The following is a 64,568-nucleotide window of genomic DNA, read 5'->3' on the forward strand; positions in this document are numbered from 1 at the left end:
CTAGATTCATATATACCTGGATCTTGAACATCCTTCCCATTCCAATGTGTTTTGTACCTGTTCTACATTCATGTCAGCTCTTCCAGTCAGATAAGGACATGCTGTGTTATCTATATCTGAAGCTCATATCGCGAGTCTCTGCTTAACATTTGGACAATAGCATCTGTAGCGTGCTGAGATCAGGGCTACGATGTGGACCGGAGAGGCTAAAATCTTAAGTGGTACTTTATCATCTACTCTATTATCCCTTGATGTAAATTAGAAATACTCAGAAGCCCTCAACTTTGGTGGGGTGATGTTCCAGGACCCCATGAAAAAAGACAATCTTGACTCTAGAATAAAGTTTGTCAGTTTAACTCACCACATACAGATGCTACACACTGGATTACAATGTATCATGAAGGTCACGCTACAATGCTGACTTCACCCTAGTTAGAGGTCCACTGTTCGTCTCACTTGTTTGAGTAAAATTTAGCAGTGAACAAGCCATCGACTGCTAATTCATGTTTAGACAATATAACGCGAGGCTAACCAAGTTGGCGCTTGTTTGCTTAATGTCTTTGCTCATGCTTGAAGACAGTTCTCAGCTGGCCACACTGGTATTCACCACGAGGCTGTAGTTGGTGCAACCAAACGTGGTTGGTGGTGCAGGCATTGTTGTTATTGTCTTATGGGCGGGGCTATGATGCATTTCCGCTGACAAGTGATGATGTCTGACAGGTTTAGGTACAAGTTACTACTGCCCTACTACTACAAAGTACACATCCGGTGCACACCAACTGTCTTTTATTTTCTTTTACTAAAGTATATTTTTAAAGTATATTTAGTTTTTATTAAGGTAAAAAATACATCAGCTGAGTGAACTTGGCTTTGTGTTTCTTGTATTTGTAAAACGCGATGACTCACTCCGTTCTGGACATGTGATCGGCTTCAAAAGTTTTTCAGCCGTCATTTTGTTTTTATTGATGTCACGATGAGTAATTCCTTTCTGCCGCTCTCCCTCCACCAGTCACGGGGTGAGGGAGATTTCTGCATCGATAAGAGTGCAGGAGAGCAGCCTGTTCTGGCTGATAAGGAATTAACAGTACACGCTTTGAATTGACAACTACTAGATGGGTTGAGTTAATTAATAAAAACGGTTTAAAGGCAGCTGCCTCCACGGCGGGGAAGCGCCCCTGCATTATCTTTTCAAGGAAAGACGGATCGGAACGTTGGTCCGCGGCCGCTTCAGCCTCTCGTGTCAAAATCATCTTCCATAAAATCCTGATGAAATGACAGAAATAGAAATGCTTGAAGTGACTGACAAAGCATTATTGGAGAGGAACTGTATCACAGACCAGGCAGGAAATGATGTGACAAGGTGGGAGCCTCTGATCATTTCCATTTCATCTCTTCCTATTTCAGGACTATGAAGCCGGTCTTTTATATTCCATTTTTATCCACACTCCTCCCTCTGTCATCTTCAGAGCCATTTTAGCTACTGGACGCCTTCACAGACAGGAGGGCGAGAGACCAGAGTTTGGTGTGAGTTACCAATCCATTCACCCTCATATGCTTGGCTACACTGACAACACGGAGTCCTAGGCCATGAGGACGAACATGTTTGGGATAATCTACAAGGAAAAAAATATCATTTAGATGTTATAGATTCCTATATATTCAATAAGTGTCATCAGATGAATGATGTCTATAGCCCCCCGAATCTTGATAAATGTGTTCCGAACAGCAGTCTCCTGGGGTATTGTTATGTTTGAGAGAGGCTGACCTCTGACCTCCTCGTATTATCAATACTTCTGGCTCCGTCTTACTGTATGTCGGAGCATTTGAGTATGTTACCTCCTCAAGTCTTTGGTCCCACACAGTATCCATACAACAGAAAGGCATCCAAACTCTTCTCACATGCTCATTGAAGACTTTGTTTTTTTGGTCAAGGAAACTCCACTGGTGTCCTGTAGTAATGCGTGAGTTACTCTGGTCCCAACTGAATCATTTCAGATCGTAAATGGTCTTCATCTGAATTAATTTCAGTCACATGGGAAACCTCAAACCATGAAACTATTTAATACTTGCATCTTATTCAGAAGTTCCAAATGAGAGTAAAGAGTATTTTTCTCACTTAAACAGGCACTGACCTAATAACATTAGGCAAACTCTCCTTCTTATTACCTCCTTTCGTCACAGCCACTAAAACAGCTTCATAATTCTCCATTATTTTGCCATTACCAACCCTAACCCAGGAGGAGCTATCAAGCCAAAAGGACAGGGAAAAAAGTACTTATAAATGTAGTCTTTCTGGACTTAAACCGTATAAATTATGGAAAAACATCATTATACCATGACATTACATCCATAAAATAAGTTCTTTTATTATATATTGTTTCATTTTATTTAATGATTCTCCAGGTAAATAAAGGAAGATCATTATTATCACAAGGTATTTTCTTCAATATCTTTATTTTAAACATTTTTTACGAAAACATAATAGATACTGTCAAGAACGTTCTTTAGAATAACCTCAGACGCATGGGTTAAAAAAAAAAAAACATGCTAGTAGCATCACAGTATGTTACTATTATTTCTCCCTCATGTGTTGTATATGTATAAATCTTCCTTTAAGTTACATGTAGAATAGATACAAAATAAATGTGTGATTAATCGTGAATTAATAGTGCGATTAATTGAGATTAAAATTTTAATCTAGCGATAGCCCTACTTCTTATTTACATTTTTAGGATGCATTTGGTGAGCCACAAAAAACTTTTAATGACGTAGGCTTAGGGCCTCGTGAAATCTCGGACAAGGACTGACCCAGATATAGTTCTTCTGATACAGAACAGAGAAGAGAAAAAGGAAGTAAACAGCGCAGCATTAACATTTAAACATGTCCAAGTCATGGACCAAAAATACCTTGGTTAAAAATACAGCTCGTGCGCAAGCATGGTGATGCCAGAATTGCAAAAGATTCTTTATTTTTAGACTGGATGGCAGAGGAAGTCAATTTAAAAAGCAGGACGTCCCATCCCGTCCTTTCCTCCAGATGCTTGGAACACAAACTGAACCTGACTGAACTCTGTGGATGTGTGTTGGCCGACTCTTCAGCTCGGCCTCTGGGAACGTAAGCGGTGAAACAAAGAACCAACAGCCGAACGAGGGGAGGAAAACTTTGCCTGTGTTTGTGCTACGGACACATCTCAGCAATAAAGGGAGTGTAACCGCGGCTGGCTGCTTCATTTATGCATCTCACAGAAGCAAGAATAAAGAGTCCAATAAGCTTATGAGAACACTTCTGTTTGGGGTGTGACTTCCTCCACCTGATTTATAAAAACTAGAAACCCCAATGCTTGGCATCTGCAGTATGTTTTTAGTTTCTTTATGATTTATTATTTGTTTTTTTTCCCCATGAATGGCTGTTCGTTTTTCACTTGAATGCTGGGCTCCGGTGTTGTCGGCAGCACACGGCGGCCGTGTTTATCTGCGACTACAACCCAGCGTGCAGCTGGCAGGAATGGAGGTGCAGCTTGAGAAAACTCCGTCTTGAATAATTGATTGTGTACATAAAGCATAGATGTGGAGAAGAAAGAGAGAGTGGGGGGCGAAGGGCGCTGGGGGAAGAAAAGAAAGCGGCTACTGAAACAGAACGATAAATAAACCCTGACATTATCTTCTGGAGCTTTATACTGGCCTACAACACAATTGTTTTATCACGCTTTTTCCATATCTAATTTCACTCGCAAACAACGTGCTTTATTTGTGGTAGCAGTTCCATCAGTTCCCTGAGAATTTGGAAGGTTTTCCAAGCAGACTGTCACTCAAAAAGGATGTGGATTTGCGTACGGCTTCTGAGCACATTTGCCTGGATGGGTTATTTAACATGCTCTCTGGGACTCGGAAATGTGCTTTGTATGTTCGTTTTTTTTTGGCGGAAATTACTGCGCAAAGATCACTGTCAAGACTTATTTCATTCACACAGCCAACCTGAAGGAAGTCCAACGTTTTCCAACATCATCTTGTGGAAGTAACCCATCAGAGTGCAGCCTCATGTCACATGCTTGCCTGACATTTCAGCCTCTTTACAGACTGATCTGGAGATGCTGAAATATAAACAGGAGAGACAATTACAACAAAACATTACCTCCCTGTTCAGTCTGTCTGTAAGCTAGCTGTGCCTTGGTTAGCCTTGGATCTAAAATGGCTACTTGTTCTGATGCCTGTTCTATATACAAATATATGTCTTTGCTATTTGACTGATAGCTATGGCATTATGGTATGTACTGTGTGTTGTGAGGGGCCGTCAATCCAAAAGAAAGTTGTTAAATTAGCTTGGATTTTGTCACTAAAATATCATAAAACTAGCAGACAATTTGGGAAAAGTGTAATTTGCCTTCATATTACACATTTAAAACATCTTATTTGGTTTGATTGTGCATGGATTTTATTTAAGGATTCTCGATATAAATCATAAATATTAGATTTAAGTCGAGACATGAAGGCACTTTAAGTATTTTTGTGAAACAACAAATGCTGTAAAAGCATCCATTATTCATCAATAGAATGTCATTTAATCGATCATTTCAATAGTTTAAATTCAACTATTAACAGTAACAGAGGAAGAAAAATAAACACCAAAAATGGGAGAAATTAAAATAAATTTTATCAAAGAAATGGTCAGTACTTGGTATTTTAATTTAGTTTTGCTCTGTCTGAGGTCAGCACTTTTTCCCCACATCTGGTTTCTACTTTCCTGACTTTTCATGACGATAGCAAACGCTTCTGATGGCTTTAAATCTTACAAACACACGGCTTACCAAAACGCTTATAAAGTCATGTGATGTGTGGAAGCTCCTTGAGAAAATACAACTTTTATAAATCTCATGACAGGAACATGACACTGAGAGCTGCATTCCAGAGGTTGAAACTCTGCCTCGCTATAAGAACAGAGTTGACCTGTCAGTGGAAGTTTACATCAGCTGACTAGTTTCTGAAGCGTTACGCAGGAAGTACAGAGACATTACTGCTTCTACATTATGCATGAGTCCAATGTACGGTGTTTACCTGTGTAGTTAATCACAGGTTGATACACAACTCCAGTAACCAGAGTCACCCAAGGACAAATGTATAAACCACATTTACTCACCCACACACTCACAACGTCGTGAATCGATCCCACAGTGAGAGCGAGACGGGCTTGAGAAATGATACACGCCACGGCCTGAACACACACCGCGGTGTGTGTGTGTGTGCGTCGCTGGGTCTCTGCTCCGCCGTGATTTGTAAATCATTAATAAACTACCAGGGGAGGCTGAGCAATTTACTCGGAGTGCTTCTGAAATTACATATTTGACAGTGACAAATCTGGATGCATTGTGAGCCACACAGGGAGATTGATGGCGCTGTAAGCTGCAGTATAAGTCCAGTTGAGGGAATTTGGTGTTGAATGTGCTGGTGCTGGTTAACTGGGGTTGGAAAGCTGAGTGCTCCTCTGCACACGTTTACATTCACTCTAAAGTTTCAACAATGATGAATAAATCTGAATGTGTAAAGTTAAGGAGAGAAGTTAAATGAAGACATTCAACTGTGAGTTAATAAGACTCATCGTACATCGGGTCTGCAGCCACTACTTGCACCCGTTGTTACAGTCACTGATCACATACTTCCATTGGTAACACTGTTGATCAATATATCCACTAGGGGGAGCAGCTCAGAGTCAAAAGTTTGCCATCGACAAATTCCAAAACAAACATGACGACTGTGGAAGAAGTTTTGATGAAGTACCTCTTCCACAAAACAGGAAATGGAAGGCCGCGTTGTAGGAGGCAGAGGTCGATGAGGCCCTCAAATGTATCGCAACTGGTGGACACGACTGTTACGTCTTCTATGTGTCTCATTAGAACTATGTATCGGGTAATAACTGCAACACTGCCCCCCACAGTTTGCATTTATAAGTCCTCTTTTTCACAGTGGTACTGCTGCGTTTGGTCCGTAAGCTTTGTGGAGTCGCAAAATGAAATGAACGCAGAGCACGGACAAAAGGTTCCATTTGCAATGTTGAGCATTAATGGGCCTTTAAGGTTTTAGCCCAGACATGGGGAAAGTACAGGCTGGGGGCCACAACCGGCTCTTTGCCTTCATTTACGCGCCTCTCATGAGCATAAATAAGCATATTATTATCAAAAATGTGTGGTTAAAAAAAAAAATTTCGGATTTCAACCCAAAGACTTTTACAGCTGAAACCGGATGTTGCAATGACGCAAGCAAAAGGTTTGTGGAGTGAAGGCGTTTCTGAGAAAGACTGTTGAATATGTAAGATTAATAAAGCTTGAGCGAGTGCAATGGGGTCTTTTTTATTGAACACTACACGTATTTCCCTCATGCGTGGCAGAAAGTCTGAGTCTAAATCTTCGTATTGGCATTTGGAACATCCCTTGCTAGGTCTGCGGGACGCTGCAGCGAGATTGATAGATGTACGATACAAGAGAGGTCTGATCTTTGCCTGGGGCGTGTCAGAGTGTAAAGCAATTTCATGGCTATTGATTCTGGCCTGGGCGATATCAACTGCCTCCATTTTCCCTGTGACCTCTCACACAGGTCAGGACGAGGCCAGGCTGCGGCCACAAACACTTTCCCATGAGGCACTTTTCGTGGATGCTGCAGTTCATTAATAACCCTGTGGGGATGAATTGCTCAGGGGCTTTAATGAAAGGCGCCTATTGGGATGTTAAATATGAAATGCCTCTGTGGCAGCGATCGAAGAAGTTTAGATATTCTCTTTTGGGATACTAGAAATGGAAGACCAGGAGTGGAATAGCGAAAATATTAAAGATGGGATTAGAAATGGAGATATAAACAGAAAAAAGTAAAGTAAAAAGGAAATGAGCTAGAGGCCCAGATTTGCAACCCCCGGGCCATGAGTTTGACACGACTTAGCATAGGCATGTCATGTGCTAGTGGGGCTAGTTATAAACAACAAGGTAGACATAGACAGTTGACCTTTTTGTGTGGTCAAACAACTAGCTGTGTATGGATAACTACCGAAATTTTTGGACTATAAGCCGCTACTTTTTTCTTGCAGTCTGAGCTCTGCGGCTTCTACACAACAGCGCGACTATTATGGATTTTTACAGGCTGAAATCAGAGGATTTTTATTTACCCTTGAAGCACTCAAAATGCAATGTTTTCGCCCGCGTAAATCAAGACGCTCCGTATTACGCAGCTTGTTTCGGTTATTTCCTCACGCTTGATGCTGGACCCTGTTTTCAAAAGTTGTTTTGCGAAGCGTTTTTAAGCCGGGTGCACCACTGACCTGTACACGGCTGACAAAGATCTGTTTTCCTTCTTAAATTTAGTGGGTGCGGCTAATATTCAGGTGCGCTCTACAGTCCGTAAATTACTGATTTTAATGTATTATGTGCAAAAAAAATGCACATCATATCCGGCTCTCCAGCCCATATTTCATGCCAGCATCTGAAAATATTTCCCTCAGCTTGCGGAGAAAAGTGAAATCAAGATGAATGCATTTCCGCAAGGTCCTTCTCTCCAAACACTCGACTCACTCAATCACATGTCGGCTCCCCCGCTGCGACGCTTGTCACTGGTGTGCGGCTAGCTGTGTATTTTCCTGTGTAATGTTTCATGCGTAAAAAGAGAGAAACACGCCGAGTGGGGAAGATAGATGTCTGTCAACACTGGTGGCAACCGTGGATCCAGAACAATCATGGCGAAACCGAGTGCGAGCGCAGGGAGAAAGGGACGGAGAGATGTGGACTGATAAGGGTAAAAATAAGTCATAATATTCTCGATTTCTGTTCTTCTCCAGTGACCCAGAAAACACGGTTCATGTCAGTTCATTACTGTCAACGCATCACATCTGGCTTCATCTGCCATCGTGCCGAGTGAAGTTCAGCGAGGCGTTGCCATGTGTCACGCACAGTGAAGCACAGGTCCTGGGACACCAACGGGTCAAGCCTTAACCAACATGCTGGTCGCGTTTAATGGTTTGGAGTAACCTGTGCAGGACATTTGAAAAGGTAATGAACGCTTTAATGGAAAAGTTGATCATGAATTTCTTTAGTTCAACATCGCCATATTTACTCTCCATCTGTCTGTGCTTAGTGTTTATTTCCTCCGTATTTCTCAAAGCTTATGGATATGGACCAAATGGGGTAGTACCACCAGAAACCATGGGGGGCAGTGTTGCTGATACGTAGCTCAAATGAGGCACAAAGAAGACATGGCAATGGTAGAAATTCTCCGTCCGACAGTCACAATATATTTAACGTTCCTCGCCAACCACTGCCTCCTACAACGCCGCCTCCTCTTTTGTGCAAGAGGTACATTATCAATACAACCAACAGTCGCCATGTTGGCTTTGGAGTTTGTTGCCATGATCCTTTGACTCAGGGCTGCCACACCTGGTGGAACATTTTACAGCAGGCACTCAGGTGGCCTCAGAGAAAATCAGGCCATTGTTTCATGAAACGTCATCGACCAACAGGTAATGATGGGCTGGTGAGGCTTCATGAAACAGTGTCCAGGTTTCCATACACCACTGGATGGGATTTTAAAATCTGTCAAATCATTGACACCTGATATGGTTTATAAACCAAGAGCGCCACCTTCTGAGGACACTGTGTCATGAAACCTCAGCAGCCCTTTTCTATCCACAAGTTTCTCCAGCCATGTTTCATAACCTGGTGTCCCTCTCTACGTAGATCTGTGTTCACAGACCCATAGTGACATTCCAGAAATGCTTTATTCGTCATAAGGGAGTCAATCTTAATCATGCGAAGGACAAAATTTCCGAACTGTCCAAATCTAATGCTTAACAACTAACTAAACAAACTCTCTATCACATCTCTATCAACATGCATCTCGAGTCTATCTAGTTTTTTTTACTTTAAACTTTAACTTTAAATTAGGTTTGAATTAAATTGATCTTTAAAGCCAGTGTGGGCCACGTTAAATTGCGTGATGGGTCGGCGTTGGACCCCACACCATCAGTTTGACACACCTTGTTGATCAAAGAAATGGTTTTATGCTATATTGTTCAGAGAAAGTAAATGTGTCTGCGGGGAAAATGTAATGCCTAATTTTTCTGACTGGTTTTGCCAGTTTGGTGATAGAAAAGGCTTAAAGCAGCGTAACACATTAGCCGAGCCTCAAACAAAACCATCTCCATGCAGAAGTCGAACGCCACAATTGAAACTCCCGTGGTGTGTGTGGTCACCTCCATGCTCTCAAGACTCTCTCATGTCTTCCTGTGATCTTCACTGTGCATAAATCCCTTACCTGTTTTACACAGTAGGAAAGATTCAGTTAGCGTAGGATGTGGGCAGATTTAAACTTCTGAGCCATTTCTTACTCTTTTTTTGGTTTTCGCCAGCGGCGTTTCTCCCCTCAGCAGCTTGATAATGAGGTCAGATGAAAAGAGGGAAGAGAAAAAGGTTGCACGTAGCCGACATGAGGGAATAAAATCATACAGAGGGAATATGAAATGAGGATCTTCATATAGATGAGAGAATGTTTTGGGGTTCTAAGCGGTGACTTATTTAAGAGGGTACAGCTCTTTTATTTATGCAGACTCTGAAGGTAAAAATAGAAAAGAAGTATGAGAAAGTCAAGTCATATGTGCTCAGAAACTGACCTTTCATTACATTTTTTTCATCCATTTTTCACGGCAAATTGTCCAAGCTTTGTCATGGTTTCCAGCTGGTTGTTTCTATCGAGATGTGTTTGTGTTTTCCTTGACTAATCCGTCTTCATTAGTGAGAGGGCTCCTGAGTGACCGGTGTCCTTTTGCCCTGCTGCCATGGGAGCGGAACAGAAAAAAACGTCACAAAGGAACCGAGTCGAAATGAAAAAGTTGAATGAAAGTCAAACTCGCATAAACACAATAGAAACCAGCCGCAACAAATTTGTTGTTAAAGGAAGAAGGGGAACGCTCCAAAACCTCCGAGACAAAGACGGCGAACTTGTCCCGACATCAAAGCGTAAGTAGCACAACTGGCAGCAGAGCAGCTTTTAAAGAATTGAACGCGATTCCCCTGTGAGCCTTTAAAGGACCAATTCTCCGCTCCCATTGTTACCACTCTGATGTTGTGTATTGATTAGTGGCACATTTACATCAAGGTGAACTCTCCCAGAATTACAAGCTTAGTTGGACTCAGTCCTTCTCTGATCTGGCGAGCCGATAAAGGATCCTCAGCTTCCTGTCTACTTGGATTTCAAAATATGATTGAAGATTTCGGGTAAAAAAAAATACAGTAAAAATATTTTGTCTGGTTGGAAATTGATTCAGCTTTTAATGTTTATTCATAATAAAGTCCTTGATGAAATGAAAGACTTTCAGTTGCTAACAAACTCAAGGATTAAACCCGACCACTTCGATGGCATACGGCATGCAGCAGGAAAGATGAAAGGTTCTGCTGTTTGAAAAGAGGTTTTCCACCAAGACGTGATTGAAAGTGTCAAGAAATCATCTGACATCGGCCGAAGAAAAATAAACATTGACGCAGAATGATGGGGACGCAATGAAAATGGGTTTGTCGTCATTGAAGCATGCTATATGCTAATATTAGCTTCGAAATATGTGACTGCGTTTAAAGGAAATCAGAGCTGTGAATTATGTCACAGTCAAGTTTAATGAGTTCAACATCGCAAAAGAAAATAGCGGCGTCCATGGACGCCATTCTCATTCACCGGACACAAGCGACTTTTTGATACAAGTTTACAACTACAAAACCTGCAGGATCAAAAAAAAAATAAAAAATTCACAGAATGTGTTTTTCTTTTGCCATGTTTCATTGATTCTGGAAAAAAAACACTGATATGCGTAATTTCGTAGAATATGTACTTCATGGATTGAAAACTGCTCCTTCTTGTTAGCCTTCAAGGAAGCCATCTTGGATCGTATGTCATTTGCGGTGTTGAGTATCCTCCGACTTTGTGACTTCTGGAAAATGTGTGACTGGAAATCCAACATCATGTGACCAGGTGGTGTAATTGGGGTTTCCTGAGTGAAAACACCCTTAATATGAAAACTTGTGTCACTTCCTGTTTAGATTTTCATTTAAAGGGGTGCTGGTAATCGACGTATTTTTTTTTTTTTTTTTTTTTTTTACTCAGCCTGTAGTACTGGTTTTACATTTTAATACCTGATATCTAGTATTTTTCTTTAGTTATCACCCACACATTTTGGGAGTGTTGAATAACTAAATATACATTGCAGATAGAGATCAAAGGACACATTCCAAAAACATCTGCTGTCACGTAAACTGGCTTTTTTTTTTAAAACAAATTTGCTGATATATTCCTTTTATTTCAACTGGTTCCTATTTTTTTTTCCGCAAAGAAGCAAGTTTGTAAAAATCCATCAGTTGTTCAAGGCAGCAGTGGAGCAGGTTTCAGCTAGGCAGAGCAACACTGCTCTCTAGCGGTGTCCAGGTGAAATGACAGATACGTTATTGGCAAGTGGAGCAATCAAGCAGATACTTTCTGGACTTATTTGTTCACCTCACTATTTACAAGATGTATAGTGGTCGCCGTGGGAACAGTGACATCCACTTTATGAAAGCACAACATTTGTAATGGACTCTTCGGCGTCACTTGCTGGCTCCTGATCAATAGATGGACTCTGGAGAAACATTTGCATCATCAGCAGTAACCGTCTTCTCCATCTCAACCATCAGCTCGCCCACTTAATGGTGAAAAAAGTGAGTGATCCTGCTTTAATGCGGGTCGATGTTGGACGTCACACAGCGCTTAAACCTGGAGAGCAACGCCAGTTACTCACATGTACATTAGTAGATTAAAGTGACGGGAAATCAATAGGATGCATGGAGTTTGGTTTAAACACGACTGAGCAACAGGTGATGGATTATCCCTTTGGGAATCAATCTAGGAGGGATGGTTTAGACGAGACACTTCGCAGATACAGACTTCAAAGACAAATGGCAATAGCAAGGAGTGATGGGTTTATGAGGTTTCATGAAACAGTGTCCTGATTTTCAGAGGCCACCAGAGGGCGCTGTCTGCTGTAAACTGTTTGGACTAATTCAATGAAACCTCACATCATTCCTAAACCAACAGCGCCATCTAGTGGCCTCTGAAAATCGTGACACCGTTTCATCAACCCTGCAATATTGTTTCATGATACCTCATCGAACCATCACTAATAAGACATTTAGCAACCCCTGCTCTTCATGAGTGTGTAGCATTTATATTGCATTTACTCCAAAGTATTAACTTTTGAAGATGTGACTTACATTTAGAAAGTTTTGGTCTATGAACGAAAGCGTGGCTCCTTTTTCTTTTTCTCAATTAAAATGTAAAAGTATTTTTTAAAAAAAGCTTTTAAATAAATGTTTAGTGTTTCAGCGCCCCCAACAGGCACAACATGTAAGCAACTACAGATGACATTATGAATGGCAAGCCGCGTTTCCATTTTCTTTAACAGATTTTTTTTTTTCCGTTTAAAAAATGGTCATTGTACACATTCAGTGAGGGGGTTATTTAAAGAGCAGCCGAGCCCTTTAAACCTCTAAACCTCATATTGGGCCTTGGCTACCTCAATGTACGAGTTTAAGGACAACTTTATGTCAGTAAAATAAATAAACAAAAAATCGGAGCGTTTTTTTTTTTTTTTTTTTGTGGGAAAAACGTCTTGCTTTCTTCCGGTCCTGCTAGTCTACAGATTGTCAGCAGAGGTCGCTGTATGCTTGTATGGCACTGCATGGTTTTTGTGTTGCATACGGTCATAATTTAAATGACCGAATTATGTGATGAATGTCAACGATGATGATGTTGTATTATACACATCAAACATGGACAAAGCCAATGCAGCATGTTCATTGACAGCAGAAGTGTTCCACATGCTAAACAAAGATAAAACAAATGGTGGTCTGATCAAGTTATTTGTTCATGTTTATTGTGTTCATGAAGTAAAATTAATAAAACAATTGAAACCAAAATCGGCATGTAAAATCAGTGAAGCCAATTCATTCATGATCATTCTGCCACGTATGTTTACACTGTTTTTTGGAATATATTTTCTTTTTTCTTTGTATTTCTACATTATAAAACGATACCAGCTGTTTCATTTTGTGCCTGGATTCACCTGTAGTTTATTAAAATAAGGAAACAGGAGCTCAGTGTCCTCACTTTAGAAACAAAACAGATGAAGGTGCATTTTGATGGACAAATAAAGATTAGTTGCTAGGAAACACAATTTGAACAGAGACCTTGGTTGACAAAGCTCCTCACACAAAAAGCTCCAGAAAGGTCGACGTGGCCTCATCTTCACTCTCTAACTAAAACAAAGGCATCAACTAACCAAAGCTACAGAGCTTCTTGACGCAAACATTCACTTAGATGTCAGATCATCCTGAGGATTTATTAGCCCAAACTGACCCGGCAGATGAAATGTCTCCATTGGACTGATATTTTCAGACAATATGACGGGGCACGTGTCGCCGCGACAACAGCACTTCAGCAGCACGACAACTGTCTGTGTCGTGTGTCTGGATGAAGCTGTCACAGCGCAGAGTTCTGTGGCTCAGTCATGTGTTCACGTGATGCCGTTGAAGAACATCTCTTCAGACTGAGACGGGGCACTGCAGCACGATCCGATCAGCTGAGGAGCGGGTGACAGGCAGAAGTATTGGGTCGCAGAAAAGAGTCAAGAGGAAGAGGCAGCATGCCAATATGAGTGTTGTTACTGTTTATTATGGCAACATCACAGGCTAATATGACAGAATTATGCTCTTGAAAACAGATGAGTATTTAGAGTCAGTCATGCAGAGAATGGTCCAAGAAGGTGGAGAAGAGAGTGCAGCCAGGCCGGAATAGGTGGATGAATGTGTGAGTTGTAGCTAGATTCAAAGGAAGCTTGAGAGACGTATAGGCAAGAAGCAGAGTTGGAAGTGGGAGAATTTCTGAGGACCAACTCACCTGGAGAGGTTTGGAACAACCAGGAAATAGTGATGAAGAAAGGGGACGTGTCCAGATGAAGCCTGCTTCAAAGCCTGCATCATTAGTAGAACATTTTGTGACTAAAGATTAGCAAGACAAGGGAAGCCATGTGACCTCGGTGTGACTCCAGTATCTTAATAAGGCTCAGGAAAATCCTGAAATAAGCTGTTAGAAGATTTCTGAAGATTGAGATGGGGTGAAAGAAGTGCCTCGGTTTTTGAACGTCTCGGAATTCGAACGTCTTGGAATTCGAACCAAAATTTATAGATTTTTTTGCTTCGGATTTCGAACGAAAATCCAGAACTCGAACGCCCTGAAAAAAGCTGGAAAAAAACGTGCGCCGTCCGATCAGCTGACGCACGACACGCTTTGTTATTGTGTATAACGCAGCCTCTGTATGCAGACGTGTCCCGTTAGCTCCATTTCCTGACTGTTTTTTCTTCATATTGAGGTGTAAAACCTTTCCTGTCTCCGCACTGGACCGTGGTAGAGTGTCACAGGGGAGGTGCTCGCTCTCCACACCTCCACTCCAGGGTTTGATGTCCTGTTGTGGGCTGGAGCTGGGACAGGGATGAGGCGAGTCTGGGACAGAGCGTGACTTGGTTTCTGACTTTGTCACAGCCAAACTGCACAGAAGCGCACATTCAGAGCTGGACACGCACCGGGCACCTCTTCACTTCTGGAGAGACGTCACTCACTCGGCAACCCCTCCCACATGCAGCGGCCACACACATAGAGGAACAGCCACCTGCAGCAGACACTCTACATTCACTCCTACAAAAGCCTGTTTTAAGGCTTGGAACGCAGTATTTCTTTCTCCATTCATTGTAATGGGAAAAATCGATTCAGATTTCGAACCATCCGCTTCTCGAACGGCCGTTTGGAACGGATTGTGGTCGAGAACCGAGTCATTGCTGCTCTATACTTCTTCTTCACTGGTCGTCCAACTGGATCATTGTTTGCATGTCTGTTTGAATTACTATCATTGTTATTATGACTATTGTCGTTGCTGTTGAAAGCGGCAACATGCCATTCACTAACCAGCCACGCGATGGCGGTAGTCTTCCATGCACGGTCTTCACTCCCACAGCTCGCGTCTATAACTGTATGATGTTTACATCTATAAATCTAACGGCTGCGTTCGTCCAATGAAGTGTTTGTACTGATGCAAATTCAAAACCATCGAATGTATTTACTACTTTTAATTCTGGCGCGGGTTTAACGCCATTGTAGTTCGTTTTTTTTTTTTTGCTTTGAAAGGACATTTACATAGCACGCAAATTAATTTGGCACGTATGAATTGAGACGCGCGCGTGCGTAGACGCTCTCTCGCGCGCGCGCACCCTCGCGCTGGCTGCTGATAGGTTCATCTAGAAGTGAAAACAGCGTTTATTAACGCCGCTGCGCGAAGGCGCCGCGCTCCACTCACTCGCCGCTCCTGCTGGATTTACAACACCAAAACCGTCTCCGTCGGATTGTTTCTGCGCAATTCCTGCTCGCACCGTCCGCGGACGAGCGTCTGCGAGGCAGCCGGAGCTGATGAGATGATTCCACACATCTGTGGCCAGTGATTTCTCGCAACAATTTGTTGCAGATTTGAGGAGAAGTGACGATGCCGGTGTCACCGTGAGAGAGAACTTTCTTGTCTTCGGCAGCTCCCGCTTTGTTTTCCTTTAGATGTTTCCGACTCGGACCGCGGTTTCCTGGGAGACAGTCCGCCGTTTTCCTTTTCAAGTATGTTCACTTTTGCTGCCTTCTGCTACATGCTGTCGCTGGTCCTCTGTGTCTCCCTCATCTTCTTCGCGATATGGCACGTAAGTATCTCAGACCTGGAAGCCAAAGAAAAAGCCTTTCACAGCAGCGTGTTCATCACTGCAGCTAGAATTCGAGGCAAATTTCTCTCACGACAGGTGCTCACCTGTGTCTTCCGCTCACGCTGCGATTCCTTCCTGCCGGATTTCCCTTTAAATACACCTCTTTTTCACCTATTTTAGAGCCCATAACTAATCCAAAGCCACACCGTTTGGTCACAAACTAATCTTGCGAGGGTGTGGGGCGTTCAAGCGCCGTCGTTTTTGAGTGAAAACCGTTGAATTACAAGCAAAACGTCACGTGAAAACAAACGTGAATCATGGAAAAAGACGGGCTTCCTTCGCTCCCTGCTCCGCCACACCAGCCAGACCCACTGCGTTGTGATATTTAAATGATCCAATGATTTGCTCCCTGCATGTCTCTATCATTCCAAGACAGATTTGGGTCATGTTTTTCCAGCGTGTTGCCTACTGGCGCCGCCGTTTAAGCATGGAAACGGACCTGATTCACTTGGCAATTACGGATAATAGTGGCTGTGTCTAGCAGCCCATGTGTCAGCTCAAACAGCCGAAATAAAGGGAGGCCAGAATAGTGCAGTGCAGTCGCCACTGATCCAAAAACAAAACTGGCACAAGATCCAAACCGCCCCGTTCTTCATCTCCTGCAGCTGATGAAGCAGGACCTCTGTCAAAACTGCTTAATAATTGAGCGGCGGAGGAAATACTTCAGCGAGAACCGCGGCAGGTTGTGGGTTGAATTGTGCTTCAGGCAGCAGAACTGACTGGAGACGCTTCTCTGTATACATAATAAGCTCCTGCTCCACAGAGGACGTGTAATGACGAGGATATCGGGGCGTGGAGGAAGCCAGCAGCCCGGCCGCGGCTGCACATTAACACATGCCACCTGCCAAAGGCTGGCTGCAACTCCGTCGCTTCTATCCGCCACGCTGGCAGTGGACCATCTCCGTCAGGGATCCCTTTATATCACAAACTCATCAAAGACGTGGCTGTTTAATGGCCGTGGTCTCTGCTGCGGTGGGCTGACTCAAATGGCCCAAGCATAACATGCTAACTAGGTTTGGCTAAAGACAACGTAGGGCGTCCGTACAACAAGTTCGCCTCCTTCCTGAATTTGGGATACGGTGTCCGGCGAGCTTGAAATATTGTCAGGAAAATTCTTTGATTTGGTACCTTTCGCATTTGAACAAAGTCCATGGCACCAATGGCCAGTACCTTGCCTAGAATTTTATGGGGTTAGACATCTTAATTTGTCTCATAACAAAATACCCCAACATTCAGTGAAATACGTTTTATTTTTCAATATATTAACATTGAGCTAACATCAAAACAGCAGCCACCTGTTATTTAGGTTTAAAGGACACTAATCTCAGAGTTAGGTCCACTGGGTCTGTTCTCAAAAATATTAGTATTTGCATTAACGTTACTAAATGGATTACTTACAGCTTGCCCCTTTTTTTTGGCCCGTGCTGCCGACAGGTTGCGTAGCTCAGTGTGAACACTTCATTTACTTGTGGGTTGTAACTGACTCGCACATACCGTACACGCAGCGCACCCTTGGAGCAAACTCATTTGAACCAGCAAGTTTATCTGTAAAACCAGTTTCATTGCCTATGCTGCCTACTGGGGGAAGGATAATGTGCATCTTACTACTTCACAGCTGCATTGTATTTTGGAAAATTCCAGATTCATTGTTAACATTCACTCGTCTTGGGAGGTGATCGGATTTTTGAAGCACTTCCCTCCAGTCAAATTTAATCAGTTTTGACCCAGCAGTTAAAACTTTTGTGGGCCACATAAAATGAGTCGGTGGGCTGAATTTGGGCCCCGGGCCTTGAGTTTGACACCTGCTCTAGATGGGTTGTTTGTCTCTCTGGGTTCTTTAGTCAACTAGCCGTGTTCGAGTTGTGTCGTTCTCAGAGTGCAATATGCAATAAAAGGAGAAGCAGCTGAGGCTACGTGACCACAGCGACCCAAAACGTTTGAGACCATTCAACAATGGACACATCAAAGGATTGATCAAAGGACACATACCGTTTCACTCCACACACAGGAATTCTAATATAAATTATCAAACAAAGATTGAACAATAATTGACATACAACTCGTATTAATATTTATTCTATGTTGCAGTGTTGTCGTATGGCGACTGGTCTACAAATCGTAATAGTAGTCGGTGACTAGTCGACTATCAGAATAATTGTCCGTTGCAGCCCTAATATCTATTGTGTTGCCAGACAAGGCACGACTTGGCCTCTCAACATTAGTGCCTGAAACACCTTTCTGTTGAGGTCAGTGGGGGGCCGGGGTAGCCCCACAATGAACACGTCAAGATCCACACTTAAATCCCTCGAAGCTAGTCACACTCAGGCATCAGCTCAGCGAACAAACAATCATGCGTAGTGACCTCGCGGCACCCACATGACCCCGAGCCTCTCTGGCAGCGGCACATCTGGTACCAACACTGGGACAGGCCGTGAATGGAGTGTGGATGTGTCAGCTGTGTCAGGGCACTACACCACATAGTTTCCTCTCTATTTATTGACTGGACAAATTTGATGACTTGGCTGGGTGTGAGAGCTCAGCATGTGTTTCTCCAAAGCTGCGGTTAGATCTCGGACTGGTGGACAGCGATGTGCATAGTTAACAAGCGATTCCAAAGTACCTTTCCCACACTTATGTATCTGAAGCTAGCAGAATGACTTAAGGTTATTCTATACTCTATTACTATCTAAATGACGCTTTTAGTCTTTGTGCTTTGTGACTTCATCTTCTTTTATTTCCTCACGTAATAGTAAGTTAAAAATTGAATATATTACATTCAACTGAAATTTCCCATTTATATTAAATGAAAAACATATTTTCATTGAATATTTTCGCCAAAAATATTCACCTTCACATATGTATTAATTTGTATTGAGATTCTTTATACTAGTAACATCCGACTTACGACCTGCTCGAGTTACAACCGCGGCCAGCAGATGCTTTTTTTTTTTTTTTATTCAAAGTCTGGCACCGCAACACGTAGCAGCCCGGCATCGCGTACGACAGTTACGCCGGCACAGTATCCCAGCATCTCACTCTCACACAGCCATCTACCACTACAGTAGCACCTATAGCCCTCACGTCGGCTATTTGGAATGCCATTCGACTTGCGTCCGGTCTGACTTACGACCGGTTGGTTGGAACTGATCCCGGTCGTAAGTCAAATGTTATTTGTATATTGAACCAGTCGTCCATTAGTGGCAAGGTTGAAATGATGCAACTATATTATATACTTTGTTTCATAACAAAGACTCTAAATTCCTATTTTCAGCATCCTTTTATTTTTACATTTTTCCCATCACACTGGAGCTTCATTGTCTTTCATTTAAATCGGGGTCTCAAAGACCAAAAACCTTTAGGACATCTGATTGTCCAGCTCAGCTGGGAGTCCGACGCCTCCTGGACGCCTCCTCCACCTGGGAGGAAGCCCTGGGGCAGACCCTTCCCGCCCAGCTGCCATCACAGTTAGCGATTGGGGGAAATGGAGGGCGTCTCTGTGGCTCCCTGGACCCACTCTGCTCGACAGATTTCACCTCCCATCTCGCTCAGTCCTGGTGATCTCCAGCCCAGTTCCCCCCGCGCTCCTGATGGATCGGAAAAGTAGCGCCGCAGAAATAAGTTATAGAGATGGAATTTCAATGAACACCATTTACTTTCCAGGGGTTTCCATTACATTGTGACGGATTGGGTATGTTGCCGAGGGAAGGTGCGCTGAAGGATGAAATCATATTGTGTGGAGGCAGTGAGGCTTCACCAACAGCTGCACCGATTAGACCGTCTTAATTGCTTATCTCTTTCAATTACAAAAGACCGTAAGATGTATTTAGTTTGTGCATCCAAGAATTTTTCAATGCAAGTCGTTCACCTTACTCCAGCCATAATACACTGCCACAGCTGAGGAAAGTAAAGGAACACGGTTATTAAAACAAATATTCTGAGGTGTCTCCTTTTGAAGCGAAGTTCCCCAAACTTCAGTCAACAAAGACTCGACTGTACTCGATGACTCGGGAGCATCACTTCCTGGTGTTGAATTTGCATGATATTTTGACAAGTACAGGGCCTTCGCAGGGCTGGTAGAGGTGTCGAGTGAATAATCGTTCACAGTGAACAAGCAGAACTCTCCCTCCTCTGAGACCCTGTCGGTTCTGTTTCCATGAAACAGCAAAACATGCTGTTTGAAGAGCGGGAAGAAAAGCTTTCTCTGGTTTGTCATTTACAGTTTGATGTAATAAGGTACTTGTCGGCGGTAATTTAGACGAGTGGCGGAGTTTACTACAGATCTTTTCAGGCTTTTGGCGTCTATTTAACAGTAAAGTGCCATGTGGCAGAGATGTGAACGGGAGAATGATTTGGTCTGTGAAACGAAGAATAACAAAGCTGCATTTCCTTGAAAAGCATGAGCTGAAATATAAAAAAATAATGACGGCAATCCTCGGGAAACTAAACTTTTATTCACCTGCATCATCTGAAATATTTATGTTTTAATAACAACGTTAAATATTGATTAAGTCCAATCATCTTTTCTCACACCCCAGAAAGGCTTATTTTCTTATTTTATTAGAAATATCTGCTGAATAAAATTCTTTATTATTACATTATTATTATTATTATTATTATTATAAGGCATGTAATTATGCTATATTATAGTGAACGCACACAGTAAAGACATGTATTTACATGACAATATATCGATGATAAAGTGATTTTTTTTTTCTTTTTTTCTTTAAACAACCGCAGAATAATCCAAGTATATATTGTGAAGGCGAACATTTTGTACTTTCCTCTTCTGAAATGGTGCACTACGGCTTCAAATCTGATAAAGACGTCAGGGTGAAGAAACATATTTTGTCTTCAATTGATTTTAATCTAAAAAAAAAGCCAACAGTCAAGAGGGCGTCCTGCGGCTAATGGAGGTGAAGATCAGCGTGTCGCTCAGCTGATGTTAACATTGATCCGCATGTGCATTAACCCTGGCCAGTCTGAAATCCATCATGCTGTACCCAGTGTTCCCATTGTTCTACTATGGCGACTGTATTATGAGTGGTGGTTAAACACAGTCACACAGTCTAAACTGTCTGAACAGAACCTCTTTTAGAGGTACGCAAATCCGTCCTGTGATAGAGGACTTTTGGTGATCATTTTTGACCAAAAAAGCAAAACGGGCGCGTGAAACAAAAGGCAGTTGTTTGGGTTAACTGTGAAACCCCAGCAGGGTCTTCCTCCTCCGCCGTCTCTGTCCATCGCAGCGTGATCCAAATGTAAGCAGACACACTTGAGAGAGAGGTCAAAAGCCAGGTTCCGTCAAACACCGACAGTTGACCCGACTGTGACAGGGAAGTTCCTTTTCTACAAGGTGGGAAATCCCACTCTTGGTTAAGTCTACCACCGAGATGCAGCCTAAAACTACGAACCATCTACTGATAGTTCTAAAACATAAATCTATTGTTTGACGTCAATTTTGTTTCGGATAAATGTCGAGTTGATCTCCTAGCATCAAGTGCCACGACTATCGATGCAGCGGTCACGTTGCCTCACCTGCCTTGCATTTGTCTGGGTCTTCCTCCGCCTCTGGAACTGCTCTTGTGGGGGCTTCCTCATCAGCGGTTGTCAGAGAATTGGTGCGACAGGGTCATGAGTGGCCGAGTCCCGTTGATGCGCATGGCGTGCCAAGGCTGTCGAGTGTTGTCAAGTTCAGTATTGCTAAAAAAAAGTCATGACTGAAAGACGTCCACATGCGTACAATGATGGACCATCTTTTATCAGTTCGTAACATCCCAGAAGAAAATAAAGGGCTTGACACATTACGGACCTTTAGTTTGGAGTCATGTTGAGGTTGATAGGGAGAATAAAGGGTCCGTTTGTATTGTGTTAGCATCATGTCTGTTGCTTGTCCGATGGAATCTTGGGAATTGGGGTTCGCCATTGCAACCTAGCCTCCACCTCCTCATTGGTTGTCTTCCTCTTCTCCCATTTCTTGTGTCTTGAGTCTTGCATGTCCCTGTCTTTGTTGCAGCTCTTGAACCACTACTTTGCTGACACAATGTTCACCAACTGTTCCACACTTCCTGCAGCCTCTTCTTCACCTCCCTTTATGTCTGTGCGTCACTATGGATGACTGACTCACCACTGACAATTGGGCCTATTAACCAGAGTAATAGAGGCATCAAAAAAAGTCATGCCTCTGAATACTGTAAATTCCGTAGTATAGAGTGCACAGGAATATTAGCCACACCCACAAAATTTAAGAAGGAAACTAGATCTTGTACATGCCTGAGCCGCAGGTGCAGTGGTGCTGTCTGTAGAAAGGTCAGTGGAGCTTTAAAACACATGAGGGTCACTTCTAGAGACTGACTCATGAAACAAACTCGGCAATTTTCTGAATGTGAATCATGAACTCTTCAATTGGTTTATTTACATTAAAGCTCAAAATGCGCTGTTTTCACCTGAGTGTCCAATGTCCCGTCACCGCAGCCGGTCTCAGCTGCTGCTTCTTCTCTCTGGTCCTCCAGGAGATCGGCTCTGTTGGCGGAACTGCGGACACCCGGGCAGAAACAGCGCATTTCGAGTGCTTTAATGTAAATAAAACGCCTGCGATTTTATCGTTTTGATGTGACAAGGCTCAATATTTTGGCAGCATGACTCTTTCAAGCCTGTAAAAATCCTTATATTAGTTGCATCACTGTATAAACCGCAAGGTTCTAACCGCATGAAAAAAAAAGTCACGGCTTATAGTCTGGTAATTGCTGTGTAAATGTTCTGCGTGCACTAGTGTTGTAGTCAAGAACACACTAAAATTGTGGCCCCGATAAGTATCAAAGACAAAAACACAACACAAGTGAACAGCCAGAATCTTTCTTCTGCCGATTATTCTTACCAGTTATAACAGTTTTCTTTGTCACTCTAAGACAAGAGTTAAAATGCATTCGAGTGCTTCAGCACTTGTGTATAACTAGTGTTGTAATATTTGTCCTCTTCATCAGTACCACAGCATCTGATGGCCCATAATGATTTCATGAACCTTGTGCCAGTACTGGGCCTCTCCTCCTACAGATGCCTCTTGGTTAGAGCCAGAAAAGAAGCAGGGGAGATAATAAGAATTGATATAAACCTCGCTCAATTCTCACATGGCTGCATGCAGATTAGAGTGTGTGTTTGGCCGCTGCTCGACTGGTTTCTAAAGCCCTCGCCAGAGGTTGGTGAGAAATGGCTGTGCAGAAAATTAACCAGTGGGTTTAAATCCCAATGAATAATTAAGGACAGACTTTAAATTATTAAAAAGAACTGTGTAGTTTTTCATCTGAGGATGCTGTGATTGTTGTTTTTAACCGTATTATTTCCATACAAATGCCTCGGGGCCTGTTGTTGGGTCAAAGCCTCGTTGAAATGAGTCGTAACTAGCAGCGACAGAGAGTCCCACTCTGGAAAGCAAAATAAAAAAAACACCGCAACTGTTCATTCCACTTCCACAGTCAGCTATTGTGTCCACCAGCATCCACAGTCTGCACAGCAACTGCACACTGTTTATACACAACCTCGCGTGCCAGGACAAAAACAGAGGGTGCCGGTTTGTTGGCTGTCTCCGCCAACAGACCTTGACTTCAAAGTAGTCTGAGAGAGCAAACATCCACATCAACACATCCAGCTTTGCGGGGGGGGGGAAGACAGTGGTTGCCAGCAGGTTTTCTGCAGGAATCACACACTGAGCATGACACAGATTTGAGGTCTGGTCCGCAGCTCACAGCCATGTTTCTGCTTCTGATCAGGACTGAACTTCTAAGCTCTTTAAGATCAAGTGGAATTCTGTTTTGGGGTGTTTTTCTGTCGAAGATCTCCCTGTGACCCTTTGTAATGTTGATGGCCGATGCTGTTGAATTTTCTAGCTCTTTAAACTGGATTTGACAGTTATGAACACTGCTGAACGTAGGAGGAGCGTTGCTACTCTCACTTAATGTTGTAGTCACGACCACCTAACTTGAGACTGAGTCAAAACCAGGACTCATGAGGTTATATAAACACATGTATTTCTCATTGTCAAAGAATAAGTCAACAACTCGATTGCCATTGTGGGAACAAACTATTAGTTTGTTCTATGTTTGGTCTCAGTCTTGGTCTAGGTCTCACACCCCTCGTTGGTCTTGGTCTTGACTGGATGTCGGGCCCTGAAACTTTTTGTGTTGGACTTAATGGTCGCAACACAGCGCTCACCTGTACATATGTACTTCATCACCCAGAAGCCATCTTTTATAGTATGTCCTGGACTAAATAACTCCAAGGAGAATGTATCGTACTTTGTGGTTCCCGAGCATAATTTTGAACCGCTCTCGCCTTCAGGAACTACGAGGCGTGTCATATTCAATGTTCACAAAAAAATTAAATACATGCTTTGTTCACTCTGGCGTAAAGCAGCTACACTGGCGCAGACGATAGTCACTCGTGCAAAATGCATCGGCCCCACACACCCACACTCGATACATCCTCATGCCTTCACTGTCCTCTACACCTCTCCATCATTGAAAGTCCTCGCCCTCCCCTTTAGTTCCGCTTGAACCTTTGAACACGGCTGGTTCGATGGATACGGAATTCAAGGGCTCTGAGAATCCAGAACCGTGTTGGTGTGAAAGGCCTCATATTCTATCTGGTTCTGCACATATTTGTGAACCAAGATCTCTACTTTGAGTTCCTACCTAGCGACTTTCGGCTCAGGTATAAGGGTGTTAATGTTGTCAAACGAAACAGATTCATTTGCATAGATTAATGTCCCCATGAAGGCTGTGTGTGTGATCCCATCACCCATGAGGAACATCCAGGGAGAGGCTAACACGCTGTAACCGAGCGAGGCAATGAGCCAGGATCGCTGTTGGGATCCGCTGGGAAATAACATGTAAAGCGTTGCCTGTCAGAGCGGAGCCCTGGGAAATAACCCGGGATCGCAGTGAACCTTCTGATGTTAATTCCCATCCTGAGCGAACCCGTGTACAAACGCACAGTTCTCGCCGTACATATGACACACAATGCGTGGGCAACACTGTAATCCAATTTCTTCGACTTCCTTCACTCACACACATTCAGAGTCACACAGAGCTGCTCTCCCGCAGATTCCAGCAATCCTCATATCTCACTGCACTACAGAGGCCAAACTGCTGGAGTGATGACATCTGCCTGGGTGCTGCAACTGCCTCTGCCGCATCACTGACATCCCTGGTTTTGTGCCTCATTTTTGCTTTCCTTTGTTACTAATGTAGGTGAGATATGTGTTTCTGACACTGTTTCGTCAACCCTGCAGGACTGTTTCATGACAGCTCATCGACCCATCACAGATGTCAATACAGCACACCGCACTTGAATAAATTTGTCTCACAGCCAGAAATCTCGATCAAACACGATAAAACAAAGAAGAACACAACACGCATCATGGAAGTGGACAGGTTGTCTTGGGTCCTGAAAGGCAAGCGAAAATGAAAATGTTGTTCATGGGACGACAATAAAAGTGGCGCCAAGACAGCGTTTTTAGTGACGTTAAAAGTCATGTAGAAGTCAAATGTTCCCACCCCACATTGCTTCCTTGTTTCCTTGCTCACTTCTTGACTGGCTACCACATCAGTTCAAGTCGGGAACGGTCAGTGCTCCCACTTATTTTTAGCACCTGACCACCCGTGTAGCTAACAGGATTATTTCATAGCATAATCTTACCAGGGATTTGATAGCCGGGTGTTTGCCACCCTTGGGCAGGAAGGGGCAAAATCGTGACATAAACTGCCTGACTACATGTGCACCCCGCTAAAGTGCTATCCCACCTGCAGCGGCAGGGAGAGGAAGGTCGAAGGAACCACAGGGGATCCATTTCTAACTGTCTTAAATGGTTATCTTGTTGGAGGCTGAAGCCAAGCTGGTAGATGGTGATGAAACTCCTCGCTGTGTGCTGAAATCTGGAGGGACAGAAGATGAAATTTATTCTGTTATTTTCACTGCACTTCCTCTTTCTAGTATGGTAATGAAGTAATAAAACTGATTGGAACACTGTGTCACTGGGAGAAAGTTAACGTGAACGTGACCTTTCTGTTTTCTGCAGATAACTGCTTTCGATGAGCTGCAGGCGGACTTCAAGGTGCCCATCGATCAAGGAAATCCACTCCACGCGGTAAGTTTTGTTTCCCTATTCGTGCCAGATTTGGAGCATTTTACCTCAGATTATTGTCCAACAGCTTATGGTAATTCAAGCGCACAATCAAGGTACATGTCATTTGGGATCAGCCTCGGCTCCCGGCGTCCATGTTCAGGACATGAGATGAATAAATGAATCAACGAATGGAATGTGAGCAAAGACGTGTGTGCAGATTTCATCTCTCCCGGTCCACATTACTATGCTTTCACTCCTTTTCTCTGCCCTCATTAATTTTTGAATATAGCAGCTGCCTACCTACTTGTGTTGTACGCCCATCTTTCCTTGGTTTTTTTTTTTTTGCGTACAAACAGATTCTTGGTAGACGACTTGGGTCTACGATATAAAGTATGAATGAACCGTCTCTAATAAATCTCTAAATCTTAGGAGGAGTGTAGCGATAGTGACATGCCTCAGGCCTGGGTAATCATGGATGTACGAATGCTAGGAAACATCTAGCCGTAGTGTGCTACAGGGCCACTTCAGGAATCCCAAACTGCCAGACAGAGGATGCCCAGGGCTGGGGTGCCAATGCCCTAGTCAACATACCCAGGTCGATGCATTGTCCTTGAGGCAATGGCCACCTTTTGGCTCCTTGATGCTGTGGGAAATGGCTCCTCTTTGAGCCTCACTTGGATAGCTATAGCTTCTCACCCTGTAGTTCAGACCTTCAATCCATCTAGCCTCATCCACTTATCTGTTTCCGGGTCACAAGGGCAGCTCCTGCAAACGGTTGCACCAAACACCCCTTTCCCAGGCAACATCCAGCAGCTCCGACTAGGGAATCCCTCGTGGCCAGTGAGGAGATATAATCCCTACACCAGGTCCTGGGTCGACCCAGGGGGCATCCTCACAAGATGCCCGAACAACCTCGGCTGGCTCCTCTCAATGTGAAGAAGCGACATCTCCAAGGGAAAGGCCAAAAATCATTTCGGGATCATGATCTTCCGACCTTTGCGTATAGCCCGTCCCCTCGCAAAGTAGTCCAGTCCTGTTTTGGCTTTCTTCATCTGCACAGGACAATTCCGTCTTATCCGGTCTTCACTCATGAACAAACCTTGAAGGTACTTGCACGCTTCCATTTGGGGCGAGGACTCATGGGCTACACCAATGACCAGAGCGGTCATATAGGTTTGGTCGCTGTCGGAACATGGGTGCTAGACATCGATGAACTCACTGTGTATTTTTGGGGTAACGGAATGTCATTTCTCTTAGAGAGATCCCCAAAAACACAATATGGAAAAAAAACGTTACATACATTTTGGCACAATTCAGTGACACAATTGCATCCTCTGTAGTGATTTTAATAAACTCTGCCCCACTGTACTGTATGACGCTGGGGCACTTAGCTATAATGTATTAGCCCTCTGCTATCGGAATAGAAGCCTTTCCCTGAATTATCTAACAGACTTTAACATTTAATGTCTCAAAATTGCTTCACTTGATTATGTATGGAACGTCAACTTCGCCAAACAAAGGGAACATATTGAATATTAAATTAGCACGGTTCTTTAACGTCGTGTAAAGCCATTAATGCATGCGTATACATTAGTGTTTTTCAGCAGAGTGTGTCCTTCTTTAACTTTTCCTTCCACCCCATTTCTCAAATTCTTCCACCAGACTGTCCCCTTCTCTAAAATTCAAATATGTTCCACTTTGTGGCGCTGCTCAGAAGAATATGAGAAGAAAAAATGCGCATCGGTGTGAGCCGTCCCTCAGTGAAGTTGTTTTAGGAGAAATTCCAACCCTCTAAATCCCTTTCCCTGTGGTCTTTTGGGCTTTCACTAACACAGCAGGCTGTTAATAATGCATGGTGCTATAGTAGAGCGTGAGTTGGTTTGAAGGTGACTTTGACTTAAGAGCTTGGGATCTTATAGCTAATATCAGTATTGACTTCTATACATCCTTGACAGAGGCGAATGGCCGAAGAGTTGGACTGAAGGGTGGCAATTGTTCTGAGGGATGGATGTGTTTTGTTTACTCTCCCACATATGTAAAATGATGAAAAGTTGGACAGTTTTTATTGCATGTCTGACAGCCATATTTAGATGGGGAGTTATTTAACAACTGCAAGTTGCTGGAATATATAAAGGATTCGATTGGTTTCTTTCCTGCTACTGGTGCCTCAGTAAAACCCCCAAAAACTGAGGTTTAAATTCTGTCTCAAATGTGCATTATCAAAGAAGGAAACCTTAGAGTAGTAGGAGTATTTTATGTACGAAAACCGAGTTGGTTCATGCTTGACTGTCTGAAAGAATAGGTCCCTCCATGACTTTCCAAGAAGTGAATGGTTGTTGTCATCTTGTGATGTTCTTGAGATGAACGAATGAGAGCAGGGGGAACATAAGTAGCCACCTGACTAGAGCCTCTTGCCCCAGGTAGAGGCAGGGATTGGCTCCTGCGACCCTGTTTTGGAAGTAAATCACACTCAAAATATGAATAAACATAGAAATGATTAGAAAGAATGGAACAATTCTGAGTGAAAATGAAAAATGGACATATGTTTTTGACAGAAGGATGTTATGCAGACTGAAATGAGGCTTTGAGTTTTATTTATAAGGGAGTGTTTCAGTTCGTTGTGAAGTGAAAAAAGAAAATAGATGAAGAAATAGCTATATATTTTGAAGCACAACTTGGCAATATATTAAAATTAAAGAAACAGACTATATAAACAAATGGCTTTGCCCAGTCTGAGAAGTGTTCGGTCAGTCTGTACTGAAGAAGTTTTGGAGGTCTTCCAGTCATATACAGCAGGGTGCAGACACAAGGCCAACCCTCGACCAGACGGGGAGATTAAGTCTCAGCACTGGCTTGCGCTTGGAACCCCAGTGAGCCTTAGAGGCTGCTGAGTGGATGGAAATGTTTCCCCTCGACAACCTTGCCGAGGACAAACAGATGATTGTAGAAATAGTGGAGGTGGATTTCCTTTGGTTGATAGATTGGCCCTTTTGTCAGAGTTTAAACTGCGTGTATCCAGGATCCAGTCAGCCCATTGGTGTTGTAAGTGGGATCTGTTAGGGTCACAACTGGGTGATTTATGTTGGTAGCAGTGTCTGACTTGGTGTCAGGTAGGGAGTTTGTCATCTAGGTCCCACCTTAGGATTTAGTTTTGAAGTGGATGCACTTGAACCTAAGGAGGATCGAGGCTGGGCCCTAGATGTGCTTTAAGTGAGGTCTAACTTGGAACCTTTGTGAGGACCAAGTGGAGCATCATTTAAGATGCAGATGATTCAAAACAATGGCACCATGATGTAAGACATTCGTCTGGCAGGGTCATCCAGAAATGAGCCCAGAATGTCTGCACCCTTTAGCGTCTAAAAGTCTGCTGAAAATCACATGAAGGGGTCAATAACTTGGATCTTATTCTGTCTCTTGCTGCTGCATCTGAGCTCCAGCATTCGAGAATGTTTTGATGAGTCAGACCACAGCACGATGTCCAGCCGCAGTGTGTTTTTCCTGAAACTGCAGAGGCTTCCAACATCTCCTTCAAGGTTCTAGTCTGGTGCAGTGAGAGGAGCAGTTCCGCTTCTGTTAGTCTTCACTTGACAAATTGGCCCGTTGTGAATAATACATCAGTTCATAATTAGTTTATGAATTAGTCAGTGATGAGTGAGGCCGTCAATTCTTGATTTCGTCTTAATTCAGCAGCGATATCGTTGATTCATTTATGAAAAAGGGGGAATAAAAGATGCATGTAAAACTCTAATGCCTTCATTAGTATTTCACCCAGTGGAGAAAAGACATACTGTGAGCAATAGGCCAAGCTGAGGGGTCAAGTGCAGCCAGATAATGAAGTCCATATCGCCCTCGGAACTTGAAGCATGCGAGTTTTCTCAAAATATATGTTTTATTGTATCTACCTTTAGTTTGGTGTCGTCCCAAATATTACTTAAATGTACAGTGATACCTCGGTTTTCGAACGTCCCGGAATTAAAACAAATCGGAGTAGGAACAAAAATTTCAAGATTTTTTTGCTTCGGATTTAGAACAAAAATTCAGGGGAGCTGCTCGCTCTCCACACCTCCACTCCAGGGTTTGATGTCCTGTTGTGGGCTGGAGCTGGGACAGGGATGAGGCGAGTCTGGGACAGAGCGTGACTTGGTTTATGACTTTGTCACAGCCAAACTGCACAGAAGCGCACATTCAGAGCTGGACACGCACCGGGCACCTCTTCACTTCTGGAGAGACCTCACTCACTCGGCAACCCCTCCCACATGCAGCGGCCACACACATAGAGGAACAGCGCACCTGCAGCAGACACGCTACATTCACTCCTACAAAAGCCTATTTTAAGGCTTGGAACACATTATTTCTTTTGCAGATTTTGAACAATTTGCTTCTCGAACGGCCTTGTGGTCAAGAACCGAGATACCACTGTATTACATTCCATTCTGTAACAACAACTGCTGCAGTTGTGTTCCAGAACTTGCTTGCAAAACACACAGTAAACAAAGAAGTTACCGATGAATCCTGCATTCGGATGGTAACTTGGGACACCACCAAATGTTATGATTATTTCTCCATAATAGCTGAGAGGGGAGTCTCAAGTTTGCCTGCTGCCCCTGCGACCTAAAATAAGCTGAGCAAAATGGATGGGTGAAGTAAAAAATGCGGATGTTTTTGCCTTTAAACTTGGCAAAGAAAGAGAATCATGAGGATTTAAATGCCCTCACCAGACAGTTCACCTGTTGCTGTCTCTCCTACACACATGCTAACTCTGTACTACAGCTACCAGCAGGTGTTTTACCATCATAGCCCACCAGTGATGTGAGCGTCCGTCATCCTGTAATGGGCCTCACCTGTCAGCTGAAGGTCAGCATCCATCCGTCCCTGCTGCTGCCTCGCTGACACTCTTGTTTATGCTGCTCCTGCTTGTCAAGCAAATTCCGGCTGAGTAACATTTCAAAGAGGCATCAGCCTAATTGCTTGCTAATGAGTAGACAGTTCTGAGTTTGTGTGTTTGTCCATGCACTCACAAGTACACACAAGCTCCTTTGAGTGGAGTGATGTTTGTGTCCCCTTTGAAGGCGGAGATAAAGGCGACCAGAGCAGCAGGAGTCACTCCAGACTCAATCGTTCCGGGACTTGATGTAGTGTTTTCGCCACCAGACTGTGTTTGCGGTTCATGCGGAGGACTATTGCAAGTAGGATAGTTCCACGTGGAACACCGCCGTGGATTAAGATTCTGACTGATTCCTTTTGGTCCACAGCTGCGCGTTACACTTGAGACGTATTTCCTCGGTAATGGCGTCTCATTTTAGTTTGAGATGTTTGGAGTAACGATAATAGAAGCAGTTTCTCTTTCTTGCTCTTTGGAAATAAAAGAATCCCCGTGAGATCTGTTGTGAGATGTGTAGCGCAGGAGGCTTTGATATCCTGGACTCACACAGGAGAACATGAAGAAGTCTACGCAAATTATTAGTATTACCATTGTTTCACCGGCAGACCAATTTTAAGGATCTTTCAAAAATAAATATTTTATTTGGAGCATAATATGCCATCAAATATGAATGCTAGCAACCGCTTTATTGCATATTTTAGGAAATTAAGCTTGAGAGAGCATTCCGTTGTAGAACGCCGGAATCCCAAACTTCCTAAAATATAAATGAGGATAACATTGGGGAATGACGGACAAGAATGACACAGAATGGGTTTTAACATCTGAATGATAGAGAAAAATGTACATGAAGTGAGTTGAGCCTGAGTGAGCAAATTTGTGATGAAAATAAGTGAATTACCATAAAACGGGGAGTGAATATTGTATACCATGTGTAGATAAAAAGAAATGGTTTAAAAATAAAACACATAATATACTATTGTTATGTCATCACCATCAATTCTGTTACTCCGCTGCTTAGTAGCACGTCACCGATGTATGACCAATATAAGCCAAGGTTATCATCAGTACCACTTTAGCATGAAGAGTCAATACAAGAGGGATAAAAATGAGAGTTGTGATGGTTTTGTTCTAGGAAATGTAATTGGTTGGAGCAGCAGTGTGTTTGGAAGTTGGTGTTCCCTTTAAAGAACATGGATGCAGATGTGCAGGTTGAGATTTATTTATTATTATGCATCTTTCAGAATCAGAAGAATCAGAATAGAATTTATTGCCATGGTCAGTGGGGGTTCCACCAACTAGAAAAGTGCTTCAAAGTGCTGTTTAAAAAAATAATAATAATAATAAAAAACATAGGACTATGTGTCACTGTGACAGAAAACAGAAATAAACGCTATATAAATGAAAGAAAGTCCATTAACCAAACAAAATAGAGACAAGTGGACATTCTAACAAAGGCTAAAAGCTACAGCAATAATAAATCTAATAATAATATGAATAATACTACTACTATTAATCATAAAAAAATAGATCACTGTGAACAGGAAGAATGGCAAATGAGCTTTTAATGGCTTCAACTGGGTGCAAATGACTGTTTAATGTAGTGAAGATGAGCCTAGTACATCCTCAATGTAAACACTAAGGATGCGTCTGACTGCTCCCACAACTGCTTGCACTTCTGTAAAAAAGTCTGACATCAAAGGATCGAAAATAGTTCCTAGAAAAGTGCGACAAACAACAATATGTCCACAGAAACGCTTATGACTGTCATGTGACGTGCTTTTGTAATTAGATTCTGAATACTGTGCGCAGTGAAATCTCTCCGTGTGTGTTAGTGTGTATTTGTGTGTCACGGAGGCTCTTTCTACTTTGAACATTCTGACACTCTCAGCTGTCTCTTTCACAGGTCTCACCCGCTCTTGTGAACTGCTTTACATTTTCTGACACAGTTCAGCAGAATCCAATTCCTGCGCTGCACATTAATTAAAAGATATCCAACCCAGGCAGTTAAATTAAAAACTACAAAGAAATGTGGCTTATAAAAGCATCTATTCCGGTAATGTACCAACAAAAGCTCTGCGAATTATCAGGAATATTTGGGGCAATGAATTTCCAGTCAGAGCTTTGATGTTCTCTCTGAACATTTGTATTTTTATAAACATAAATATTGTTATTCTGGAAGCCATTTCTGACAAGTGAGGCACAAACAGAGAGGCGGGGGGGGAAAAAAACGAGGTTTACTGCTGCAAAAGTTCCCACCGTGTCGAACAAGCAGCTGGCGTCCAGAGAGGAATGCTATAGGAATTTGTTAATATTTGATGAAGATGTTAAAAGCTTTGGTGAAAAGGTGGCTGTCAGCACAGTGGCAACTGCTGATGAGAGCACTTTATAGCTTAATATACAAGAGAGTCTTCAAAAATAAAAAGCGCAGCAACAAGGAGTGAAGTGGTGGAGGAGAGGTGGGAGTCCAGCGAGACACTCTTTTAATCTACCATGTGGGATTTTTTTTTTTTATCAATTCCTAGAGCTATAGTTATATTCAATGCGTGATTTAAGCTTAAATAAATCATCCGCCGCTAACTTAACTTCTCTGTATGAATCTTCTCCGGTGGCCTAATGTTGTAATGTTGAAATTCTCATTTTAAAAAGAGTTTCCCTCCATCACTGTGACACAGAAGTTGTCATCATGTGTTCTGCTCTCTGAATCATGTGCAGGGTGTTTATGTCTTGATCACCATGTACGTTTCTTGTAAGCTCTGTGCAGAAGGCTCAAGTTTTTGACAGAAATTCAATAAAAAAATACTTGCTTCATACATCCTAAGTTATTGATGAGATTGCTTAACTCTGCGCTACTGTGATTCTCTCTTTAAATCCTCTTACTGCTGTCTTTTTTAAAGTGTATTAACTCTTTCCCCCTCTCAGGTTTCTACCTTCAAACGTCCAGGAGATCCAGTTTGGTTATTTATTTTGTATAGAATAAATTTCTTTTTTTTTTTTCAAGTGTAAAGTTGTTTTTATGAAACAACTACTCACAAGTAGATCATTTATGATGTGTTGTTTTTGTCATTTAATGATTCCATAAAGTCATAGCCCTTCCACAAATGGCCAAACAGTATGTGGCACCTACTGCCGCAAGATGTGTGTTTGGTCACTCGGAGGAGAATTATAGATTTGGCATGACATTTTTTTTTTTTGCTGATAGTTAAAAGTATCTGATGTAAAGTCTTGGTAACGATTTCCACTTACCTTCCTCATCTTTGTTTCCTTTCAGCGGGAGAGACTGCGAAACATCGAGAGGATCTGCAATCTGCTGAGGAAGGTGAGGAAATACAGATCTTCCTGTATTGTGCACCAGAATATTAGCCCCACCCTCTAAATTTAAGAAGGAAAAAAGATCTTGTTCATACGTAAGACATAGCGGTCTATAAGCCGCGGGTGCAGTTAAGCTGACTGCGCTGTAGAAAGGTCGGTGGAGCTTAAAAATGCATGAGGATCACTTCTAAACTAGTTTTGAAAATGGGCTCCAGCATGGACTCATAAAACAAACTGGGCAATGTTCTGAACTTGAATCATGAACTCCTCACTTTTTTTATTGACATTAAAGCGCTCAAAATGCGCTGTTATCGCCCGAGTGTCCGAAGTTCTGACACCACAGCTGGTCTCAGCTGCTGCTTCTCGTCTCCGGTCCTCCATGAGGTCGGCTCTGTTGGCAGAGTTGCGGTCACACAGGCGAAAACAGCGCATTTTCAGCCCTTTAAGTTAAATAAAACATCTCTGATTTCATCGATTTGATGTAACGTGGCTCAGTATTTTGGCAGCATGACGCTCTTTAATCTGTAGAAGTCCATGTATTAGCCACGTTGAGAAAAAACAATTCACACAATAAGAAATGTTGGATTTGGACTGGGGAGGAAACCTTGTGTCTTACATTGGTTTGGAGTATGTGTTTCAATCCAACTCTATTGCTCATAAGCACAGAATTTGGCTTGAGATGTGTTGCCACACTGGACACTTTTACCAAGGGGAAAAGTTCGGATAATCTTCCCTGTGCTGTAGAGTGAAGATTTGCTGACTTGGCATATTTGCCACTGGCCATTTTTACTTCACCCCATGACAATAGGTGTAACTAATCCGGTCCGAATTCTCTGTACCACCTCCAAACCTAGATACATTAGCAACATTAGCAAGATTTGGAAGCTGAGTAAAAGTGAATGTGACTCACACTCCAGCCTCACAATGACAGCACGTTTGCAAGTAGAGCCCACCTCAGAAAACATCAACAAACACCCACCATAAGCGACTGTACGTGCGACAGTTTGTTTTCATAAGTGCGATCCCTGCTGTCTGTCACAATAATGAGCTTCAGAGCAAAATTTCAGATTTCAAACGTACTCAGCGTTAGCAAGCAAGAAGTCCTGAGGGAGGCCGGGAGAGGAGGTGAAGGATTGCAGGGGGTGGAGGGGTGGTTGCAGGCGTGCGCTGGCTGTCGGAGCGTGGTGAGCGGGGATAATAAGAGACAAGGGAATTTTCTGGGTGATAGGAATATAGCAGCAGCTCATATGGGGAATGTAATGATGATTATCTACTATTATTTCGGATGGCTGTAATTGTCTTGTCAGAAAAACCTCCTAAAATTAGTTTCTGGTGCGAAAGGAAGAGGAATTTGAATGCGCTTGTGGCTTGGAGACACTTTTGACTCACTGAACCGTGGCTGTTAAAACTGAAATGTGGACTAGAAACAGGAGGCACACGGATAAAACGGCTCTGCCGTCATGATCGATGATGAGTGATGTCGTCGCCAGCCTTTATTTATACTTAAGACATGAAAATTTAGAAGGAATCCCATTTTGGAGACACTTTTTTTCACACCATTGATGCTGTTTTCATGTGTATTTCATTCACACAAATTCTCGACCACCTGAATAACTTCTCATAGTGGAACAGCTGTGGCCCATTTACATACCAAAACATTCACGTTGATTTCAAACGTTACCGTCACTGATCACATACTTTCTCTGCGCTGGTATTTCTGTTCACCAATACAAGTAACATCCGACTTACGACTTGCTCGATTACGTCCACCCGTACTTACGACCACGACCAGCAGATGCTTTTTTTTTTTTTTTATTCAACGTCTGGCACCGCAGCACGTAGCATCCCTGCATCGCGTACGGCAGTAACAGCAGCACAGTATCCCAGCATCTCACTCTCACACAGCCATCTATCTTTCAGTCGTCATGTTGGGAAGTGTGGGTTTCAATCCCGCTTCTGACACCTATGCAGAGCAACTGTGATCAGTTGTCTGTCATGTGGCCTGATAGAGTCCGTTTAGCTAGTGAGGAGATTCACTAGATAGTAGTCAGGCCAAGGTTTCTTTAGACTGTGGACCTGACTGGGCAGAAACGTGTTACATGCTCGACGTGTTCGATCAAAATGAGTTATTGTTAAAACGAGATGATGCGTCTCTCTTTGTTACCACCACTTCAATGAAACGTTGCTGCCCGCTGTTTCAGTGCCACAGCATCCGCCAGTTCCACACTGTACGCATCTATGTCCAGCCGCCTTGCTGCAAGCTAATTCACTGTGGATTCAAGCCCAGAGCAACACGGCCCTGACTGAATTTGGAATATGTCATAAATAATCATGAGGATTGCTCGGTTAACCGCTAAGCTGTGTTGGGACACGTTTGACAGTGTAAGTCTTTCGCTTGACATAACAAGGTAAATCAGCTATTCTTTACCTCGAGGTTTAAATGAATATTAAAATACTTGCTGTGTGTTTTCATTAAATAGTCAGATGTTCACGGGAACAGCAGTTAGCGGTGATGCTGTTTAATATTTATGGTTTTTAGCTTTGCATTAACGGCTCGGATGATAATGAGTGAACAAACAAATTTGTCTTAATAGAATTCAATGTATCATGATGTGACGCTACAACGTAAATCATACTTGTGCTCCGGCAAATTTATTATGAGCCGTCCTTTAGTTTTGTTTCTATCAAGGGACAGTTAAGAAGGAGACGTGTTTTGATTTGTTCTTCATCTGTGCGTGCTATATTGAGCCCATCAAGGACCAGTGACATCAGCTGTGAAAAGACCAAGTACCATGGTAACGTGTAACAAGGATGCGGTTCATTCATCCGAAAAATCAGACCTTCGGACCAAAAAGTCATTGAGTGAAAATGCTCAAGTTAATGTGCCGATCGTTGTGTGTAAATAATATGCAAATAAGCAATGTGTAAAAACTGAGTAAAAATACTCATGCTAAAGTAATCGAGTAAAATACTAATTGAGTAAAAATACTCACATTAGAAAGATCATGAGCAAAAAGGTAATTGAGCAACAAAGTAACTGGTGCTGTTGAGGAAAAATAATTAAGTAAAAATACACCAGTGTTAGAGTAATCGAGTAAAACATACTTGAGTAGAACATTCATTAATTGAAAAAGTAGCTGAATAACAAAGTAAATGAGTAAAAAAGTAATCGAGTAACAAGGAAAGTGAGTAAAAATACTTGCATAACAACTAGATAAATAATCTAGTCAGAGTAAAAATGCTTCCGTAAAAAGTAAACATGCAAAGTAGTTTAGTTACAAAGTAAATGAGTAAAAATATTTGAGTAAAAAAGTCATTTTGTAAATAGTATTACAAAATGTACAAAAATGTATTGAGTAAAAATACTTGAGTGAAAAAGTGAGTACAAAAGAAGGTGAATACAAAATCAATTGAGTAAAAATACTACAATTACACAAGTAAAAAGTAATTGTGTAAAAAAGGTGTAATAATACTTTTGCTAAAGTAATCAGGTGTAATAGAAATGACTAAAATACTCAAGTGAAAACCTGAGTGCAAAAGAAAGAGAATAAAAAAGCAGTCGTAAAAATACTAAAATTACACAAGTAAAAAGTAACTGTAAAAAAGGAGGTGTAAAGTAATCAAGTAAACTAGAATTGAGTGACAATACTTAAATAAATATACTAGAGTAGAAAAAAGGGTAGAAGAGTAGAAATGTATGAAGTTAAATGAGACTCTCGGTAGCACACAATCATATGGCTTGTTTTTTTTACTCCCACACCATGACTAATCTCATTCAGGTTCCATATGCAGTTGTTTAGTGTGAGAATAATCTCAGAGGAGAGTTTTCGCATCCCTTTCTTCCTGCTTCCAAGGTCAATTTGATTCATGTTCTGATAGCCAATCAGCTTTGAGGATGCACAGCTCTCAGGTGAAAGGGGGATGCGGGTGGAGGCGGTCCCCTGTGGCTTCCATGAGGCGTTTGAAGTGTCAGTACAAAGGTTCTCCTCCTCTCCTCCCACTGTCTCTCTCTGACTCATCCGTGTGTCCGTCTTGCAGGTCACATCTCAGTCTGCTTGTGAGCCGCCTTTCATCCTCCCCCAACATGCTCCACACACACACACACACACACACACACACACATATACATATATATATATATGTATATATATAGATAGATATATAGATAGATAGATAGATAGATTACATAAAGAGAGGCAGCCAGGCGTGGCGCTGATGTAGTCTGTGTGAAGTGTATTGTCTAAGATCGGGCCACCGTGGGCTTGTCCTTCATTCTTTGATTAAAGTTTGCCAGGAGTGAGGACACGCTGGAACAGATGGTTCCTCTGATGTTGCTGCTTCTTCCCGCTTGTTCGCTTCCACCGCTACACATTTTCAGTCCACAAATTTGATGCGTTTTTTTTTTTTTTTTTTTTTTTTTCGGGGTGTGCGATGCGTCGCTTCTCCGGAAGGACTCACAACCGTAATTTTTTTTTATCCGCAGCTGCTAAATTGACTGGAAGTGATGCGAGCTACAGTAAGGCACACCGAGTCACATGTTCCTGAAGGCAGCATGGATGAGTCATGAATGAAGGAGGTGGTCTCACAGGAGTGGCTCTGTGACACATGGTGATGGAGCAGCATTACCAGACACGCTGGAAATATGAGCACATGAGTAACAGGCTCGTGGGTGAGCGCTAGCTCTGCCTCTGGATGTACAACTGACAATAAGCATGATTATTTCAATATTATGAGCAGTGACCTCAGTCGAACAGTAGATGTCCTGTGTTGACGAATGTAAACAAAGTATCTATCCAATGGAGTTGTGGAGAGTAAATGAGTAAAATAGTAATCGAGTAACAAAGAGAGTGAGTAAAAATAATCATACAATTGTCAGTAATATGGTCAGAGTAAAAATACTCCCGTAAAAAGTAAACAAAGTAGTTTAGTAACAAAATTGATGAGTAAAAGTATTTGGGTAAAAAAGTCATTTAGTAAATATTCTCACGTAAAAGAGTAATAAAGTACAAAAAATTATTGAGTCAAAATACTTAAAAAAGTGAGTGCAAAAGAATGTGAATAAAAAAATCAATTGAGTGATATTATTACAATTATACTAATAAGTTGTAGTTACACAAGTAATTGTGTGAAAAAGGAGGTGGAAAAATACTTTTGATTAGATAATAGAAATAGAAATGACTACAAGACTCAAGTGAAAACCTGAGTACAAAAGAAAGAAACAGTAGATGTCCTGTGTTGACTAATGTAAACAAAGTATCTATCCAATGGAGTTGTCTGATGTCTTTACTTGGTAGTCAGCGCGGTAATAAAGAAGCGAAGGAAGAATGGGCCAATATATACCATAGAAGATTCATTACTTCAAAAGTAGCTGAGTAACAAAGTGAATGAGTAAAATAGTAATCGAGTAACAAAGAGAATGAGTAAAAATAATCATACAATTGTCAGTAATATGGTCAGAGTAAAAATACTCCCGTAAAAAGTAAACAAAGTAGTTTAGTAACAAAATTGATGAGTAAAAGTATTTGGGTAAAAAAGTCATTTAGTAAATATTCTCACGTGAAAGAGTAATGAAGTAAAAAAATATATTGAGTAAAAATACTTGAGTGAAAGTATACAAAAGAAAGTGAATAAAAAATCAATCGAGTGAAAATACTACCATTACACAAGTAAAAAGGAATTGGGTATAAAAAGGAGATCTAAAAATACTTTTAGTAAAATAATAGAAATAGAAATGACAAATACTCAAGTGAAAACCTGAGTACAAAAGAAAGAAACAGTAGATTTAAACAGTAGATAGAAGATTCATTACTTAAAAAGTAGCTGAGTAACAAAGTAAATAAGTAAAAAAGTAATTGAGTAACAAAGAAAGTGAGTAAAAATACTCATAAAATTGTGAATAATCTTGTCAGAGTAAAAATACTCCTGTAAAAGTAAACAAAGTAGTTTAGTAACAAAGTTAATGACTAAAAATATTTGGGTAACAAAGTCATTTAGTAAATATTCTTGCGTAAAGGAGTAATAAAGTGAAAAAAAACGTATTAAGTGAAAATACTGTGTGTAAAGTGAGTACATAAGAAAGTTAATATTGAGTGAAAATATTACAATTACAGTAAGTAAAAAATAAGTGTGTGAAAACAGAGGTGTAAAAACACTTTTGCTAAAATAATACAAATAGAAATGACTAAAATACCCGAGTGAAAACCCAAGTACAAAAGAAAGAAACAGTAGTCTCCTGTTGACTATTGTAAACAAAGTCTTTCCAATGGAGTTGTGTAATGTCTTTAGTTGGTACAGAAATGCATTGATTCTCAGCACTACTCTTCTGCACAAGTGACTACAAAGCTGAACAAGGGCTTCCTGATTTTATCAAGCAAAAATGTGCCACTTGTTAGACTTGCCTTGTCCTCAACACCAAATGTCAGTCAATGACCGAATGGACCAAGTCCGGAAACAGCCTTCCCGGCCGTAACGCTACGCTCCGGGGCTCGTCACGGTTGGACACGCCAAACCGCCAACTGATGTTGTTTATTTGTTCATATGCACTTTGCCCCGGTGACCATGGTCTGTTCCCAGCTGAGGGCGAAGCAGCACGTCGCTGCTCGCGACTCCCCATCCTGGACTATTGGAGGCCAGCGGCGGCCGTCCTCGCAGTTCATGTGGAAAGAAAATTTCATCAACTCAATTGCGAAAAAGGAAGACATTTCCAATTTCATGCCTATCATATTTGCCTTGGGGGTGAAAGGGCATCAGGCTGAACGCCGCACTGAGCTCAGGTTGTTTAAACTCAATAAAGTATTCTAATATTAGAAGAGGATGCTGTCGTCTGCCGGCCTGCGATGAAACGGATACGGATTAAGTTGCCTGCTCCGTGTTTGATCTCTGTATCTCAGGGAAAGCGCTGATTTCGAGCGCTGCATTACAAATCATGACCTTTACGTTGCGTTGCATTTGCAGAAAGTAAATCATTGATTGTCTTCGACTTTGGAATGGCTGCAGTTGTATTAATTCGTGGCTGTATTAATAAGACTTATAAGTCTGTTTTTACTACCAAATACTGAGCTTGAGTCTGGGGGGCAGAACCTGAGCAGAAGCTTTTTTTTTTTTTTTTTTTTTAATATTGTCTTCACGTCAGTGCGGGTTTCCTCTTGGCACTCTGTTTTCCTCCCACTTTCCAGAAGTATGCAAACCTTAACTGTGGCTGTTGTTGGCTATGGTCCGCCAATATGTGTGCGAGTGGTCGTCTGTCTTAAACTGTCTGATAGATGATGGGTGGATGAGGAATCATGAAACAGTATGGCAGGGTTGAAGAAACAGTGTTTTCAGAGGCCACTAGATGGCGCTCTTTCTTTAGAAATAATGGGAGGTTTCATTGAATTAGTTGTTCAAGTTCAAACATTTGACAGCAGACAGTGCCCTCTGGTGGCCTCTGAAAATCAGGACACTGTTTCATGAAACCTCAACTGTTCAATACTGTGTCATGAAACCTCATATACCCATCGCTACTGTCTGGCACGGAATAACCTCTTGTCATGACCAGGCTAAAACTGCTGCATTTTTGCAGTCTTTATTGCTGCAGAGCAGAATTTAAAATATTGAAATGATTAGCTTATAAACAAGACATTACTGTTTACTATTTGTTTATAGCAAAACACTTTCAAGAGCGAGCTTCCTTGTCGCGCATGTGACGTCCTTTAATCTATATGCAGACATGTAGGAATTCTGCATATCAGAGGGAGTGCTGGTGAGGGGTTACAGAGAGGATGTTGGTGTCATCCTGCGCCTCAGAAAGCGATGCCTGCTGCAGGAGATGGAGAAGTAAACGGAAGAGAGAATTATTCAGCTTCCCTACAAAGGGACTCCACCAGTCGCAGACTTCAAAGTGCGTTTCACAGCCTCTGCAACGCAGCGACGCCTCTCCTGAAGTGAAGAGGAAGAAGCTGAGAATGGGACTTGTGCTGCCTACATTTCTATGTTCTCGACTATTTTCGTCTTCTGTTGTCTGCTGTCAATTAGATTTTAATATGTCATAAAACGTTGATGTGTGAGTCATGTTTGGGATCCGGGAGCTGGCGAGAATGACTCCCTAATTTTTGTGGAGTAACCTCAGCTGCAGCGAGTCAAGACCGTTCTTCTGGGCCACAGTTGTGAAATATCCTGGTTCACTTATTTTTGTACACTAAACAAAAGGGAATCACGCCAAAATAGCAAAGAAATATGACATGTATGTTAGCAAAACAGGACTCAAGGGACCAAAATAAAGGCGGAATCATGACAATGTATTAGCCATCCATGCGATTAAGTCTGAGCTCTTGTGTCTTGCTCCTCAGCAGTTCTCCATTTTGCCAGTTAAAAATGAGTCATGGACTTTTTATTCTGCAAAAAATTGAACTGTTATACAGTGTCATTGCTGAGGTTTATACTGCTCAATTTATCTTCTTTAATATATAGTCAAGCAAGTAAAGTCAACTGATTCTTGACTTGGACTCCAGCTAGTCATGTCGAGGTGATGGTGAAGAGCGTAAAGAGAGCCTCCAGGTCTGTCAATGTCTGCTGTCCATCTTTGATCAAACTACCTTCTTCTTTCCTCTTATTTTAGAAGTTTGCAGATTATTTTTTGACATTTCTCCTGGGTACTCATGATCTCCAGTTGCTAGAAAACAGCCTGTAACATGGAAAACTTGGAGTCCAAAGGAGCCATGATGTAAACACACAACCAGTTTTTGGTTTAAATCAACGTAATATAGAATAAATGTTGTGCCCACGAAGAATATTTCATGCTTTTAGGGCCACTTGAAAGGAACTATTGGGCTATGTTTGGGCCATGATTTTGACTCGTGCCGCATGGAGAGCTCCTGTCTGACTGACCCAGATTCCAAACTGACCAAATGTATGTCAATTAATTCATAGTTTATTGTTTAAGAATTGGTTTTTATTTGCCATCAAAGTGCTATTGGGTTCAAAAGCAGTTTGTGCAGCAACAGAACTGTGTTTGAGTCAGTACTTCATCAGTATTTCATTCTTGTGTGTCACAATATTAATACATCTGAACTTCATATGATCACATTGTTCACTTCCATAATGGGAAATAACAGAATGTGAAGATTTCCAATTCATGACATAATTTCAGTATTCAGTATTTCAGTACAACGGATGTTTTATCAGCAGAAAACACATTCTCTTACGTTGGCTGAAATACCGCTGGGCGGCCGAGTGAATCGGTATCAGTGTTCCAGCAGTGCAACTGGGGTGGATCAGATGGATGGAAGGGCGGCCGGGGGGCACGACAGCCACAGAAACAGATCTCCAGTCCCAGCGGGACTCTGAGCACAGTCCCAGATGGGTCCCTGTGAGGACGACCGCACAAACATGTACAAACACACACAACACTACAGTAGAGCTTCAGAGAGTCTGCAGACAAGAAAACACTGTCTTATCCGCCGGCATGGAGAGTGAGTGACGACGCTCCATCACACACCGATAATTCACAATATATTCAACACATTTAATGAGTGGGGTTGTATTTTTCAAGAATGAAATCGTCACAAACAATGACGGCTGTAGTCTGGACCTGGTGGACCTTTTGGGGATGTGCTTGTTTGTGCTTATCTGTGGCGCTTTATGTAATTACACATGAAAATGTCACAGCTGCTCGCGCTGATATGCTGGAGTCCGCACTCGCCTGTTCCCAGGATGGAGTCTCGTCCAAGTGCTGGATTAGAAGCGACATGGTTGGTTTCCAGGCCGTCGCTGGCTTTGAATGGATGCGCGCCAGTTTAAACAGATCCACGGATGTGAGGCACTGTGGAACGGCGTCTGCAGGGGAGTTGTTATTGGTCCTGGTCAGGTTGTGATTGAGATACAGAACAGCTGAATGACTGCGAAACGATGGGAAATCCGTGATCATGTTGTAAAGGTCTGCGCTGAAATGTCAACAACAGGAGACGATCACAAGTTCATATATGGTGTGAGTGACACCGTGGTTACAAGCGATTGTCAACGTCAACATTTGATACTTTCCTCAGTGGTGTCTGGCTGGACACATGAAGAAGAGCTCAGCATGTGACATCAGCGGACCACTGCACTCCATGAAAACACTTTATCTACATGTGTTTTCAGTTCCAACTGACTCACAAGACAATGACAGTGTTGGTGTTTATTCACAGAATAATGTGGCTTGCACCTCCTCACTGATCCATGGTCTTATTTCACCTCTTTTGCGTTCAGCAACACTTCCCAACAAAGACTCACGTCGCACCTTGACTCAGATTGCGTTCGCTGACTCCCATCCAATCATTTTTTTCCCCTTTTTGCCGGTGGAACGCTCTTATATGGGTAACTAGCCAAGACGAACCCTCACAGACTGCTCACTGGAAACACGCCACAAGGTGCACTACCAGGAGTTTTTCGCAACATACAGGGTGTTTCCGCGATGTGTCGGATTCTGATGAGGGGGAACACAAAACCAGAGTGCATTGTGCGTCCTACATGGTCCTCCTTGAGGTTGAACCTTACAAGTCCTACTCGATTTACGAGTGATCACTGACTTTGGAGTCATACTTCATGGACTCTCGTGGATGCCAAAGGTGGATATGAACACCTCAATAGGGAGGAGGCAAGGAGGCATCCTGTCGCTGTTGCTGGTGGAACAACAGCTCAACTTTCATCTCCGTGGATGATCTCCACGGAGAAAAGAAAAATTTACCCGCTTGGTTCCGCGATGACCTCAGGTGGGAGTGGAAACGTAAACTGACCAATGGATCATGACAGAACATTGAGTGAAGACACTGTCCATCTCAAACTCCCTCAGTCATGAACAAGACCCCCCAAATACTGTAACATCTAAAACTGGAATAGGATCTTGATCTCGATCTCTAATCTGGATTGGACAAAGCCCCTGCTGGGCACTGTGGTCTCAGACTGCTTGGATAACATCAAAAATGCTCCGTAAATCTTCACAAAAGATAAACGCTTCCATATTAGGTGAATATATAGTGTTCATGGATGTTTGTTGGAAAGATGAATTGTTGAGTTCAGTGAGCGTTTAGCCACCGTGTTCTTGTTCTTACCCTTGCCATCTGCAATCCATATTAATGTGTGCTTTTGTACGCCGGTGTGAGATTCCCCGCTATATGTGCGAAGGCAAGTGGGTTGATTTAGTTTTCGTTTTAGCAGTGTTTCCCTCCCCCTGCTGCTCACAGGAAATGCGTTTTTACTATTACCAGGCATGTAGCCATCTGAATAATACATCCCGAACAGATTCCAGTAAATTACATGTACACAATAATGTTCAATGCCAGGCGGTCCGGATCAGAAATGTGTTGCCTACTGTGCAGTTTAATTATACATCAGGCGTAAAGTGGCTTTCTTTGAATAATAATGCGTCTTCAGATTGAAGTGCGCTAAGACGTGTAATGTCATATTCTGCTGCATAAGCATTTTCATTCAAACGCTACAATTGTGCCACACACTTTTGCAACATACTGTATATATAATTACCAGTGGTTACCTTTATTGATTTTTTTTTTTTTTACCTGCCGTGGGATGATATTAAAAATGTTTCAATGAGCCAGAGAAGCTTGAGGTGAAGGATTTGATGGCGCTTTCTACCACACACAACGTTTTGTTCGGCAGACCAGGAAGTTGAACAGACATATCTTAGCACACAACCTGATGACAAACATCGTCTTTTGCGGATATAAATGTGGTGGAAAGTGCCGTGATATCCTTTATTTCTAATTTCTGTGGCTCATTAAAACGGTTTTAATAAAGCAAATTGCAACTACAGGATGTGACATCATCATCCTGCGTCAGGAAGGACACCAGTCCACCTTGCCCAACTGGGTCCCACATGTTTTGTGAATGTGAATCCCATTCTCTGCACTAAGACCTCAACACTAGTGATGGGTAGATGAGGTTTCATGAAACAGTGCCCTGATTTTCAGAGGCCACCAGAGGGCGCTGTGTGCTGTCAAATGTTTGGACTAAATTGATAAAACCTCACGTTATTTTCTAAAACAAGGCGCCATCTAGTAGCTTCTGAAAATTACTTTTTCATCATACCTCATCCACCCATCACCACTTGACTCTAACTGCGTTGTAAAAAACACATAAACACTCTCTGGATCACTTTCCTGTCAGAAAATATTTAGTATCCAATCGAATCTCACGATGAATCGGATCAAACTATTTTCAGTGATTTCATCTTTTATTTTAAATCACTTTCTATCCCGACAATTTCATTAGACTCTGTCCATAACATCTTGAGTAAATGGTATTATTACAAGAATGAGAGGTTTACATAGAATGGGAAGGAATAAAAGAAACAAGAGCATAATATTGAGGAGGGAAAAAAAAGAATTAGAAGCGAGGAGAACTATTTAAACCTTCCTTGTGAGGGCCGAATGTTTATCGAAAACCAGGACAAGGTTTCATGGCTGCTGTTGAGAGCATGGTCTGGCCTGGTGAAGGGATGTCTGAGAGTCTGTCTGTTGAAATGAGATGCAGCAACAGATACATTGTTGAGAATAAGATGAGATTAGAGACGCCTCTAATATCCCAGTGAGAGAAATTCAATTAGAACAAAACAGGGTGTTTTTGGCGCGCACATCAAAAATCCCTATTGACTTTGCCCCCCTCCCTCCACTCGCTCCCTCCCCGAAAATGTAATTTGCAATCCTGTGTTTCATTGTTTCATCTGGAAAATCCTTCCGCTCAAGTCAAACTGGGTGAACGAGGAAGTTGGTGAACAACAAAGTTGAGTTGATCTGCGCGCGCTTCGTTCTAACTTTTTCAGTGGGGAACAAAAACAAGTCTGGCTGCATAAAGGAAGTGTCAGAGGAATTATCAGCGCCACTGTGTGCCAGGAGCTTGTCTTGCTTCGTCGGGAGGGTCGAAGCCTCCAGTTATTATGATAATGATGGCTCTCCTCCATCAGCGTGTGCTGCCCATTGTGAGGCAAAGCTCTAATCTTGATAGAGGAACTGAGGATGGAACGCCGGCCGATTTTACGTGGCTAAATTTAGGGAAGGATTTGAATCTTAATGATGCCGCTTGTTGTGTTTTCATACACCTGTGGGCGAGAACACTGGCGAGAGCGTAAACTGCCCTTTGGTGGAGGAAACTTCATGCGGGTCTGAACTATTTGAAAGAAAATCCAATTGACTGAAGCGCAGCGCGAGTCCTGACTGACTGCTTTTTCTTTCCAGTTGGTGCTGCCGGAGTATTCCATCCATGTGCTGTTCTGCATCATGTTCCTGTGTGCGCAGGAGTGGCTGACCGTGGGCCTCAACGTTCCGCTGCTCTTCTACAACACATGGAGGTGAATCATATTTGACCGATGAAATGCCTGGCACCCAGTGAGTGAATGAGTGTAGAATCTCATGATAAACTAGTCCATTAAGTGCTCTATAGGCTTATTATATTAAAATGAAATGTTCAAAAATATACTGCAAATTCTAAAAAGGTTAAGTTGTTGGAACAAAATTCACCTCTTAGTTTTTGACACGGTTGAGTTTTGAGGAAATGATAATAAGACAAAGGATTGCTGATTTAATATTGGTGCCGTTCAAATTACCCTCTAGTTCCCAGAGTATTTTAAAGAAATTTTCCAAGAATACAGATGAAATAGACGTTGAACAACAATATTGAGCAAAAAAAAAAATTAATATATGTATTTGTTTAAGATAATATCAGCGGGGGTGGAACTATACTCTAGTTAACTGAGTTACTAGTTACTTTTGCCAATAAATATTTTAAATATTTTAATACACAAAAACATTCTACATAATTTTGAAAAGTGATCCAATAAAAAAATGAAATAAAATACATTTTTAAAGTCCTCTGCTATATAAAGCATGATCAGTGGGTGGTGGCTGGGTACGTTTGTCCCATGAAGAGTTCAGGTTCATTCCTTAACTGTAAAATTCACCACACTGATAAATTACTTAACAGAAATACTGAGACTGTAAGTTGGATTTTTAAAACTATGAAGATTATGATTATTGTTAGTGGGGTTTTTTCCACATTAAATTGTCTCATTTCCATTGTGGTGAATTATTATAAAACAATCAACAAAGATTATAAATAATAAAAGATTATAAATACATAATAATAGTAATATTAATGAACTGAAAACTCACATAATTCCAAAAGTTCCCCTGAAAGGCCGTAGCCATCGCAGCAGTTTAAAAATGGCCTGGCTCTGATTCATAAAAAAAGAACTACTTCTTTTTTTATTTATTTATTTTTTGAGCGTCATGAATCAGACGCAGTGTGCAGCTTTAAAAGAGGCCGACAGATTCGGGGTCCGCCAGTTCACCTCCTCTGCTGTTCACCACTCTGACGCGGGCTTGACACCGGCGGCTGACAGCGTGATTGGTCTGAGCTCAGCTGGTTGAAGTTTGGAGACGCCTGGTGAGAAAAAAAACATCTCGCTCTCTCATTAATTTGGAGCTCGCACCAGATGCCTCCTGGCTCCAGATGCTACTTCCTGCTGGATGAGACGAGGAGACGGGGAATAATGGGACGCCGGAGAGTAGCACACGGAGATGTTCTAGACAGATCCGATATTGACAGGGGGGTTTAGGGCAACAGCTGGAGGACTCTGGGGGGCGTTGACTCACATGGGTTTGGAAAGACAACTCTGTTTCACTCTTTGATGTAGTTTCACCCAGCTCTGCAGCTGACTTGTCAAATGAAACCAACCTGAGTGGCAAGCCACAGCCCTCAAGTATAGCATGCAGAGATGTTATCTGGCGTTTATACGCATTAACTGCATCCATGGCCAGCAGAGGAAATGTGATCCCACGCTGTGCCTCACGTAAAAAAGTCAATATAGAAAGCATTCCAAATGAAAAACTTGAACCAAAATGCTAAAATGTCAAGAATCTCTAACACATTATAAAATAAAGATCCGACTCTTTAAAGCTCTGTGTGTATGAGAACTGGAGTTAGCAGTGCTTGGTTGCTATGGTGACAGTGATGCGGTTTGTTTGTCTGAAAATGTAAACTTCTCCAGGTTTGAATGAGGTTTTGATGGACTGCAAAACTTCCAGGGCTGCACAATATTTAGTCGAGTTGACTGTGAATGCCGCACGAAAAACGTCATGATGTAATCCACAGCGCACTTGCATGGTGTTACAGTTCATTCAAATACAGACGTTGTAATTACTATTTTATAATCAAACCGGTGTAGCAATAAATAAGTAATTTCATTTCCTGCACAAAACATCACCTAGTATTCTTAAAAAAAACAAAAAAAAATGGATGATCTGTAGTTTAATCTTGCACCGAAAGTTACATATTTTACAGACTATAAATCACAGTTGTTGTTTTTTTTAAGTTGAAGTTCAATGTTATTTCACACTGACCGACATAACCAGTAAAAACGACATTACATCTGTGATGCGCACCGATTATCTTGACCCGCTCGATGTCGCCTGCGTGATCACGTGATCGAGCGTCACGACAGCAGGTAAACACAACACGTATCATAGAAATAGACACGATTTCAGGGGGATAAAAAATCCATAATACGTCATTATAGCAAAATGACGGAACACTAGCGCTGCTCACGGAACTAAAGTTAGCGTTAGTTCACTTCTCATGAGTGAATGTTAGTATTTTTATATCCTATAGTTGTCACAAAACATCGGGAATGACAAACACAAATGACTGTTGTGTGACTTAAACATTTTGTGTGACACGTGTTTTTACTGGTGAGACTCATATAGTCTGAAAAACACGGTATTTGAATGTAAACACCGACAGTATTGTGCAGTTCTGGGTGATCACTGCTTGAGTGTGTATGCTCTCCTCAATTGTATTGTGCAGTATTTAAGATCACAGCAGTGAATGCTGAGAGAAAAGTTCTTTACATAATAGACTGTGAACACAGGTCATTGTTGCATGCATGGCTGAGTCGGCGAACAAACCTTTGTGTCTGATCCACACATGCATTTCCAGGCACATCCTCTGACACGTACGCATGCTTGTCGGTCATGTTCACCTTTACAATACTCACATTGCATTCAGAACTGAATGTACATTTCACTTGCATGATTTATTAACTGCCATATTCACCGAATCACAGCACCGATCTTTTGCTGCATGAAGCCCTTTTGAATTTATATATGTCTTTTCCTAGTGGAACACAAAGAGAGATTAAAAGCAAGCTGTTATTTCCTCCCTTCTTTTTTTTCTATTTCCCAAACGTAACAGGCCTGGAGTGGAGAAACATCCCACAATTCCCCAAACACATTTTGAAAACTGTTTATCACGTCCAGGTCTGCTGTTTTATTGACTCAGTCTGCTAATGCCCACAAGTATTTAGTTTTCTAACCGCACCGTAGTGGCAGGCGCGGAATTCATTATGGGATGTTTGTAAGTTTGTGAGCACGTCACTTTTAATCCAGTTAATTACGATAATAGAAGGGCTGGCAGGCGGACTCGGCTACCTTCTCGTATGCTAACACGCTAGCCCGCGAGCTTTGCTAACCAACGTTGATGTCGAATTGGCTGCTGCTGCTTCTCAAGCTTGGATTACAAAGTCAACAAGTGTAGATTAGTTTTACGTAAAATGGTTTCAACACTCAGTAGATATGAATGATGTGTTCCGCCAGCTCATTTTGTCCAAATACTTCCTTTGTATCCTCCAAAATATTCCTGCTTATCACGACTTATGATCTTCACTCTCATTCTCTGTTTAAAATCTTCTATCAAATGGAAATGTTCGATCGAAATATTAAGTACTAATGACAACAGTAGAGCCAAACGTCACAATATTTTGCCACAACTGAAATATTTTAGATGAATATGGTATCGATAATATTCAATTTTGATTGTTCCATCATGACGCAAAGACATTTATTACCAAGTTCACATGATACATTTTCATATTTAGAATACTTTGGATATTAAGTAAGTATTACTAATATATCAGTCTGTTAGCAATTGTTTCTTCAATATTTAAAAAAAACGATTTTTTTTACATATCAGAGAAGAATGTTATGAGCAGTATTTAGTCATAAATTATTAATTTTAAAAAGCACATTTTTTTATTTTCATTCGGGTTGTTACGTAATAAAGTACTTATATTTGAAGCACTTTGTTTGTGCTACTTTGGATCCGTTTTACGAATTATATAAACTTTAATTCATATTTTTTAAGCAGCACTTCAGACATACTTTAGCATTATATACAGTGCGAACCTGTTGCAGTCGGGCTGTAGCATATTTGGAATCCATAGCTTGATGTTTCGTCCATCAACATCCTTCTCTGCCTCATGCATGATGACGTTCTGTAAACTCATCATGCCATATCTCTCCATGTCATCTCCTCCCATCAACCCTCCCTCCCTCCCCTCGCCCCTCCTCTGGGTCTGGAACGGGTCAACTACCCGTGTGGTGTGGTCTTTGCCCTCTGCGGTAGGTACTTCCATTCGCCGACCGACACCAAGGAGCTGCTGTACGACCCGGCGTCGGTGATGAACGGCGACACGCTCAAGTTCTGCCTGAAGGAGGCCTGGTGCAAGCTGTCCTTCTTCGTCCTGTCCTTCTTCTACTATCTCTACTGGTGAGCGCGTGCTGCGTGTGGGAGCCGAGCCGCACCAGATTCCGCCGACTCTAGACAACACAGACATATCAGACGGTCTAGCAGGAGCAGGAGTGCTTCCCAGCAGCATGAGTGCAAATCACTGAATAAAGCAACCATTTCTCTAGCAGTCACATGCATACGCCCACCAGCTAGAGTAGTCAGGGTCTGCACACTAATGCATGTGATGTGGAGAGAATTTGATTCTTTACTTCATTGACAAGCACCAGCACAGAGCTCTGACTTGTTTTCCCTTTTCTCTGATGTCTTGTTGTCTCTTCCTGCCTGATGATATTAATCACTGCGGATTCTTGTTCCATGTGGGTGCTGCAGTGTGTGGAACCTGGATATATCCCTCTAATAGCTCTTTTCATTGGGAACACTGAAAGGTACAATCCTTATATTCTTCAGCTTGTTTTTCTTTTCCTTTTCTGATGGTTGAATTCTAGTTTCCATTGTCTCCTCATACCTTCACATTTGGTTGATGTGTGGCTGACGTCGAGGCCGTTCGCGGGGGAACCAAAATATACACTTTGATTTTCTGTCAAACAAACTCAATTCTGGCCACAAAATGAAACACAGACTTTCTTTATTGTGAGGGTTGTTTTTCCATCCCTGGTGTTTTATTTGTGTGTTCCTCCTCACCCACCAGAGTCATTGAGTAGTTGTAGATCACTTTTTAGTTTCCCTCCATCACCCCTCACACAGTGGTTATTTCTGTATCTCCTTATCTTATATGATTGTGCCATTGTATGCTGTGTATATATTGTATTACAACAGATGTATTGGGTATTATGGGATGTAAAATCAAAGCTTGGTGAGACACCAGCACATGGAGCCGCCAAGGGCAACACAAAACTCTGGTATTTATATATATATATATATATATATATATATATATATATATATATATATATATATATATATATATATATATTCAAGAAAAGAGCAGTCGCTGGTGTTCACAATGACCCATGCTACCAGTGCTAATATTCGCTAACTCCGCTAGTCTGTGGCTAATGTATTAGTTTGCTTTTTACCCTCCTAGAACATGTTGAGTTGCATTTGTACACCCCAAATTGGCTACACTATATTTACCACTTAGTCATGAGTATCTGTTCAACAGTCTTGAGTCAAGATCCGAGAGTATTATTTATTCATTCATGTTGGCTAATGCTAAACTCTCAGCATGTTAAACACCATAATATTATCATTATTAACTATATATCCTTCACATTAAATGTACTTGCTAATGGGAAATTGAACAAATTGGGTCATACCAAACATTAATAATAGTAACGAGAGTAATAACAAGTAATGACTAGTAACAACAAGATGATCAGTTTGCCAACATATAATGATGTAATATGATCAATATTTTTGATCAGGTCCTTCACTCCATGAAGTATTTGCCTTATAAATCATGTATCAAAATGATTTTTTAGCTCCAAACCTGGTGTCTGAAATACTGAGATTAAGCAGCAGTGGAGCTGGGAACCATGGTCCTGGACTTACAGTACAGGCATTGATGTCCGACATCAAGTACTGTTCTAACTTCGACACTTCAACATGACTGACCATCGATTGGTTGACCTGCTGTATAGTTGATATTTGAATATTTGTTTTGCTTCGTGGTCGAATGTTTTGGTCCCTTTAAGTAGATGTCGACCCAGAGTGAAGTGAGGACTCCAGATCTGACGATAGTAGGGTTAGTGTGCAGGGATGAATGAGTGAAGGAGGAATCCAGCACGTCTGACTGTTCAGGCTGTTGCTCACCGCTCACGTGCACTGGAGCGTGCTCCTCCGAACATCTATAGGAGGTAAACACCTGCATCAGGGCGCTCTCCCTCCTGGCATGTTGGCGGACAGACATTATAAAGGCTTATTGATTTAGTTTCACATCGCACTCACCATCACGTCGACACCTGACGTGAAAGTCAGTGGACATGCAAACCCATCTGCCGCGTCCTGTGCTGTTGCAGATCAGTCTCCTAGGTGTTGTTCAACAGCCTGAAATAACAAAAACAGAGGAGGGCTTTTCTGATGTCGATGTTGTGAGGCTCAAATTTATTCATTTATTTAAGGTATTGAAACCATCTTGCTTCTTCATTTCACTCCATCCCGCAGCTCCAACTCACGCTGGAGTCATCTGCTGCACCAGAGGCAGCAGCATCAGCAGTGAGGTACCAGCACTGTTGCTGCCCCCTACCGCCCCCCACAGGTCGAGGGTCCTTTCATTTTCAGCCACTGCGAGAGAGTGACTTGCACGATATCAGTTACATACATGACGGAAACCATATCACTAGTCTGTTGAAGGGTTTGAGACCAGATGTGTGTGAGTGTGCGTTTCCTTTTCCTCGCTTCTGTGACCCAGATGACTCAAGAGAATGACCTTAAGAAAATGAATTTTATATTGGATTTAGTCTACTGTAGTGTGCACATGTCTCCTTCTTCATAATAACAATAAAAAAAATTTGCAACCTTGTGCCACTTAGGGACCATCCACAAACCTCAAAAGAAAAATAATGTTTTTAAGTGTTTAAATGAGCAGCCTTTTTAATGAAGAGTAGTACCAATATTTTCGAATGTTTCAAACCCATATTTTAAATTACGATTATTACAATTTCATTTTTTTAACTCACAATGTTTTTTATTATGGTTTTTTTTCTCCTGCCTTGTTTTACATTTTTTTTATATTAATGTAATGCAATATTTTAGATACATTTTCTTGGCTTTACTTTTGCAAAATTATTTCATACTTCTACATTTTAAAGTATTTGTAATTATTATTATTATTATTATTATTATTACTATTATTATTATGATCGTTTCCCCTTTATTTCTCAGTCACGTTTTTGCGCTCACATTTTCATAAAAAAAAAAAAAATAAATAACAAATAATCATAGTCATATTTAAACAATGCTTTATTTGCCTGGTCTCTTATTTAGAATATTGAGAACTGCCCAGCTCCAAACAAGCACATATTCCACCATATTCACAGACAGATGCTAGAGGAGGGGATTCTGGGTCAGAAGTGATGTTCATATCAGTTACAGCAATAATGGCTGAAAATGAAGTGACCTGAAACCTGCTGTGTGTTTGTTGCTCTCTGACAAGTCCTTCTCTCTCCCGAATTAAAGCCTCCACTCCTGTGACTCTTCCTGCACCTGTGACCTCCAGACTGTCCCAACTGCAACAATACATCACCACAACAGCAGCACACATGAGTGGTGCATGCCCCCCCACGTGCACACACACACATCGCCGGCGGTGTTTTCAACCCTGTTAAACTTAGCCATCTGACCTTTGATGCTCATATGCAGTACTTTTTGAATTGAATGAAAAGTTTCAAGGGGCCCTATACTGAAAAATGTACTTCTTAAAAAAATAAACTAAAATATGGGGCCTAAACAAAATGCTCTTTTGCCAACAGTTCTCATGAGTAGTGATGGGTCGATGAAGCTTCACGAAACAGTGTCCTCATTTTCAGAGGCCACCAGAGGGCACTGTCTGCTGTAAAACTTGAACGACTTCAGTTAAACCTTGCAGCATTTCTAAGCCAAGAGCGCCATCTGGTGGCCTCTGAAAATCAGGACACTGTTTCACGAAACCTCACTGACGTGTCACTAGTCATTACATAATTAGAACTGACTTCAATAAAGTTGTTGATGTAGCCCCTCATGTCTACAATAAACAGTAAAGAGCGCCACCATCAGACCTCACAGAGCAGCTTTATAAAAGTTTTAACAATTGTCTTGAAACTTGAACAGAGTCACAGATGCTTCGGCCATTTTTTTTTTTTTAAACCTTTTATTTACATAGTTGTAGCAGTGACACGGCAGTTGTTTATTCCACTGGAAGCCATTTTTGTATCAGAGCATTTCAAGCGAGGCGGCCATTTTGTCAACTTAAACTCGAGTTAACTTTGAAAATACAAACTTTTTTTTGCCTTATTTTGATGTGAAGCTACTGTATTACAGTACATGTGAGGTTTGATGTCAGAAGAGAAAAAGAAAAACACTATAGGGCCCATTAATTTGTTCAGCTGCAAAACCTTTCTCATAATTCAAATTACTTTAATAATTAAATTAAAAAAAAAAAATCTGAGTGTGAAACTGTCTCCATGGTGACGACATCACCTCACAGACAGTCACCTGAGGTATACATTTAATATTATTTATGTTATTGTGAATTACTCTTGCGTTAGTTTTTCCCATTTGGTCCGTCACTTTTGCTAGTTGTTCTTATCATTCATGGATTTCTGCCCTGCCTGCTGAACTCCTCCTGTCCTGCTCACGCCTTTCATGTCCAGCTTCGGCCGCAGGTTTGTGACGCACTCTGTGAACCAAACCAGGGTTCTGTCCCCTGTGGTTCAGAGCGGCGGTCAAGCATGTGAGATTTTTTAGCTCCTCATTTGTGGGTCAAACATTTCGAAGCGTGCTTGATGTTATTTTTCCCTCCTTCCAGCCATGAAAATCTGTTCGACTCACACGCACGCACGCTCACACACACACACCACCGTTCACAGATGTGTAAAGGTAATGGGACATGAAATAAACAACAGCTGTCACTTGATATAAACTGTGCTTCCCTGGCAGTGAAATGTTTCACACAGCAGGACGTCTGAAACAGGATTTCCAAGACGCTGTTGCCGTGCTTTATGTGCCAGACATGAACAAACTAATAAGAAATGATTTACTAGCCAGACTGGTGCAGTAAAAGTCTAATAGGAACTTAAACAGTGCATCACAGACTACTGTCTATTGCTGCAGCCACTATCTTCGACGTACCAGTAGCAGCATAAATATATGTTTTTAGACGGTCGCGCTACTTATGTCTTATGTTACGTTCAAATGCCTTTTTTTTTGTCACCAATTTCTAACAGTGTTATTAACACCTATGCGAAGGTGTCAGTGAAGGTCCGGCTCTAATTTCACTTCCTGTTGAAGCTTGTGTAACAAGTCAAGTTATAAATATCAAAGTACACATCAATTTACAATGATAAATGGAGAAAGGTGCATCACAAAAAAAATACATATATTAAAATAATAATCGACTTTATGGTAAGATTTATCACCCCAGAGATGTGAAAAATTTATGTAATAATGTCAATAAAAATAAAGCAGAGAATTCAGATTCTAAATAATTTGTTTTAATGTATATATGTATTATTAATATAGTAAAATGATATAATGCTGAGAGCATTTTTTCAAAGCTAATAAATAATGATTATTTATTAATAGTACAAATTATTCAAGCAGGAAATATTACCTGAAATTGATACATAAGTCATAATGCATATTGTTATATGGAGTGTTAATATTAAAATAGTGTATATTTATTAGGAAATAAATTATGATGACAGATATTTTTAATGTAGTTAAAAGCACAACTTACTTTGATTAGTTTATGTGTTTTAAAAAATATTTTATTCTGTATCTGTTTGAACATGGTGGATTTACACGTGAGATGAAGTTAATTGACGCCATGAGGTTATATCATAAATGCCTGAAGAAACGAATAAAGTAGCCATTGTCTTTGACATTTGCTTCTGTATAATTCCGCGCTGAAATGATGAAAACAATGGTGATGTGAGAATCATCTCCAGAGGACGAGTCGCTGTTTCCCTCTCTTCTCTGGCTGCTTCATACATTCCCACTTCCTCATGTGAATATTCAGCAGCTCGGCGTCTGAGATTAACGGAGGTGTGAGGAGCCGCCGTGGCCCTCGGGGATGAGCGCAAACATTTGGATTCATTAGTTACTGTCAGCGAGGTGGTGAACTCCTCTTGTCAAGTGGGAGCCCAGGGAGACAAGTGTTACATCCTGGAGTTGCAAATGATGCCGCTGTACTTACAAGTCATCCATTACGCTCCTCTTGCAGGTGCACTTCTCAGATAACTTCCCAGCGAATCACCAACGTCTTCCCTGCGCTCGCTCATCGCATTACTCATCGGCTTCTGCTTCTTCATTTTGCATTCAGTGCATGAGACAGCACAGCCATGCCAGGAAGGACTGACATTTCTAGGTCCTGGTAGAAACCAAAAAATGTAAAAGTAGTGGATATTGAGTGCAGTTAAGTGCCACCGTAAACATGATGTCACTTTATAAGGATTTTGAAAGCACAGTATACACACGACCTTTAAATATGTCGGTATTACGATGCTACATCCATCACTCTCTTGTCACACGACACACAGTCGGCGCTATTATTAACTGACCAGAAAGTTCAAGTGGCCACATGGGTCGTCTCCGGTCTGTTTACTATGAGGCTGTTTGGTTATTCAATCTTGCAGGCGTCTGCAGTCCATGAAAGTAGGGCAAGATTAGTGATCCAGAATTCCCTGTTATGGGAAGAGACTTTTAGCCTGCAGCCGCTCTCATTGCCAAGGAACAAAGTACATTCAATAAATATCTGCTTGATTGAATTTGTCGGTTAGTTGTTGCATTCGCCAGTGAGGCTTAGATATTTTGGGGGAGATGACGGTGATAAAATAACATTGCAAGTGAGGTGAGAAACAGGCAGGTGCACTTGGGATGGGCATCGAGAACCGGCTCCTATTCAGGACCTGTTCAAAGTTCTCCGATACATGTAGATTGAGGTTTTAAATTATTCACATGGACCAATAAAGACCTCAGTTTAAAAGAAACTCACTGTCAACAGTTCCATGGTTCAAGGGTCGCAGGGTTCATTTCTGTTTCAGATCCTGTTTCTCTGATGGTAAATGCTTTTTGAACTGTAAATGATAGTAGAGTTCGCTTGTCACTTGTGCAACACAGTAAACTGATCCAGAAGTTTAAAAACATCCTCTTTGATCCAGATTTGACTCTTTACGAATTCGTTTCAGTGAGTAGTATCATAAATAGAATTGCAGTAATCTAAAACAACACCCGTATTTATTGTACTGCTTGACCTATTTCTCTCTTCTCCTTCTTTCCCCATTGAGAAATGATAAAAGAACCGCTAAGGAACCGAATGGTTAAGCAGTATAGATAATGGAATTGGAAATGTTAAAATCAATTCCCATCCCTCACGTGCACAGGCGTTTTCAGGGGGTGAGGGGTCAGGGGCTCCAGCAGGAAGGCAGGGCAACAGTCGCAAAATATTACTAATAAAATTCTTATTCTTATTGTTGTTGGATCAGTTTGTTTGCATTTACGAATGCTTGAAGATTCTACCATTCATTTCTATTACTTCAGGACTTGTCTAAAAACGGCCACAAAATCCGCAAAAATGTGACATAACACTCTATAAACTGACCGAAATAAATCAACCCTGATGTGGCTGTGGTGACACCACGTTTTCCCCAGAGATATTGCTTTTTAAGAGATGCCCTACAGTGGCTAGCACAGTGCTAAGGAGCTAGCCCTAACCCTAACCCTTGGACCAGTAGCACCGTTGTTTTCAGTGCTGCTAATGTAGTTCTAAACAGTACTAGGGCTTCAGAATAAACAATTTATTTCTGATGCAGGGGGTCAGACGGGCCTTCTATGGGGAAGTGGAGGCTTGTGGTGGAACACAAATACTTGCACGGTCAGATACTAATATACAACATTTGGGTGGAATTGGTGTATGCGAGATGTTCTCCAACAAAAAAGGGGCTTTTTTCTGAAGTCGGGAAAAGGGGTTGATGCTTGAGCACCACTAGGTTTCTGTCTGTGCATGTGCCTAGTGAGCAATAACATGGCATCGTAATGCAACGATCACATGCTCTACAGCGGAGTGAGAGAAATAAAAATCTGTTCTGAGTGGAACATGAAAGCAGCCCCTAGCTCAGTGACTCTGCCTCTAATTGAGTGAAATGAAAAGATCTCTGTTGTCACTTCCATTGATTCCCGCTTCTTCTTGTGTTGCAGTATGATCTACTCCTTGGTTACCTCATAACTTGTCAGCGACTACAGAGACTGAAAAGACAGGACGTTCAAAAGGGGAGAAAGAAAACCTGTGTGAGCTTTTCCTGGGGAAGAAGAAGGACATGATTCTGGAATGAACTGTTTACAGCGTTTCGTGTTGTTAGGAGAGTGAAGTATATCACTGCCTGGTTTGTACCATACACCCACACGGTCTTGCACTCACACACACACACACACACACACACACACAGAGCCTCCTGGATAGGTTTCTGTGTCCGGTAGCAGCGACAGTAGCCCGGAGGACAAAGAGCACAGTAGCGTTTGCACAGTTTGTCTCAGGCACAGCAAAGGTGAAGCACTGACCAGCTGCACGGCTCACCGACCCTCAGTCCCCCCCTCTTCAGGCCCTCGCCTGTCAGTCACAAGCGAGGGGCGGATGACACTGTACAGTAACAAGGGAATCTTTTCTCTCTTTGAACATTATGTGAATGGCTTTGTGACGTGTGCATTTTGGGTGTCTTCCTCTCTCCAGCTACGGAGGTGGACCATACCGCAAAATGCCTTCTTGGTGTCGTTCTATAGTGTCGTTCTATTATGGGAAACTTTTCTGACGCTCCCACTGAAGTGAAAGCTTTTATATTAGAGGCACACATTCCTTGCACACGTAGAGAGAGCACAATTTTGGCAATATTTGGCAGTTACGGTTACCTTACAGTCGTCTAACCACACCAATAAAGGTCTTCCAGTATGCTAACAACAACCCAGCCCTGTTTGAAAACAGCTACGTCCAACTTTTATAGCTCGATTTACACCGTGGACCAAAATCATCTTTTCAGTGGAGTCCATTTCTCATGTGGGCATCTCCCCCCTCATTGTTTCTCCAACACTGTCCCATCTGTATAAACGCAGCGGCCGTTTCATTCACGCAATTTATGTCAAGCTGTCTGATTTTGCTCAGAGGCACCGAAGCAGGGTGAAGAAATGACAGCGTGGACCTCGGGTTCATGTGTAGCACAGTCTTCTGACCGCCATGTCGCCGCGCTCCATTCCGGTTTTATTTTCTGGCATTCAATCATTTTCTATCCTTGTGTATGTGACCAATTATGATTCGAATATTTATGAAATAAAAGTATTTTAAAACCAAAAATCCTGGCTTTTGTTTCCTTTACTTTGTTAGAATGACGTGTTTTTTGCATGGATTTCTGTGAGGAATATGAGGAAGGTCAGTGTCATGATGGAGATAAGATTTTCTGGCCACATCGGACGGTAAAAAAGAAGCATCAATGATGAGCAGATTTGCCGGAGCAATATTGGAAAGTCCTGCCGCGAGGGAAGCTGCCTCCCACCTCAGTGAAGACCGGAAACATAGCCGAAATCTGATAGCATTAGCCACATTAGCTAACATCTACGTTGTGCAGAAAATCCATCTTGAATGTGTGATGAAAACAGAGTTTAACCTAGGGTGGTGCTAGCTAAAGGCAAAGATACATTTTACATACAACAGTATGTGCCGTGTAATTTTATATTATGTAATGTTTTTGTTTGTGTTGCAGTGTCCTAAGTGCTTGTGTTAGCATGCTAGCTCGCAGCAAATGGCTAACATGTTTTGTAGATATCTCATGCAGCTAAAGCTAGGCACAAACTGTGAGATTTTTAGCCACAGTATTAAGATGGTGCTCTTAATGTAGTGAATTACGACACGTTGGACTCTTGTGTCGGCAATGCAATGTAGAAAAAGAAAAAGAACGGACCGCTGCAAACCCAACAATGAAGTTTTGACATTCAGTGAATTGTTGATAATAAAAACTCCTCATGAGAAGAGACTCACAGTCCATTCTGTTGCAGTCTTTACCTGGTCGGTCTCCTCATATGTCTGTGCAGGATGTGCGACTTGAGTTCCGTGAGGACGTGTTCCTGTTGTTCAGTTATTTTTTTGTTATAAACATGTTGAAAACGACCACAATCATGTTAACTTCCATGATGTGTGTGATCGTTTTAGCATGTGATCACATGAGATTTCTCTGAGAAAAAAAAAATTGTGGCTCTCATTGTCTTGGCAGCGCGGCAAAATCGCTAACATGTAGCGGAAACCCTGGAGTATGGTCTGTAGCGGGGAGAAAAATCCACATTATGAAATGATTAAAATAAAAAAAAAAACACGTAAGAATTATTTACATACTTCCTATTATTTATTTATTTCATTTAAAAAAGTATTTACAATGGTCATATTTCATTTGCAGTTATGAACCCAACTTCAGAAGTGTTTTAGAGGGGGACGAAACCCTGAATACAAACCACACCAGAGGAGTGATATGAATCCTCATAAATGTTCAGTCAACATCATCCTTCACTCGGTGAAGAACAGTCATAACTTCCAGTAACTGACTCCAGATAGACCATTATTTATGACTTATTCCGGAATACAATGATCCATCTCATCCTGTTTCGCCGTGTCGTCTCCTGAGCGGCATCATGCAGTGAATGTCGAGAGCTGTTTTAAGATTGAGGGCCACATATCAACAGATCCAGCCGGAGTGAAGTTCAGTTGTGGTTCATTTCTCACCGCCGCTTCTCCATTCCTTCCTCATCTCATCCTCAGCTGGTCCCTTCATGCCTCCTTCCCTTCCGTGAATCCGCTCCAGCATCCAGCTTTTCCTCTGAAAGCTGTAAAAATGACACTGAGCTCTTGTCCTGCGGCTCCGTCACACTGTGCTTAGCCGTTTGGAACCTGAGGTTTGTCTCTAAAACTGTCTTTCTTCAACTTTTCCGCAGCCAGGGAGCCAACTTTAATCTCAGTCTGCAAGGCTCTGAAGTTCACTCCGGGTTTTTTTGTGAGTCACTTCCAACAAAAAAAAAACATTATTATGGAGTGACAAATCACGGGCCCGCGACAGCCGCTTCCAAATAAATGTTCAATTTTAAAGGGTTTGACGTGCCGCTGTCTCTTGAAGTTAAAACTCCAGTTACAAAAACAATGAGTGCAAAAGTATGAATCAGTAAGACAGTGTGTGACTGAGAGGGAGGAAAGCGAGCCACAGTTTTAGGGATCTATCAGTCAGCGTAAGTGATGGAGTTCACAGGAGGTGAAGAAGAGAGTGCAGGCGGGGTGGGACGCGTGGAGAGGTGTGATGGGTGAACTGTGGAGCAAGAGCAGAAGCTTGATCAGATGAATATACTGAGGTCGAGGACATCATGAGGACAACTCAAGTTTGGAGCCAAAGTTTGAGAGGACATGTTGAACAAACTGTCTGTCTGTGAAATTATATCAGGATCATTACATCATGAGGCGGAGGCCGAGCCGGTCCGGTCAGATGGTCGGCCCGCTGAGCCGCATTACCCAGAACATTGTCTTTTTAAGAAGAGCTCACCTCAGTTCAACCTCGCCTGTTGAAAGTGTTCTCCTTCTGGAGTCTCACAGGAAGAGGGGAGTCTTTATTCCAGCATTGTGTTTTCCTAAATTCATCCTCCTTCTGCAGTGCTGATGTTCTTACATGACTGCAGACTAGCAGGTCATCTGGAGGTAAAGGTTTTCAGCCATTCACTTTTCTTCTGGCATTTGCCATTATATTGAATCAGATTAAAGCAGTTTTGTCTTCTGTGCCACTAGATTCAAGTAAGACAAAGAGGGAGTCGCAGTTAACCTCCTAACCTCTGGAGTCAGCTTCACAAGCTTTGTTCAATGTTCACTCACAACTGTAAAATATTTTTTTCCTCTTATAAAAGGATATTTGTGTCTGTCGAATATAGCATCAGCAATATTTGGATTTTACGTTATTTTTATATTGAATAATATCCAACTGCTGACTTGCATTAGAATGTGTCTTTCACAGAAATGTGTGGCATATTTCAAGCCTGATCAGAAAATATCTTTCATCTATCTCTCTTTCATCAAGTGTTTTTATATTGAATTGCAAAGGCTGTGAATAAAAAGTGTGGAATTTAATTTTTTTTTTCATTTGTCAATGGAAGTGTTTCTTTTCTGAAGTGTCATGTTGGGTTTTTATTTTGGTTTTATTTCGTCACGTCTTCCTGTGCTTCTCCCCACACTGTCTCTGTGAGCTTCACAGGTAATGGCACACACCAGGAGTCAATCATCAATGAAGCTGACTCCTCATGGACAAAGCCACTCCAGTTCCAGTGCTGTGCCCCAGAACACCATTGCTCCCAAGCTGGTAACTGCCCTCTGTTTGTTTCTTGAGTTTTTGGTGAAGAGATTTCCATGCGCTAGTTCTCACTGCTTCTAACTTTCTGCTGCTTCCTTTGCTCTTTGTATCCTGCCATGTGTGACTTGCATGACACCACGTGTTTTGTGCGTGATCTGACCTTTATTTTCCTAGTATTGCTCTGTATGTTCAATATGTTACTGCTGTCGAGCGAGTGCTGACCACCGTATTTTCTATTTGTTTGTCAGAGTCTGTCTTTGACTTAGTTCTTGTGTTCTTCTCCCGGTTCAGTGACTCGTTCAGTTCTCCTCATTGTCTGTCTATTGCTCACGTATTTGTGCTCAGTGAACTGCTTCACGTTACCAAGTATTCAATTGAAAAAATAATAAAATTGGAGATTGAAAATTAATTAATTGTAAAATCCACCTTATTCCCGAAGGCATCTAGGAAACAGAGTCTCACTTAAGTACATAGTAAAGATGAATTTAATCCCACTAAACAAGTGGATCTATAAATATGCTTCACAGTGTACAGTACAGACGCCTGTACAGTTCAGCAGCATCCCGTGGGCAACTAAGGTGGCATTACAGATGTGTCCACTGAGGGAAACATCTGCTGTGACACCGTCGGGTCAGAGGGGACGTGAGTGTGGCTGCGTCTGCCAGCGCCTGCCAGCGCCTCAGGTCATCGCAGCAAAGATCAGCTGAAGGAGACGACGTAAAGGTAGTAACCTCCGCCCGCTGGAGTTTGCTTGAGCTTTTAGTGTTTTTACCAATGTCTTGTTGCTGTATTTTGTTGCACAACTATTGGAGTTT

General features: G+C 41.9%; 1 protein-coding gene across 5 annotated transcripts; it reads left to right on the forward strand.

The window, feature by feature from the left end:
• The first annotated feature begins 15,316 nt into the window (after positions 1-15,316).
• cnih3 (cornichon family AMPA receptor auxiliary protein 3) lies at positions 15,317-60,745 on the forward strand. 5 transcript variants are annotated; one of them, XR_008416233.1, is made up of 8 exons: positions 15,319-15,779; positions 25,909-25,977; positions 34,107-34,154; positions 47,353-47,464; positions 51,571-51,718; positions 52,070-52,125; positions 53,864-53,919; positions 59,594-60,745. XR_008416233.1 is itself a non-coding variant. In XM_053881114.1 (7 exons), exons 1-6 carry the CDS (start codon positions 15,643-15,645, stop codon positions 52,095-52,097), a joined length of 462 nt encoding a protein of 153 aa, XP_053737089.1. In that variant the 5' UTR covers positions 15,317-15,642; the 3' UTR covers positions 52,098-52,125; positions 59,594-60,745. The 5 variants fall into 5 exon arrangements, 4 of the variants coding, with proteins under 4 accessions (XP_053737089.1, XP_053737088.1, XP_053737086.1 ...); XM_053881114.1 differs by lacking the exon at positions 53,864-53,919 and having other exon boundaries at positions 15,317-15,699; XM_053881111.1 differs by lacking the exon at positions 53,864-53,919 and having other exon boundaries at positions 15,320-15,779.
• Positions 60,746-64,568: the final 3,823 nt, after the last annotated feature.

This window comes from Synchiropus splendidus, chromosome 12 (assembly GCF_027744825.2).
Source record: "Synchiropus splendidus isolate RoL2022-P1 chromosome 12, RoL_Sspl_1.0, whole genome shotgun sequence".
Classification (NCBI taxonomy): Eukaryota; Metazoa; Chordata; class Actinopteri; order Syngnathiformes; family Callionymidae; genus Synchiropus; species Synchiropus splendidus.

Bases quoted from the DNA above. Each gene is read 5' to 3' on its own strand.
- cnih3 (XM_053881111.1), top strand. From the start codon at position 15,702: ATGTTCACTTTTGCTGCCTTCTGCTACATGCTGTCGCTGGTCCTCTGT. The intron at 15,780-25,908 runs GTAAGTATCTCA...TGTTTTCTGCAG, and splicing joins TCTTCTTCGCGATATGGCAC to ATAACTGCTTTCGATGAGCT. The intron at 51,719-52,069 runs GTGAGCGCGTGC...TGGGTGCTGCAG, and splicing joins TTCTTCTACTATCTCTACTG to TGTGTGGAACCTGGATATAT.